We start from the raw sequence: 59,595 nt of genomic DNA, 5'->3' as shown, positions 1-59,595 counted from the left end.
TTGTTTAGCATCATGTAATTGTGTTACTGCATCATTTTTGTGAATACGCTTTAGGGCTGGGTTCACACACTGTATACTTCAGGCAGTATTTGGTCCTCAAGTCAGGTCCTCATAGCAACCAAAACCAGGAGTGGATTGAAAACACAGAAAGGCTCTGTTCACACAATGTTGAAATTGAGTGGATGGCCGTCATATAACGGTAAATAACTGCCATTATTTCAATATAACAGCCGTTGTTTTAAAATAACAGCAAAAATTTGCCATTAAATGACGGCCATCCACTCAATTACAACATTATGTGAACATAGCCTTTCTGTGTTTTCAATCCACTCCTGGTTTTGGTTGCTATACAGCCTCACAAATACAGCCTCAAATATACATAGTGTGAATCCAGCCTAGTACTGCAATGAAACTCCAACATGTGTGAACACAGCCCTAATTTCACTGCAGACTTCTGCACAATCAGAGAAATTAGTGCTGCACCTGCTTCTGGCCGGTCAGAGATGGTGAATCACTCAGGGGATTGGTGGATCCAGCCAAGCCTTGTGTATTATCATGATAGACACATCTATATAACTTTTAATGTACTTTTAATAAAAAAAACAAGTTTTCCTTATGTGGAATTCCCTTTTAACAATCCAGCACATGTGCTATGTTCAGACAAGTGATGAATAGGAGAAATCCTGCCTGGGGGCTTTCCTAATGATGAGGAGGGTGGGAAGGAGGGAGGGAGAGGCGTCTTAGGCCTAGGCCATAGATACTCCACACCATGCCAATTTGACACAGGGCTGCAAGTTGAAAAGTTATTTTTTGGGACAATAACTGCATCACCTGCTGAACGGACCCCAGGACAGATTTTGGATTAAAAGCAGCTATCTGACGGTACAAGTGGTTTGGGGGGGGCAGATTGTGGGTACAGAGTCGCTTTAGGAATACTAGAGAAGCTGTGCACACTGGGGCACTTTCATAGGGCAGCTATAGGGCTCTGTTGTATTTGAAGAATGTGCTGTGTTCTAAACTTTAGTCACACAGTTTGTTAATGTTTATTTAGTTGCTAATAGCGGGGAATTTAACATCCTGAAACGCTTTGTCTGACTCCTTCACTGCCAAGATACACAGTCAGGGCTATGTCTCGTGCATTGTATTCTGTGCCAGGAACAACGATCACTGATCCTCTATCAGTTACCCAGTGGGGGATTTTCTCATGGGTGCCATCCTGCAGACAATGCAGCTTATGATATCTGTTGAACCCTCCACCCCATTCTTCAATGTCTTTATTTATTAGGCAAAGTGCACACAAGAGCATCAAGGAACTAGAATAAGCAATGCTGCCATATAGTTTACTACCTCTTCCTGCTGTGCTGTACAGTGTTTGTTTTACAATTTATATTTAAACTGTAGCTCCCACTATTCACCGTATGACACCCACTGCATAAACTCTTTTATTAGATCAACCATGTGATAATAGACTATGAACCTCAAAGTGAATGTACCATCAGGCCCAGGCTGAAGCACTGAAGGCGGGCCGATCCACCCCCAGTGGGAGGAATCCCCCACCCCTCTATGATGCGGCTTCATTTATTCTAATGGAGCCGCGTCATAGAGGGGTGGGGGTTTCCTCCCACTGGAGGTGGGTCGGCCTGCCTCCGGTGCTTCAGCCTGGGCCTGACGGTACATTCACTTTAAAGGGGTATTCAAACTTAAACTAACTTGTCCCCTATCCAGAGGATAGTGGCGGTCTGCTGCTGCCGATCCTGTTCCACGGAGCAGCGGCAGCAGATCGCTTCTAAAATTGTCATTTGTCAACATGTTGAAAGACAAACGACAGCAACGATCATTCGACATTGTTCATGTCGGCTGATCATTGCCTTCTATTACACAGGGCGATTATCCACCGTAACAGCCAATAATCGTTCTGTGTAATAGGGCCTTTAGTTATAAGCTGGGGTACCCCTTTAATAATTAATACAGATTGGCAGTTTTGTTTAGTATATATACACTCCTCCAACACCAAGAAGGAAAAATCATGAATTGATAGACATAGTAACAATATGCAAGTGATAAAAAAATGGAAACAAAATATGGAAAGCTTCCTATTTAGTCAGTATTGTGTATGAGCGCAGTGAGAAGATATAGTTGCACTTACACGCTCGTGGCATGTTATAAATGGGGTTTTTAGTGGCTGAGGAATGTTCTGCCACGCTGAATGCACTTGGGCACACAAATCATCCAGATCCGCTGCTGGCAGTTCCCTTTGTAATTGCCAAACAATGATGTCCTAGATATGCTGGATGGGAGACAAGTCTGGGGACGCTGCCGGCCATGGTAGAAGGTTTAGGCCACGCAGACTGCTCACGAGCAACGTGTGGTCTGACATCACGTTTAATAACGCCTCCCTGGACACTGCGGAAAAGTGGTTGTACCACTGGTTTCATGACCAAATCAAGGTATTACAAAGGTATAGGTGTACCTAGAATAAAGACTAGAGGAGTCCGGCTACTGTACATTATGCCACCCCACACCATAATCCTAGTGTGATATTCCCTCCTCAACACCAAGAAGGACAAGTCGTAAAGTTATCGTTCAGAGCAAGATGGCCATGGAGGTCCTTCTTCTTGTCTTGGATGCAATATTGGCTGGAGATGGGTCAGGAAACAGTAGTCAAAAGGTCTTGAGCAGCTTGGATGCACAACACCTGAGCACTTGCTCCTGCATATATTGGCAAAACCCCATATAAGTGACATACCTGCATCCCAATAAGTGAGGGGAATACCCCGGTGCTTTTACCACAGTGGCAATGCTTTTAAGTCACACCTAGATCCATGGAAATTCCCGGGCTTTCCTGCTGTTTGTCACCCAGGAAGATGACAATACCTGGTGAGTCACTCTGCAGCTCCCTGACCTTATTGTTCCAGGGAAACAAGCTAATTATTATAGTGAGAGGAGTTTGTTATGCATGGAAATTCCCCCTTGGTCCTTGGAAAAATTGGATTTAACTGGACCCTATGCAAAAAAGGTGCTGGTCTAGAACATATAAGGTATTAAAGGGGAACTCTGGATAAGGAAAACTTGTTTTCTATTAAAAGTACATTAAAGGTTATATAGATGTGTCTATACAATGTATTACCATGTCTGTACAGTTCTGCCACACTGGTAGCTGATTGACATCCAGGAAGTGAAAAAAAAATGGCCCCTGTGTCAATTCACATTGTCTCCTGCTCCTTCTGCTCTCCCACCTTAGGAGACAAATATTACATGCCTGTGTCTCACATTGTGTGTGTTTGCTGAGCACAGGCTGATGATGCAGACAGGGGGCAGGGTGTGATGTCACAGGAGGCGGAGCTGTATCCCCTAATCCCCTGAGTGATTCACCATCTCTGACCGACCAGAAACAGGTGCTGCAACGTTACTGATTGTTCAGAAGTCTGCAGTGAACTTAAGGCTGTGTTCTCACATATTGGAGTGTCATTGCAGTACTGCAGCGTATTCACAAAAATGATGCAGTACCACAAGTAAATGATGCTAAACATCAGAGAGGATCAGAGCTAGCACTGCCAGTCCCACCTGGAGAAAAAATTAGGCATAAACAGTATATCCTATGTAAGATAATATCAGATAAACTCCTTATTGTGGGGCTCAACCTCAAAGATAAAAGATGCTTGATCATAATATGTGCGTGGAGATGAGAAGAAAAAAAATGTCAAATTAAATTTAAAAAGTTCTTTCCTTTATTCCAATATATGCGTTTTAGGTAGAAAATAGAGCGCTGTGTGGATGAGACCACAATGACATGATAAAGTACTACAAATAATTCAGTAACACAATAAAACTGCAATGTATGAACACAGCCTAGATGTTCTGCAACAGATTTGGGTGGGGAATGGGCAGGGAGGAAGACTGTAATGAACAGCTGAGGGAAAGCAATGCATTCTGGAACCAGTACTGCATTCTGGGAACTGCTTAACCAGGAAGTACAACGGCACAATACAGACCAATAAAGCCCAAAACAAATTGTTTTTTGGTAGTTTCAAAACTGGGATAGATAGGTAAGTAATGCTTCTGCAAAAGTTTCATCCCCCCCCTCTATCTGGAGTTCCCCTTTAAAGAATTCTGATATTTTCTCTATAGATTATACTTGATGTATGAGTCTCCATGACTGTGAAAGGGTTACTGTTATGCTTATTTTGGTTACCAGGACAATGTGATGTCATTTCCGTGTGCTGATTCCCTATATGTTGCCTCTAGTTATCGTCTATGCATATACGTTTGAGAAAGACTCAGGGGCGACTGAAACCCGTCACAACTGGCTTTGTGTCATGTTCATTCTGGAATAAACCTGGGGTTTACTGTAACTGAGTGCAGGTTCCTTTCTACTGTGTAAAAAAAAACAAAAAACATATCCATTCTTCACATGTATTCCAGTGCTCCCATTGAAATCTGTAGAGCAGTAAAAAAACACTTGAAATACATGTGAAATATGCAAGCAAAAAACAAGCTGAAAAAAGTCTGAGAATAGCCCTCAACATGACCACATTGTCAAATTCAGAAAGGCAAGGGGCACTTCGGCAAGACTTCGAAACGTCTGCAATTCAGTCCAGCTCAGGTTGTGTTCCAAACTACAAATCTTCCACTAAAACATAAGATCGGTCTTACTCTACAAGTTGTATATATCAGCTGGCAAGCTTTCATCACCCTTTCTTGCGCTACATCATCTGAGCCTGGTGGCCGCCAACTGGGGTTTGAATGCTGAGCTGCCTGGTCCTTCACAGAGATATCAATAGAATTAGATATTCATGAGAGCAGTTAGAGATGGATCAGACACACCCTGCAAAATGGCACAGAGAAGATCTGTAGATGGACACTCCATTGGAATCCATGAGGACAATGCAGAAGAGGCAGACCAAGAGGCTAACAGTGAAGGAGCCTGAACCAAGATATTAGTACTATTGACATGAACTTGGCCTGGCCTCAAGTGAAGGTAAAAACTGGGGATCGGCAGTAGTGGAAGTCTTTCAAGTTGGCGCTATGTCCTACGAGCAAGGGCAGGACTCTAAAGGTGTCCATACACATTTTACTAACATTGGCCTAACCTGCCACCACCAGCGGGTTCTGCAAACAGTGTAAGGTGTATGAGGTAAGGTGTAAGTGTAAGGTACACTCAGCACGATATTCCAACATATACCAGCTTATTCCCACGTTGGATCTGTTGCTTTCAATGGACCAAATGTAGTCTAATGTGAACTATATATTTACTCCATTTTAAACCTAGATTCTTTTGGGGACCTCAAAAGCACTAGAGTCCTGTAAAAATAGCAATAAATAGGAATGGGATATATGTCCCCATAGATCATTTCTGCCTTGAAATACACGTGTAATTTTTTGCTTCTATTTTACAATATGCAAATCCATGCTATTGTGCGGATTCTGTTATGTCTGTTCTGTGCTCACATCTCACCCAACATGTGTTTTCTTATAAAAAGTCCTTTTTTGTATCCTAATCACTTCTTTTTCCAGATTTCCTCATGATACATCTCATCACTTGTCATCTGCTTCTTTCTCATGACTTACTGGCACTCACACAAAGCTGGCTTTCTCTATGCTGGGCAATGGGCGCATGACCCATACAAAGCCGGAGGGACACTGGGAACAATAAAGGTACAGACAGACGAAAGTGTGACGCATGATGAGAATTCTGTTTCTGAAGAAACTAGAGCACACAGGCGTGAGCGCAGGAAGAATAGGGGAAAGTCTATTGAGTTACTAGGAATACCCACACAGACCCACATCACTCCAGCAAACAATACTAATGCCCCCGCCAGCCAGCGCTGCAAATATATACAAAGTGACATTGGTATGCTTTGGTTGTATATAGGGGCATCTGACGTAGGGCAACTTCACAATGCCATAAAGAGGTATTCTTCTCTTAACCCCTCCAATTCACGGGAGCGCGTGGGGACAAGTGGTTGAATCCGCAGCAAGTTATCCACATGATTTCCTAAGTGTGGACATACCCTAAAGCAGTGATTTTCAACCTTTTTTGAGCCGCGGCACACTTTTTATACTTAAAAAATCCCCGGGCACACCACCAACCAAAATGACACTAAAACAGTACATATTATACAAATAGTTAAAGGGAATCCGTCAGCTTCTGGGCACTACCTAAGGTGGTGACAGTGTGCTGTAGCTGGCAGCCCCCCAGTAAGCATGGTGCCTTTTGGTAATTTTGCCGTGCAGCAGATTATGTACAATCTTATGTCTCCTACTGTCACAGAGCAGATGTTCGTGCCACACTTGTCATGCATCCTCCTCCCTCTTCATGAATAATCAATGCTGCCCGGCCTCCTGCTCGCTCAGCTGTTAGATTGCAGATCAGTCCTCTGTAGGCAGGTTATCTCTGAAAGAATCTCTCCTCCCTAATGTGTTGGAGCTGTGGTCTAGGGGTAACCCACCTGTCTAGAGACCTGCCAGCAGTTCATTCTCTGGTTTGAATCCCCTGATGGGGGAAAAAAAATTGGGATGGGGGACATTTTTTTTTCTCATTATTGTATCATTTTTAAGGCTATGTTCACACACAGTATTTTTGCTCAGTATTTTGAACCCAAAACCAGGAGTGGATTAAGAACACAGAAAGGCTATGTTCTCACACTGTTGAAATTTAGCAGATTGCCGTCATTTAATGGCAAAGACGGACGGCGGACGTTGTTTTTAAAAAAAAACAAACAGTAATTATTTGCCATTAAATGACAGACATCCACTTAATTTCAACAGTGTGTGAACATAGCCTTTCTGTGTTTTCAATCCACTTCTGGTTTTGGTTGCAAAATACTGAGCAAAAATACTGTGTGTGTGAACATAGCCTTAAAAATGATACAATAATGAGGGGAAAAAAGACATCTATTTAAATTCTATCAGGGGATTTGAACCAGAGAATGAAATGCTGGCAGGTCTCTAGACAGGTGAGTTACACCTAGACCACAGCTCCAACACATTGCAGAGGAAAGATTCTTTCAGACATAACCTGCCTACAGAGGACTAATCTGCAATCTGACAGCTGAGCGAGCAGGAGGCCAGGCGGCATTGATTATTCATGAAGAGGGAGGAGGATGCATGACAAGTGTGGCACAAACAACAGCTCTGTGACAGTAGGAGACATAAGATTGTACATAATCCGCTGCACGGAAAATTACCAAAAAGGCACCATGCTTACTGGGGGCTGCCAGCTACAGCACACTGTCAGCACCTTAGGTAGTGCCCGGGAGCTGATGGATTCCCTTTAATAATATAGATTCTAAATGTATTTATACTCACTCAGTGTGAAAACTGGGCCTGTTTTCTTCTCCCCCCTGTGCTTCTCTTCACCATACTTCTCCCCCCTGTGCTTCTCTCCACCATGCCTCTCCCCCCTGCTCCTCTCCTGTGCTTCTCTCCACCGTACTTCTCCCCCCTGCTTCTCTCCTGTGCTTCTCTCCCCTATGCTTCTCTCCTGTGCTTCTCTCCGCCATACTTCTCCCCCCTGCTTCTCTCCTGTGCTTCTCTCCCCCATGCTTCTCTCCTGTGCTTCTCTCCACCATACTTCTCCCCCCTGCTCTCCTGTGCCTCTCTCCACCATACTTCTCCCCCCTACTTCTCTCTTGTGCTTCTCTGTACCATACTTCTCCCCCCTGCTTCTCTCCTGTGCTTCTCTCCACCATACTTCTCCCCCCTGCTTCTCTCCTGTGCTTCTCTCCCCTATGCTTCTCTCCTGTGCTTCTCTCCACCATACTTCTCCCCCCTGCTTCTCTCCTGTGCTTCTCTCCCCCATGCTTCTCTCCTGTGCTTCTCTCCACCATACTTCCCCCCCCTGCTCTCCTGTGCCTCTCTCCACCATACTTCTCCCCCCTACTTCTCTCCTGTGCTTCTCTCCCCCATGCTTCTCTCCTGTGCTTCTCTCTACCATACTTATCCCCCCTGCTTCTCTCCTGTGCTTCTCTCCACCATACTTCTCCCCCCTGCTTCTCTCCTGTGCTTCTCTCCCCCATGCTTCTCTCCTGTGCTTCTCTCCACCATACTTCTCCCCCCTGCTTCTCTCCTGTGCTTCTCTCCCCCATGCTTTTCTCCCCCATGCTTCTCTCCTGTGCTTCTCTCCACCATACTTCTCCCCCTGCTTCTCTCCTGTGCTTCTCTCCCCATGCTTCTCTCCTGTGCTTCTCTCCCCCATGCTTCTCTCCTGTGCTTCTCTCCCCCATGCTTCTCTCCTGTGCTTCTCTCCACCATACTTCTCCCCCATGCTTCTCTCCTGTGCTTCTCTCCCCCATGCTTCTCTCCTGTGCTTCTCTCCACCATACTTCTCCCCCCTGCTTCTCTCCTGTGCTTCTCTCCCCCATGCTTCTCTCCCCCATGCTTCTCTCCTGTGCTTCTCTCCCCCATGCTTCTCTCCTGTGCTTCTCTCCCCCATGCTTCTCTCCTGTGCTTCTCTCCCCCATGCTTCTCTCCACCATACTTCTCCCCCCTTCTTCTCTCCTGTGCTTCTCTCCCCCATGCTTCTTTCCTGTGCTTCTCTCCCCCATGCTTCTCTCCTGTGCTTCTCTCCACCAAACTTCTCTCCCCCCTGCTTATCTCCGCTTTTTCTCTCCCCCATCCCCAGGTTTCTCTCCCCACCCTTCCTCCTCACCTCCTCCGAGATGGTCGCCACGGCTGTCCGCCTCACCTACTGGCCGCCGTAGGGCCTGGACATGCTCCTCCAATCAGCGGAGACCGGGAGCGTGGTGCGCTGCGGCGGGCCGTAGCTCACACGTTGATTGGATGCAAGCATCACAGCCTGCCGCAGCGCACCACGCAACCGCCCACATTATAATCTTCCATGATCGCTGCGCATTGCCGGGGAACAAAACACAGGGGCACCATAGTTTGGGGAACTTTCCCCGCGGCACACTCGACCATGTGTCGCGGCACACTACTGTGCCGCGGCACACTGGTTGAAAATCACTGCCCTAAAGGATGTGGGGTAGTTATCCATTACCTGTTGGATGCACGCTAGGATTGTTCCCTAGTACCTTGGGAGGTCTGTGCAGGCCGGATGCCTCTCTCTTCTTTACAACCCCTCCATGCCTGCCCCATGGTCTCCTTAGACTTCTCCTTTGGCCATCATCTGCCTCTTAGGAAAGAGCAACCTTGACCCTGCCAACTTAAATCTTCCCATCTGTGCCATCTTCCTAGCTCTAATCTGACAGCCCCACCATGGCTACACGAAAATGTATTCTGGCAAGGTGGGAGATTAGTGTTAGGGATTACCCAAGAGCAAGAGGGAATGGAGCAACAAGAACCATGCAGTTCACAGGATAGGTGATAATTGTATGATCGATAGGGGTCAATCTCAAGTATGAAGGTCATTAAATGCCCCCTGTGAATGGGGCATGCGCGACAGAGACTCTATGCTACAATGATTCCTTTCAAGTATTCCTACAAGAGTATTATGCAGTGCTAAAGCCAAAGGTGGGGTAACTGCCATATAGGGACACCTTGCCTACGTCTGTGGTGACTATTTCTTACCAAGTCAGGACATTCCAAGAAAGAGGTTTGTCTGCAGTGAAGCAAAGTGCAGATAAAGCCGAAGTACTGCATTGATCTTCGCACAGCCATCTCGGAGAACCTTGAGTGGCTAGCTGCGCCCAGTTACGAAAGCCCAGGACTGGAACTCGGTAATCTTTCTGGAAAGAGGCGGTATCTTATCCTAAACTGTGAGCCCCTAGCCTTCTACAAGCCAAGACCAAACCCAGCAACCTAAGCTCAAGTACACAACAACCTACTTATATGTATATACCTCAAGTACCCAGCTTAATTCCTCTGTGTTGTCCACTAGGAGAAGGAATATATTTTTGATATATTGCACATTACTGCCAACTAATGTTTTCTGTGTATTGCACTGAAGATTTTCCTCAGTAAAGTGTTTGACTTAAGTTTAACTTTACTTTAGTTTAAGAACTTGGACTCTGTGCTTAGGCCGTCCTGACACCTAGAACTGTTGTAAACTTCAAAGTCATGTGCCAGTATACCCGGGGGTGGGCATACATCTCCTGGTCACAGTGGCAAGTGCCTAGTTGGTACCCCTAACACCTAGCCCACTGCTCATCCCTACACCTAGCAACCCCAGGTTACTGCAGGACCACGCTGCCCTTTTTATTGTGAACTCCAAGTCTGGCGGTAAGAGTAATCCGTTACAGGAAAATCACCAGTATGTGGAGGTAGGACTTATAACAAGAGATTGCTTCAATGCTTCATTTCCCTGGAGGCCGTTCTGTTTACAGCTAGGACCTTTACTTCATGTCATCTTCTCGGTTTAACTTCCCGTGTGGGAGACCACACAAGTTATTGTGCATACATAGGCGTGATCACAGGGCTGTACCTGTATACTGCTACATATGTTATTGAAACTGCAAAGGGAAACTGCATCCTACATATCCTGATATAGACAGCAATTCAGAAGATAGTATCAATAGGGGCAAAAGAAGACATGTGAACCATGTGTGGGCCCCCAGCTCTCCAGTAGCCCATCACAGAGCACCGCTTCTATATTTAACAATCCACTAGATGAAGTGACCCTTACACAGCTAATCCCCATTCACATTAGATTTAGTGCATCGTGATGTGTTGCCAACAGGCCCCTGGATTTGAATGAGCTGAACATAGTTTACACTAGTGATGAGCGAACATGTTCGTAAATGTTTGTATGTTTGTAAGAACATGACGCTAATTGTTTGTGTTCGCCGATCACAAACAATTTGCTTGTTTAATGATCGGAATGGTTATAACAATGATTTTTGAACATATTCGAGCTTGCAAACGTATGCCACTGTGTAATTTACACTTTGCGTCTGATAATCTGTACGCATGTGTGTAAATCTAGGCCGAAACGTACGCAATTGAATGCGAATGAAATCCGCACGGAACTGCGTAATTATGCTTTGCACCTGATAATCTGTACGCATGTGCGTAGACCGAAACGTAAGCTTCTACTGTATGTTCGTTATTTGTTGGTGAATATTCGAACACGAACTGATTACGATAATATTGCACATATTATATTTTTATCCTGATGCAACAGAATAGGTTCTCGCACGGAACTGGTCCAAATGGTCCAAATATAAAAACATTCACTATGGAGAAGATTTTCAGTGTGGAACCAAACGTCAGAACCAAGCAAAGCGTGAAGCCGTCCTGCCGCTATTTTTGTAGCCGTATATTTCGATATAACGAAGTGAAGTGTCGGTTGAGTCGTATTAGACAGGATGTACGAGCTCTTCTGGCAAACACAGCCTCGGAAACTGAGACTCTAGAAAATATAAAAACATTCACTATGGAGAAGATTTTCAGTATGGAACCAAACATCAGAACCAAGCAAAGCGTGAAGCCGTCCTGACGCTATTTTTGTAGCCGTATATTTCAAATTAACAAAGTAAAGTGTTGATTGTTTCGTATTAGACAGGATGTACGAGCTCTTCTGGCAAACACAGTCTAGGAAACTGAGTCTTAAGGCATGGCAGAGTAGCGTGTAGCATGTTTGACTTGTGTGACCTGAAGCTAGAGCATTACAAAACAGGATACATGATGACTTCAGCACAAAGCGGCTCTCAGACAGTATTTACATAGTCTCCTTATTTATAGAGTCCTGTTTACCCCTCTGCTCCCTTGGGGCGTCTGCTGTGAGAAGTGCAGTCTTCACCACCAAAAACATTTCACACTGTCTCTTTTTCATGGCCTAATGGGGGCATGCAAGGACGCAGGCAAGTGACGATCAGCGAGATTGGCGTTAGATTGCAGTGCCTTTAGAAGGCACAACTAATCGCTTGGCCGGGCTGCATGAATGGTCATTGTATAGTTTGTGAAGCCATTTAAATGTATTGCCATTGGCTGCCCATCCCCTGTTTACACAATGAGATGTGCGTCCAATAGCAATAAATTTTACCGCCCGCACAAAAGATGCGATCAGCCAATGAGTGGGTGGTTTTCCACTCCTTGGCTGATCACTAGCACTGGCATTACATTGCTGATTATCCCCTAAACGCTCTAGCAACGCTTCTTAACGATAATTGTCCAGTGTAAAAGGGCCTCTAGTACCTTCATTCTCATTGAACAAATTTGAGGCCAGAATCAATACGCACCTAGTACAATTGCTACAGATTTTCTACAAAAATTTGTGCACTGAAAATTCATGTGGATTAAAGTGCCGGGTCAAGGTAGAGATTTTTTTCAAAATCTTATTTATGTATTGCGAATTTATGTGTTCTCCACAACCCACGTCCAGGCCTGACCTTCCTGGGCCACACAATGGTATCTCCTGGTCTGCTGGATGAGCTTCTACCTACACTGGGATTAATCTCAGGAGGGAACCTGGTAACATCTAGCATTTTAATCTGGCTCATCCATCCCATAGTACAAGAGTGGGGAACCTTTTTTCTGTAGAAGGTCATTTGGGCCATACACTACATGGCCACCACACTTGTGTGCAGTGGCGTTGCGTGGGTTGGCAGCACCCAGGGCAAGGCAAAGTATTGCGCTCCCTTATTCCCTCAGTATTGTAGTTAAACCATACCTCCCAACTTTTGCTTGGAGGAAAGAGGGACAGTCACGGCAATGTGACACGGCCCTATGGTCACACCCCCATAGCCACGCCCGCATTACCTATTACCATTATATAGGAAACAAATATTCCCACCAGATCTTCACCGCATAGTGACTTATCCCCCCCATACTATTACTGCATAACATCCACTATACACAAAGCAGTTCTCTCCCTCAGCACTGACCATATAGCGGTAGATTAGACCGTACACCTGCAGACCTTACAGGTGATTATAGTGCAGTTATTCAGTGACTCACAGGGGACGTCTTCTCTTGTTGATCACTTTTGTGTTTCTTCGCCATCATGCACGGCCATCTTGAAAACCTCTCCGGCCATCTGTGAGACAAACATTTTAGGCTCCTGTCTCCAGTATCATCCTCATCTGCTTCACAGTAACTCTGTGCCCCCATATGGTACAGACCCCTCTGTCCCCCCATATGGTACAGACCCCTCTATGCCCCCATATGGTACAGACCCCTCTGTGCCTCCATATCTCATTGTAATAACCCCCATCTCACCATAGAACACAATATAGTAACCCACCTCCCCCTAGGACACACTGTAGTAACACCCCTCCCCAGTTAATCCTATTGTAGTAATCCCCCTCCCCATTTAATCCCACTGTAGTAATCCCCCTCCCCAGTTAATCCCACTGTAGTAATCCCCCTCCCCATTTAATCCCACTGTAGTAATCCCCCTCCCCAGTTAATCCCACTGTAGTAATCCCCCTCCCCAGTTAATCCCACTGTAGTAATCCCCCTCCCCAGTTAACCCCACTGTAGTAATCCTAGTTCATCCCAATGTAGTAATCCCCCTCCCCAGTTAATCCTATGGTAATAATCCCCCTCCCCAGTTAATCCTATTGTAGTAATCCCCCTCCCCAGTTAATCCTATTGTAGTAATTCCAGTTCATCCCAATGTAGTAATCCCACTGCAAACCCATCCCTGACAGAAAATAATAAAAACTACATATACTCACCTAGTCAGGAGCAGTCAGATCCCAGCTGGCTGTCTGTCTTCTCCCAGCTGGTCACAGGTCAGGGACACTGCAGGAGAGGAGCAGGCAGCCTGACACACAGCTCCCTGCCCCTGCAGCTCACAGCTCCAGCCCCGCGGTATCTGCTTTCCTCTTCTCTCCGACCTGTCCCTGATCTGTGACGTCACCAGCAGCAGCCGCGGCAGCAGACAGGAGATAACAGGAGAGAAGAGGAAAGCAGGTACCGCGCGGGGCTGGAGCAGAGAACTTCCGGGGCAACAGCTGAGCTGTGTGTGAGGCCGGCTGTCTGCTCCACAAGCTCCCTGATTATGCAAACCGCGTCCCTGAAGCCATCTGACAGTGTCAGCAGCCGCAGGAGCCGCTCACACTGTCAGATGGCTTCAGTGATGCCTGCGGGACACAGGGGGGCGGCGGGACACAGGGGAACCTTCCCGGGACAGCGGGACATCACCCCCAAATCGGGACCGTCCCGCTAAAACCGGGACGGTTGGAAGGTATGGTTAAACCTGCACAATGCCTCTGGTATTGTAGTTAATCCTCAATGATGCTGCCCCTGGTTTTGTAGTTACCATGTTATAAGGACCCATAGGCAATCAGCTGATCAACCCTTCTAGAGCTTGAGGCACTCACTACTATAGCTAATACTCAAAAGCAGGGATTTCCATTCAGAGATAGAGCATATGGATAGCAGCCATCCTGATGAGACAGTAGACTTAATACAGGATATAGACTCCATAGATTTTTTTTTTTTTTAAACCCACTTTCCGCAATGAGATGGGGAGTGTAGTAAGCAATCGAGAGAAATGCTCAGCCAACCGCTTCTCCCAGCTCATTCTAGCAGTTGGTGAGGGCAGAGCCGGTGTCCGCACAGGGCTTACCCAGGCAAGTGCCGGGGCCCACAGCGCCTCTACAGGCCCAAAGCTGTGACGATCAGCCCCCTCACTGTAGTGTAGGGTGAGGACTGAACATCAGAAAACAGGAGAAAGGACCTGCACAGAGAAAAGGGTGAAAGACCTGATCACATGACCCGCAGGTCCTCAACCCCACAGTGTGGAGATTAGCCGGACAGAGAGGAAGAGGGAGAAGACTGAGCTGTAAGTGCTGTGACTGTGACTGTGTGTATCTGTCAGTCAGTAATGTGTCAGTAAGTGTGTGTTAGTCAGTTAGTAATGTGTGCTTGTGTATGTTAGTGGTGTCTCAAGTAAATGTGCATAGTGTGTGGATGATGAGTGCATAGTGGATGGATGAGGGGCCCCCTGAGGCTCTGTCGGCCAAAGGCCTTCACAAACCTGGATGAGGGTATGACCACCGATGCAATGTAAATATGTCCTAATGATGTTATGTGAATTTTTATATAATAAAATAAATAAAAATAGTATGAAAAAAAAACTGCTCATCTCTTGTGCCACATATTCATGCTAATCTCAGTAGAGGCCATCAGAGCACGTAGCATGGTGACAGACGTTTATGACTTTTTGCCTATAGGCCCATTGAACAATGTCTTTCACCAACCTGAAATAGCCAGGAACAGGAAATAATAGACTCAACCAGTGTGTGGAGAGAATATGGACTTTAGACTTCAGGTTTATTGTCCCATCTAAGTGACAAGGATCTGGGGACTTACCGGGGAATATGTGACCATTTAAATACACAATAACTCAATGAAGAACTATACATAAAAAGTGGGATCTTCACACCGTTATTACTGCTGGGCACAGACCAATATTAAAAGTTATCATAGACATAAACATAAAGTCAAAACAAGCAAAACTATCCCTACTACAGGGATAATGATCTTGCTCCATTTCTTCCATCGTGTTTGACGTTCCACAGTTTTGGCTGTCTTCTGGAAGGCTGCGGACTGTAGGTGGAAACACAGATAATGGTTTTATAGTTACATTTACCCTTTTGGTGACAAGGGAATTTTGCTGCTTTTATTGAGCCCCTGAGAGTCCCCTCTATGGTGCACAGCCATTTTATGTTTTTTAACTTATTTTACTTAACATAATTTCCCATGGAAGTAACAAGTGAGCAAAGTGTTGAGGGTGTCCAGTAGTACACGCCCCATCTAAGGGTGAGACAGCCATTGGGGTTCCTTGTTAGGTCCTAGCAAGTCGCAGTGGGGTAAACCGGCTGACCAGGCCCTGGAAAGTCTCTCAGCAGGAACCAGCTTTTACTTGCTTTAAGTAACACTAACAGAACTAATCTGAACTAGACTAACGCATGGCACACTCCACCTCTACTTATAGGCGGTAGGGACGTTTCTGATTGGTGGAGAGAGTATGGGGAGACAATGAGTCTGGGACCACATCTAGAGACATCTAGGGACCAAAATGCTGTACTGCAAGACTCCAGCCACAGAATACCCACATTCATGTATACCTTCAGTGCCACCTACACATACAAAGAACCAGCTGTGGCACATGGGTTTTGGCAAACTGCACAGCCTCTACCCTGCATAGCACAAGCTAAGCCCCACCCCTACTTCCTGTGTTCTGTCTTGGTCTCTTTGCTGCTGGAGCCAGAAGTACCATAACAAGCAGAAGACAGCAGTTTGCAGGAAAGTGAGACACATAGTGACAACAAATGTAGGGTGCATTCCTGGGATAAGAAGTCATTTTTGCTAAATCGCCAACTACATCTCACAGCCCCCCCCCCCCCCCCCCCCCCCAACTACTTATACCTTCTTGTAGCTGCAGAGCAGTTCTTTCAGATGGTATCTTTGTCCACGCTTGTTTTTTTTTCTTGAGGGCTAAAATAAAACTTTAGTTGAGGTGCAGCCGTGCCCAAGAGGCGTGGCCTAGAGCACTCGTGCCCAAGGCCAGCGCCACCTGTATGGTGGTGTTTTCCGTCTCGCCCTGCCTCCCGTACCGCCCTCTGTCCGCCGCACAGTTCTCTGTGTAATTGCGCATGCGACACCTCCTGACCCCCCCGGCGCCAATGCAATGCCGTAGCGGGGTCAGCGCCGCCTCTGTTGTGTGGCCTCTCAGCGTCATCCCCGCCCCATGACGCTTACGGCTTTTCCCGCCTCTCCTGCCTGTCATGACTCTTCCCTGCATACCATGGTGCCTCCGCTCCAGGATCCAGGAATCAGCTTCGCAGGCGCAGTGATGCGACTGGCTATGCTGGGGCGTCGCGTCATTGCGGCTGCGAGGGATCGTCAAGCAATGGAGAGCAATGGCGCATGTGCGAGGAAGAAGCTGATCCTGGAGCAGAGGCACCATGGTATGCGGGGGCTTGACAGACAGGAGAGGCGGGGAAGGGCGTAAGCGAACATGGGATGGGGGCGGCGCTGAGAGGGGGGGGGGTCAGAAGGTGGCGCATGCTCAATTACACAGAGAACTGTGAGATGGACAGAGGGCGGTATGGGAGGAAGGGAGGGCCGGAAAACACCACCATACAGGTGGCGCTGGCCTTGGGCACGGCTGCACCTCAACTAAAGTCTTATTTTCGCCCTTAGGAAAGAACAACAAGCGTGGACAAAGATACCATTTGAAAGAACTGCTCTGCAGCTACAAGAGGGTATAAGTAGTTGGGGGGGGGGGCAAAAGTGGGTACAGAGTCGCTTTAAGGAGAAAAAATGAGCGTAGGCGAACTACCCAAACCCAAAGTTTTCCCATTGTTTCTCAGCAGCCCTCAGTTTATGCCTGCGCTCACTATGTCTTCTCATGTGGTCAGACGGAAGACAATGAAGAATCTTCTCCTTTTAACCTGGTAAGTTAAACTTTGGGATTCATCCTTTAAGATGTTGTTTGTCTTCAGATTGTTATATAGTTTTGTGGGGATAATAGTTGAATTTGTATAATCTCTGCTCATTCTGAGCTTAGAAGTGGGTGGTCTTACTCAGTGATTGACAGCTGTCTCTATATGCATGCTCACAGGAGTCCGCCCACTGGACTCCTAAGCTGAGAACGAGCAGTAATTTACCTAGATAAAATACATATTATACTGACTCTTTCCCATAATAATGTATATCAATCCGCTCAGCTGTTCCCACTCTCTAACTGATCTATAACATAATATACTGGAGAGGACTGGACTGCATTTCAATGTGTCAGACATTTGTACAATAGTAAAGGACATACCATATTCTTCAGTTCCTCTGCACGAGCCTCTAGATTCTCAAGCTTTATTTCCCTCTCAAATAGTTTGTCTGCATTGTCTTTTATTAACACCTTCACCTCATCAGCAGCCTGCTGACAGTCCTGCAACTTCTGGGAAGCCTGGAGATAAAAGAGAAAAAATATTATATCATTAATAAAACAATAGAATATTTTTAAACATGTACAATCATTCTGATCACCAGTATACCGTCCATACTGCTCTACAATTCAAAACCAGGGCCAGCCTTGGGGGGGGGCGCCAAACCCTGAGGAATAGGGGGCTGTAGGAATGGAACTAAGGAGGACTGACTATATGAGAACTGCAGGGGGTGGGGGTGGGGACTGATTAAATGGGACTGATGGGGGCTACAGGAGAGGGACAAAACTAAATGGGGACTACAGGGGGGAAATGGATTCTATTCGGGGGCTTCAGGTGAGATGAGGGAACTCAGGGCCGGCCTTTGGGGTGTGCGACCTGTGCAACTGCACAGGGCGCATCACAGCTGGCCAGCTAGGGGGCGCTCTGGCAGACTGACAGCTGCACACCTAACTAATGCCCCTATTCCACTGGTCGTCAGAGGAGCAAACGAGCGCTCTCAGCGCTCGTTTGCTCCTGGTTCCCTGCTCGCTGCCGCCGCTATTCAGCGCGGCTGCAGCAAGCGGGTGAGTGCGGGAGGGGCGGGGGGGGGCTGCCTGGGGGATCGCTAGATCGTCCGGGCAGCCCATAGGATATAGCAGCATCTGCTGCCGACACTCCTATTCAACGGAGCGACGGCAGCAGATCGTTGCTATATCAGTCGCTTGTTTTTCAACATGTTGAAAAACAAGCGACATGAACGATCAGCCGACATGAACGATGTCGGCTGATCGTTGCACTCTATTCCACGGGACGATTATCGTCCGTAGCGGCCAATATCGGCCGAATACGAACGATAATCGTTCCGTGGAATAGGGCCTTTAGAAATAGGAATCTCTAAGTTAGATGTGCTGTATGTCTGCCTCAGCGCCCCTCCACCTGGCCGCCTCCCCTCCTCCCATGGTGGTTTGTTTGGGGCGCTCCTGCAGATAGACAGCACATCTAACTTAGAGATTCCAATTTCTAAGTTAGCCAGTAGGGAGACGCTCCCCGGCCCACCAAGCTTGCTGGGGACCCGGCAAATTAATGTTCCGGGTATATCCCGACAAGCCCCGCTCCCTGATGCCAACCGTGGGTGGGATAGTAACTCTCTCCTTGCAGAGTGCACATGACCTTCATCCATAATGCTGCTATGGGGCAACAAGCAAGGGGAGGTAGATACAGGAGGGAGTGGGCTTAAACACAAAAACAGAAAAATGCAACAGCTCACCACAATGGCAAGATACAGACCCACTACAGACATGAAAATAATTAAAAGCAACCCTCCCCCCCCAACTGCCAAAAAAACTTCCACAAAAATAATGAGGCTCTTGGTTACCATTTGAAAATGGTGTAAACTATCCCACCACATTACGGTGGCCTCATACCGGGACAGTCCTACACTGTACTATGGCCTCTCCATGGCATGAAATACGCCTATGCTCTGGGCATGCAAGATCCATCTTATACCGGCAAAATTCCCATTATTTTTGTGGAAGTTTTTTTTTAGCAGTTGGGGGGGCTGCTTTTAACTATTTTCATGTCTGTAGTACTGACTAATACCACCACATACTGACTAACACCACTGCTGCTACTGACTTATCCCACCACATAGTAACACCACCGCCGCTACTGAATAAGATCCACTATCACCTCATACAGTCATACAGAGGCAGACCCAGCTGTACACAGGTTCTATACTCCATATACATTACAGTGCAGTTACATCAGGTGACTCACAGGGGACGTCTTCTCTAATCAGAGTTCTTCCCTTTTCATCTTCTTCTTCATCTGCCCTGGGGCGTTATAAGAACTTCTCCGAGCCATGAATCCACAGAATATGCCAGACAGATATATTAGGCTCCTCACTCTGGCACCATCCTCCTCTCTACAAACTGCACATCTGTATTGGCCCCTTTACACCCTCATTTAGTGGGTAGGCTGACTCTATGTGACCCCCTAATAATATATGCCACCGCCTTTATATAGCCTCCTTATGGATGGCCCCCTGTGTTGTCCCCCTTATAGATGGCCCCTTCTCCCCCTATGTTGGCCCCCTTTATAGATGCCCCCCCTCTCCCCCCTTATAGATGCCCCCCCTCTCCCCCCTTATAGATGCCTCCCCTCTCCCACCTTATAGATGGCCCCCTCTCTCCACCCCCACCCTCCTTTTGTAGATGGTCCTTTCTCCCTTCCCTTGTAGATGGCCCCCTCACTCCCCCCTTGTAGATGGCCCCCTCACTCCCCCCTTGTAGATGGCCCCCTCTTTCCCCCTCCCTTATAGATGGCCCCCTCTTTCCCCCTCTTATAGATGGCCCCCTCTTTCCCCCCTCCCTTATAGATGCCCCCCCTTTATAGATGTCTCCCTCTTCCCCCCCCTCCTTATAGATAGCCCCCTCTCCCCCTCCCCTTATGGATGGCCCCCTCTTTCCCCCCTCCCTTATAGATGCCCCCCTCTTTCCCCCCTCCCTTATAGATGGCCCCCTCTTTCCCCCCTCCCTTATAGATGGCCCCCTCTTTCCCCCTTCTTTATAGATGGCCCCCTCTTCCCCCTCCCTTATAGATGGCCCCCTTTTCCCCCCCTTTATAAATGGCTCCCTCTTCCCCCCTCCTTATAGATAGCTCCCTCTCCCCCCCCCTTATAGATGGCCCCCTCTTCCCCTCCTCCTTATAGATATTCCCTTCTGTCCCCCCCTCCTTATAGATGGCCCCTTTCCCCCGTGCAGGCAGATAAAAAATAAAAAAACAACTTGCCTCACAACGCGCTCCCCCCGTCGAGCCTCTCTCCTCCTGCGGCATCCGTCGGTCTCCGGTTGATGTGCGGCTGCCGGGAGTGTCCTGTCCTATCATCAGCAGCGCGCACATCAGAGAGCTCCCTGTGCGCCGGGGCGCACTCTGTACCGGAAGTCAGGGCCTTAGACACACATGGAGTTCTCTGATGCGCACGCTGCCAGGGATAGGACGGGACACCCCTGGCAGCCGCACATCAGCCGGGGGGCAGACGGACCCGGACTCTTGTGACCGTAAGCAAAACAATGCTTGCCGCCACAAGAGTGATTGATGGGGGGGGGGTCGCCAAAAGAAAGTTTTGCACAGGGTGCTATCTACCCTAAGGCTGGCTCTGAGGGAACTGATACTATATGGGGGCTGCAGGGAGGATCTGATACTACATTGGGGCCGCATGGGGAGAGACTGATACAATATGGGGGTGCAGGGAGGGTAATAAACTATATGAGGCCCAAAGAGGAGGAGGGTCCGATATTAGATGGATTATATGGGGCTGCAAAGGGGGGGACTGATACTATATGGGGGTTGCACGGAGGGGCTAATACCATTTGTGCAGGGTGGCTGTTATCATGTGGTACTACGTGAGGGATGCAGAGAGGGGAGCCTGATACTATATAGGGGCTGCACAGGGGGTCCATATTATTTGGGGGCTGCAGAAAGGGGTCTTATACTATATTTTGGTGCACAGAGAAACTTGACACTCTATGGGGACTACACAAAGGGGCCTGAAACTATATAGGGACTGCACAGAGGGGCCTTTACTATATATAGGGACCTTACTACTATATAAGGTTATAGGGGACCTAATGACTATATGTGCGGAAGCAAGGAGCCTAAAATGTTTCTCTGGCAAATTCTGAAGAGAGGATTTATGGCCAGGAGAAGACTTTAAGATGGCACAAGATGGATGGAGAGAAAAAGGAAAAATGAACAACTCTGATCAGTGAAGATGTCCCCTGTGAGTCACTGGATGTAACTGCATTTAGTTATAGGGTCTGTAGTGATTGTGGTCATGGTGTGGCGGTATTATTTAGATATTATGTAGTGGTATCATTGATAATATCTTTCTGTTTGGCTTAGTAGCAGTATGAAGGCCATATGTAATCACTGTATGGTGGTAATATTTATCGTCAAGAATGTTTTAAGATAATTTTGTATGTATTAGGGCACTTGATAGTGTGGGGGCACTTTGAGGACATTATACTGTGTGTGTAGCGCTAAAGGAGGCATTATACTGTGTGGGGAGACTTAGAGTGTGTCCTTCTAGGGGTTTATGTGAGCAATAATAATGATTAGCTGAGCACTACCTACACAGTATAAGAACACTCTCCCTGTATACATTCTGGTCTCATACCCTGCTGATCCTGAGATTCTGATAATACTGCGTCCAGGTGGAGGGGGGGCCTGGAAGCAAATTCTGCACAGGGCACCATCTACCCTAAGGCCAGCCCTGTCCAAAACCCTCAAACTAGTCCTACAAAATTTTCCAAGATTCAGAACTTCTCCCGCGCTGCACCAACCCTATGGAAGTTCTTCAGAATATTCACAGTACCTTGAAAACCCATTTTTTTAAAGGCTTATAATACATAATTGTCCAGCTGCAACCCCCTCTCTGGCCCACACACAGCCTGGTCAGATATTTCTTCATTTACATTGTTTTCAGGGGCGTAACTACCATTATAGCAGCCATAGCGGCTGCTATGGGGCCCGCCGCATCAGGGGGCCCCATGGCCTGCTCCTGCAATACAATGGGCCCCCTGAGCCGTCATCATTTGCAGCACCGGGTGGCCCTGCTGGTCTCCTGGGTTTTGCAAATGTCCCTTTAACTGCAAGCACTCCTGACCAGAGCTAGCAGTTATGTAGTTATGACTTCACTTGACCGTTTAGTGGTCAGTCGGGGGGGGGGGGGGCCCAATCAAAAGTTTGCTATGGGGCCCAGCCATTTCTAGTTACGCCCCTGATTGTCTCCCTTTGCATCACTGAGCCCTTTAATTTTGTGTTGGCACATACACTGGCTGGGTGACTGGTCCGTGCCGCTTAGGGGTTAGATCTTTAGGCAGAAATAGCAATTTGTATCAAGTTACTCAGATATTGCCTATCACAGTACAGTGACATTACTATTTTATGCACTGATCTGGCCGCCTCCTTAGGTTTTCAACCTGAAGAAGAGACCAGATTTACCTAGAAATGCGTTGTCTATTTGGAAAAGCAGAAGATTATTTTAACTCATGATCCTATGTGGAGCGCTTCCATGATGAGCACTTCTTTATGGTCCATGGGGTGTTGAGTTATGACCATTTATTACATAATATGTATGGGGGTCTTAGTATACAGCAAGGGAGTGCTTGTCTAATGAATGACTTGACTAGTAACTAATCCGCTGCATTCTTCCAGCACTCTTTTTGGCCAAATTATTGTAATCTTTTATTTTTTTTCCAGTGCGTCATCCAGTCCCAAGAGTCCGCCACCACCCTTGGATCCACTTACAATACCAGAGATGAATATTTGCCATACACCCAGAACAATAGAGCACTAGATAGCTTTTATTTTTGAGAAGTGTCAAACTAACTTCTCGGTAATACAACTTGTACATAATAGTCTCTGAAGCAAAACCCACATCCCTTTAGTAGACAAACATGTTTCTTTGGGTTCTTCATTGCAGCGTCTTCTACATCTTCACATCATGTTCACTGCAGCGTCTTCTGCATCTTCACAGATGGGTAATAATAAAAGATGCATACCTATGGGCAGGGATGTAGCCAGAAAGGGGCAATGTGGACATGTGCTTAAAGTGTTGGCCAACAGGGTGTTTTAATAAAGGATTAGGGCAAAAACTGAACATTTGCCCTTGGTTAAAGGAGTTATCCAGCGAAAATCTTTTTCTTTTAAATCAACTGGTGTCAGAAAGTTATATAGATTTGTAATTTACTTTTATTTAAAAAATCTTAAGTCTTCCTATATAAGCTACTATAAGTCCTGCAGGAAATGTTTTATTTTCAGTCTGACACAGTGCTCTCTGCTGACATCTCTGGCCGAGACAGGAACTCTGTCTTAGTTTTATATAAATCCCCATAGAAAATTTCTGCTGCTATGGACAGTTCCTGTCTCAGCCAGAGATGTCAGCAGAGAGCACTGTGTCAGACTGAAAATAATACACTTCCTGCATCATATATAGGAGCTAATAAGTATGGAAAGACTTGAGATTTTTTAATAGACATAAATTACAAATCTATATAACTTTCTGACACCAGTTGATTTGAAAGAAAAAGATTTTTGCTGGACAACCCCTTTAAAAAAAAAAATCAAGCTATGTCTCAGCCTGTAAGTGTATACAAACTATAGAGAGTCTTTGTTGGATAAACTCTATCTACAGTATACTGTATGTCCTATCAAAGTCGTGATCTGTTTTTTTTTCCAGAAATAATCCAATTCTTGTCTATGGGTTGTGTCTAGTACCTGTTTAAAGCATTACTGACATGTCTTGCACATGAGAGAAAAAGAGGTTCCTTAGGTTGATGCTTTATTAAGGCCAACAGCAGAGTAAAAAAACCCACAACAAATAGCAAGCGACGGCCGTTTCATGTATTATAATAATAATTTTTATTTATATAGCGCTAACAGATTTCGCAGCACTTTACAATTCTGGGGGTACATACATAGACAAAAAATAGACATTACAGAGATATACATATAATTCTCCATACATGAGGAGTGAGGTCCCTGCTCGCATGCATGAGCTTACACACTATAAGGAGAGGGTGCGAGACAGAATGGCAGAGGGGCAAAGTGCTTCATTGTTCTTATGGTCCGGCCATCTTTATAAATAAGGCAGTGCGGGTAAGGGGGGGTGAACCTGTCACCAGCCAATGCCTGCATGCACAGGTCTAAGTGCTTAAATGCTTGGTGTGTGTGTGGCAGAGGTAGGTGTGTGTGTGTGCGGGGGGGGGGGGGGGGAGGTTAAGGGTAGCAGTCAAAATTAGGGAACCTGGTAAGCCTGTTTGAACAGATGTGTTTTGAGGGCACGTTTGAAGCTTTGTGTATTGGAGGTGAGTCTGACAGTCTTGGGTAGTGCATTCCATAGAACTGGTGCAGCTCGGGTGAAGTCCTGGAGACGGAAGTGAGAGGTGCGGATTAAGGTGGATGTTAGTCTTAAGTCATTAGAGGAGCGTAAGGCATGGGTAGGACAGTAGACAGAGATGAGGGAGGAGATATAGGGAGGTGCAGCACTGTGGAGAGCCTTGTGGGTGAGCAGGAGGACTTTGTATTGTATCCTGTGTTTAATAGGGAGCCAGTGTAGTGACTGGCACAGGGGGGAGGCATCGGTATAGGGGCTGGTCAGGGAGATGAGCCTGGCCGCTGTATTGAGAATGGACTGGAGAGAGGAGAGTTTAGAGGAAGGAAGACCGATTGGTCAGGAATTGCAGAAGTCAAGAAGGGAATGAATCAGAGCGACAATGAGAGTTTTAGCAGATTCGACAGTAAGGAAGGGACGGATTTTATAGATGTTTTTTAGATGCAGATTACAGGAACGTGAAAGAGATTTAATATGAGGGGTGAAAGAGAGATCCGAGTCAAACACAACCCCAAGGCAGCGGGCTTGCTGTGTAGGGGTTGCCCTCAGCATCTCATTCATTGATCCCTGAATACTTGTGTTTAATTTTGGTATGTGTGCCTCTCCATCACTGGACCCCCACTACTGCCCTCAGCATCTCATTCATTGATCCCTGAATACATCTGCGAGACCAAGTGAGCCATTTAAGTGTGAAAAATGAATTAATACCAGAATTGAAACCAGAATTAAACCAACGGTAACACTCCACCATATTCTCATCTCCTCTCCCTCTCTTTGCTCACAATGTTTATTTTGGCTTTCATCTTCGCTTCCATTATCCTCAAACTCTGTGTTAACCCTCCACTCCCCACACCAAGTAACAATCTCTTTATTTCTCCTGCTCTTTTACCTGCTGATCTCACCCCTCCTTTTATCCTCTTTCCATACACTAAAACCTTTACCTGTAAATGCTCTCAATGTCCGCGCCCTCTTACCTACTCACACCTACTGTCTCTGTCTCTGCTACTTCTCACTGCTGGAGACATTTCACCAAACCCTGGCCCTCCCCACCTGATCTCATCTACTCCACTGCCCTCCTTTCGTCCACATTCTTCTAGATCACGGCAGCACCCCTCTAACACCATACGCATCCGTCCTGACCCCCCTCCCCCTGTCCCTTTTTTTTTTTTGCTGCACTCTGGAACGCACACTCTGTCTGCAATAAACCTACATTCATACATGATCTCTTTCTTTACCACAACCTCTTCTTCCTAGGCATAACTGAAACATGGCTGTCCCCTACTGACACTGCTTCCCCTGCTGCACTCTCCTACGGTGGGCTCCAGTTTACTCACACCCCTCGCCCTGGCAATAAGCCGGGTGGCGGGGTTGGCCTGCTGCTAATGGACAACTGCTCCTTTACCCCAAGCCCTCCTCTCCCTTCTCTCACCCTCACCTCCTTTGAAGTACACTCTATCCGTATCTATTCCCCTCTAACCTCCAAGTGTCCGTCATCTACCGACCACCAGGCTCCGCAACCACCGTCCTTGACCAGTTCAACACTTGGCTGTTGCATTTCCTTTCAACAGATATTCCCACCATCATCATGGGCGACTTCAACATCCCCATCGACACGACCAAATCACCCACCTCTAAACTCCTATCACTAGCCTCCTCCTTTGGCCTTACACAGTGGTCCTCTATGGCCACTCACAAAAATGGCCACACACTGGACCTCATCTTCTCCCGCCTCTGCCCCATACTTGACCTCACCAGCACATCTCTCCACATCTCTGACCACAACCTCCTAACTTTCTCGTTTCTCCTCTCTTCATCTGCCCACCCAGTCCAGAAACTTGCCCACCCCCGCAGGAACCTCAGAAACCTCAACATTCAAACACTCTCTTACTCCCTTCTGCCTCTCTCCACCATACACTCTCTGAACGACACTGACACAGCCGCAACCTTCTACAACTCCACAATAACCTCAGCCCTCTCACGAAAAAGAGAACACGAAGCACGAGCAGACAGCCTTGGCACACCGACCTAAACAAACAACTAAGGCGAGTGTCCAGAGCTGCTGAACGGCACTGGAAGAAGAAGACTCTGAGGAACACTTCCAAACATACAGGAGAGCTCTCCTTGAGTTCAAATCTGCCCTCACCTCTGCTTAACAGGACTACTTTTCTTCCCTCATATCTTCCTTATCTCATAACCGTAGGCAACCGTTTAACACCTTCAACTCTCTTCTCCGCCCCCCCACTGCCACCCCCCACATCCCTCATCTCTTCTGAGGACTTTGCCACATTCTTCAAGCAGAAAATCGATGACATCAGGGTAAGCTTCACCTTACAGTCCCCTCAGCCCCCCCCCTCATGCCTGTCTACTGCCCGTCCCCACTAACTCACCTCTCCACCATCACAGAAGAACATCTCTCTAAACTACTCTGCCTGCTGACTGCCAAAACCTTGCGCCAATATTCTGCGCTCCTTCTCCTTGACCTATCTTCTGCCTTCGACACAGTTGACCATTTTCATCTCTTACAAATCCTCTCATCCCTTGGTGTCACTAGCCTATCCCTCTCCTGGATCTCCTCTTACCTCTCCAACCGCACTTTTAGTGTCTCCCACTCCCACACCACCTCCTCTCCTCGTCCCCTCACTGTTGGTGTTCCCCAAGGCTCTGTACTCGGGCCTCTTCTCTTCTCCCCTACACCTCTGGCCTGGGACATATCATAGAGTTCCACGGCTTCAGGTACCACCTCTACGCCGATGACACTCAGATCTACCTCTCTGGTCCGGATGCCACCTCTTTGCTATCCAGGATTCCAGTGTCTATTGGCCATATCCTCCTTCTTCTCCTCCTGCTTTCTAAAACTCAACATGGACAAAACAGAACTTATCATCTTTCCCTCATCTCGCTCCACCCCGCCTTCTAATCTGTCAATCACTATCAATGGCTGCACTCTGTCCCCTGTCCCCCAAGTCCTCTGCCTTGGGGTTACCTTTGACTCTGCCCTGTCCTTTAAACCGCACATTCAGACCCTGACCACCTCCTGCCGCCTTCACCTCAAAAACATTCCAGAATCCGCTCTTTCCTCACCCCTGACTCCACCAAACTATTGGTACATGCTCTCATTATCTCCCGCTTGGACTACTGTAACATCCTCCTCTCTGGCCTTCCAGCTAACTCCCTTGATCCCCTCCAGTTTATCCTTAACACTGTTGCCCGACTAATCCACCATTCCCCTCGCTTTGCCTCAGCCTCTCCCCTCTGCCAATCCCTCCACTGGCTCCCCATTGCCCAACGTATTCACTTTAAACTGTTGACCATGACATACAAGGCCATCCACAACCTGTCCCCTCCGTACATCTCTGACCTGATATCCCGCTACCGTCCCTCACGCAACCTTTGATCCTTCAGTGACCTCCGTCTGCGCTCACCCCTTGTTCGTACCTCGCACAACCGCCTCCAAGACTTTGCCCGAGCCTGCCCCATACTCTGGAACTCGCTACCCCGACACATCCGTCTCTCATCCACCATCATGTCCTTCAAAAGTAACCTGAAAACCCATCTCTTTAAACAAGGCTACAACCTATAATTCTGCATCACACTTGACTGGCTGCACTTTACCTCCTGTTTCTCTCCCTGTACCTTTATAGATTGTAAGCGCTCGCGGGCAGGGTCCTCTTCCCCCATGTACCAGTTTGTCATTTGCCTTCACATAATGTTTTCTGATCTTGTATTGTTCCTGCCTGTTGCATTTCTATTGTATAGCGCTCTGGAATTAAGGGTGCTTTATAAATAAATAATAATAATAATAATAGGGGTTATGGTTGCACCACAGACAGAGATGGAGATGTCAGGTGGGGGGCGGTTAGCAGAGGGAGGGAAGACAAGAAGCTCAGTCTTAGCAAGGTTGAGTTTTAGGAATAGGGAGGACATAGCGTTAGAGAAGGCAGACAGACAGTTACTGGTGTTCTGTAGAAGTGCGGGGGTGATATCACGGGAGGAGGTATAGAGCTGGGTATCATCAGCATAGAGATGGTACTGAAAACCAAACTTGCTGATGATTTGTCCGATGGGTAAAGTGTAAAGTTAAAAAAGGAGAGGACCCAGGACTGATCCCTGGGGAACCCCAACTGTAAGGGGGAGAGAAGATGAGGTGGAGCCAGAAAGTGATATGCTAAAGGAGTGGTCAGAGAGATAGGAGGAAAACCAGGAAAGAGCAGAGTCCTTAAGGCCGATAGAGCGGAGCGTGGAGAGGAGGAGCTGGTGGTCTACAGTGTCAAAAGCTGCAGATAGGTCCAGGAGGATGAGAAGTGAATGGTCACCTTTAGATTTGGCGGAGCGGAGATCATTAGAGACTTTAGTAAGAGCAGTTTCTGTAGTGTGGTGAGGACGGAAACCGGACTGAAGGGGGTCAAGTAGAGAGTTGTCAGAGAGGTAGCGGGTTAGGCAGGATCAACGCATTTTCCCGCTTATGGTCTTGAATTCCGGGCAGTTTCAAGATGCGCATCTGGAGCTGTACGAAATTCCTGGAGCTCCCATAGGGTTCTATGGGACATCCTTGCCGGAATTCCAGGCAAAATTCCAGGACCTGCTCTATATTTCCCGGACCTAGTTTCTGGTACAGAGCCCCGATTCGGCCCTCCCCTGGCTCTCCCCCCTCCCCTAGTAATCATTAGAAGAGTAGGCCGGACAAGGGGCAGATCAGCGCTCTGGGGAAAAGGCAGTGCTCCAAACAGCCTTACCGGACACAGGATTACATTAAAAACTGCACAGGAACAGCGCCTAGGATGACGGTAAGAGGCGTACCTACATCCTCAGCGCCATGAGCGCAGTAGGGAGTTATCAGCAGGTTAGATTCAAATCAATGAGTTAAAAAGACCCACACACAGTATATTAACACCTTGCTGAAAGGTCTAGGTAAGTCCTTGAGCATTGCAGCAATCTCCCGCTTTCACTCTTGAATTACTTAAAGAGGAACTCCAGATAAGGAAAACTTTTTTTCTATTAAAAGAATATTAAAAGTTATATAGATGTCTCTATATAATGTATGACCATATCTGTACGGTTCTGCCACACTGGTAGCTGAATGACATCCAGGAAGTGATGAAAAATGGCCTCTGTGCGGATCCACATTGTCTCCTGCTCCCTCTGCTCTCCCTCCTTAGGAGACGAAGATTACATTGCTCTGTGTCACATTGTGTGTGTTTGCTGAGCACAGGCTGATGATGCAGACAGGGGGCAGGGCGTGATGTCACCGCAATGAAATGATAAAGTACTGCAATTCAGTAACACAATGAAACTGCAATGTGTGAACCCAGCCTAGATGTTCTTCAACAGTTTAGGGCAGAGAATGGGCAGGGAGAAGGACTGTGATGGACAGCTGAGGCAAAGCATTGCATTCTGGATCCTGTAGCACTGTGTACAACTGCTTAACCAGGAAGTACAGCCACAAAATACAGAACAAAAAGCCCCAAAGCAAATGGGATTTTGGGTAGTTTAAAAACTGGTTTGACAGGTAAGTAATCCAGCTTACCCCTGCTTCTGCAGCAGGTTTTTTTTTTATTTTTTTTACCTCTACCTGGAGTTCCCCTTTAATAAAAAAAACTTTCTGTGATGCCCATATCAACAGTTCTTGAACAATGAAAGGATAAGGGATATGCACCACCCAATACTGGGTGCTCACTGGAACATAATCCACCAAACAAAAAGAAAGTGTCACAAATAGCAATGTCACTCTAGATATATCAAAAGGTAATCTTTATTTCATAACTAACAATTGGCAAAAACACACATGTCCCCCCCCCCCCCACACACACACGGGATGAATGTCAATGAATAACAGAGCACTAAACATCATGATAACAAATGACAAATAATCAAAGTGAGCTGTGCTAAAGTGCAGTATACAGAATAACAATCTTCACTCCGGGTGTCGGAAAAAGCTGAATCCAGTCCTGAGTAACTGGGAGAGGTTTCCCAGGACTGGACCCAGCTTTTCCTGGCACCCGGGAAGCGGAACAGTGTTGAAAGGCAGGCAGCTGATTAGCCACTTGTCAATCAAACAAAGCCCTTCGCTCATCTCTACTTGCTACCCAATCATGTGTAAGTCCGTGATCAATCATTGTATGAAGCATTGAAGGACGTACTGCCCTTGGGCAAATGCATTGATTATTTACCCGACAGCCCTTTAAGGTAACATTTAGGTGACAAGACGTTGCATTCACCAACACTAGTGTTGAGTGGACCTGTCAAACTGTTTGGGTAACAATGTTCTCCATACCTGTTCTCCACACTCCGGTTTGCCGCCCTAGGGAGTCCTGAAAAACATGGATATGACCATTGGCCATGGGCTGTATATATGTTTTCCAGGACACTACAGGGCTGCATCCAACTTCTACAGCCACATTGTTGAGCCAGAACTATTTGACAGATCCACTCAACACTAACCAACACTTGTCATGCCACTACTGCCTGCACCCATGTAGCTGATGCCAACCTTAGTGGAATCTAAACTGATAGCATGGCAGTCACATTCCATACAGGTCAACGACTTTCCTATCGACTTATATGGAGAGGGGAAAAAAGCTACTCTCACAAACTCAGCATGTCTGACACTCGGCCCAAGGTCCAAAAGATATGAACTGTCCTCTAGTTCTAGACAAAAGCTTATACTTGTTATATAACCAATGCAAACATTTCCCCATAAAGGATATATACATAGAACAAACTGAAAGTGAAACTAGCAGGAAAAAAAGTTACAAGGTACAAGAATAGGTTAAGGGACAGGGAGACTGGCATGCAGCTGGCACTTACCATGGCTTGCAGTGATCCTGACAGAGGTGGGTATGAGTGGTGAGTGGTGGCAGAAGGTGTGTTAAATTGTAGTACCCAGTGTGAGTAGAGCGGACACTTCACTGTGCACTCTCTTAGTGACTACCTGGTTTCCTGTCCTTTATTCCTCCGCCTCTGAGCTCCACACCCATTCTGGCACTTTCACTTCAACAAGTTTACCCACAACTATGAAATAATTATAAGAGAGAACTAAAAGTGACCCCATGGGGAATCACTTGCAGGGTAATTCCCCAATATACCTTTAGGAGGAGTTACACTCTGACTATTATAAACTACAATAGCAGAACTATAGGTTATCGATGTATATACAATTACCTTAACAAAAAACAAACAAAAAAAAACACAGATACTTTTTGTAAAAAAACAAACAAAAAAAAACAGCACCACCCCTGTGAGGCAATACAGGGGTACTCCGGCGAAAATCTTTTTCTTTCAAATCAACTGGTTTCAGAAAGTTATATAGATTTGTAATTTACTTCTGTTAAAAAATCTCAAGTTATCCAGTACTTATCAGCTGCTGTATGTGTGGAGTCCCACCACTGGTGCTGTCTAGGGCAGCTTACTAAGTCATTCCTTCAGGTTCACAAGAGTGGGAGATGTAGTACTGTGTTTTCCCCACTAGGTGTCACTACTGTTTTGTCTGACTTGTTGGACAGCTGAAGTTACCAAAGGGTTAATTGTGTTATGCCACATGAGTTATGCTGACCAATGGTAGGTGCTTGTTTTCTCTTGTCCTATCTCTTTTCTTCTCTCTCACACACACACTCAGCCCCACCACTAAGAGGAGGGTTTAATTTTGGCCCCTGTAGGAGGAGTTAGTTCCTGATGAGAGGAAGCTGGGAAGTTAGTAGTTGGAGGTCCAAGCGGATGATTGTGTGAGACACTACTCCGTTACAAAGTTTTCCTACTAGATGCTAAGATCAGTATGCAGTGGTAAGCTCTATTTAGAGGAGAGAAGCCACTTAGGAAAACCCTTGCCCACTCCAGGAATCTCTCTAAAAAGTGCAGGGCAGTTACCTGAAGCAATAGGAACTGACCCCAGTAGGACAAAGCTACCGTGCAAAAGTCTATGTATCCTTCTGCGCAGTGCAAGACTGGTGAAGCTCAGGAATCTGCTACACCCAGATAACCGACAATTGGGGCCCGTATTACCCACCTAGGATGGGAACCTTGCAACTAGGGCGCATAAGGCGGTTCAGAGCCACTATTGGCGTCCGTAAGTATGAATGTCTCTTTATGACCTCTGTATCTACGCCTGTTCCGACAGAGCACATTCACTACTTTGGGCAGGGCTCTGGCAACTCCTGTTCTCTTCTTCTCTCACTACTGCAAAGCACCTTCTACCTCTACAAGCACTGGTCACCTTCCGTGTCAGTACAGACATTGTGTGTCAAGATGTGCACTACTGTTATTACGTGTATTATTTTACCTGAACCACCCTCCATGAAAGTATTCTATTTTTTTTTAAAGGGGTTATCCAGCGCTACAAAAACATGGCCACCTTTTCCCCTACTGTTGTCTCCAGTTCAGGTGTGGTTTGCAATTGAGCTCCATCTACTTCAATGGAACTGAGTTTCAAAACCCCACCCAAACTGGAGACAACAGTAGGGGGAAAGTGGCCATGTTTTTGTAGCTCTGGATAACCCAGATGAGAATACTGGCTCATTAAATAACAAACTGGAGGCGTTCAAGTTGGTTTGGTTCCTGGGAGTCTTATTGTACACAACAAGGGTATACCTGATAGACACCCAGTAACCCCCTCCACTCCTACCTCCTGTTCTTCCGCTTATCTTGTCTATATAATATATTTTTTTCTGGTCATATAAGTATACTAGATCTGTGGTAATATCTTATCTTATTCCCTGGATTTGTTCTATGGAAATATATATGCTATGTTTTGATTCTACCAAAGCATAATACCCATATGCTTCTGTTATATTTCATCTTTATTGTGATCTTTTTCTTTTGTAAAATTTCGAAAAAACCTTAACAAAAATGAATAATAATAATATTTATTTCTATAGCGCCAACAGGTTCTGCAGCTCTATTTTTTTTACACGATACAGGGGTAAAAATAACAGTTAAAAAAAAAAAAAAGATAAGTAAGAGGGGATCCGGGCACTGTCCAAAGGCTTTCATAGCTTTTTAGGGTAGATATAGTAAGACTTACAGGGCAATATATGACCATAAAAACACACAATTCAAAGTCAATGAAGGACTATACATAAAAAGTGATATCTTCACATGTTTATCAGTACTGTGCTCCATACCATGGCAAGTGTACAGAGTGATCTGAGAGTCCTTCATACTCAGGTTCATTGGCAGTAGTGAGGTCTAAGCACAGTGGTTGATGCTCTGCATCCATTCAGATTGGGTTGTCAATCATGGGAGCAGGAATATTTTGCAGGTAGGTGTTATTAAGCAAGGCTTCCATCTTTTTTTTTCTTTGTCTCTCTATGGTATCCCATGTGTTGGGAGGTAAAGAGTCAACCACGTTTTTCATGCGGTTTAGTTTCCGTCCTCTGCTTTCATTGATGATGATGATGGTGATGAAGTGTCGCCCCAACTCATTTGACTTATAATAATGATAATAATGATAATAAGTAGAACTATTACTATTCCTGCAGAAATAATGTACCAGCGCCATTTCTCCCAGCGTGTTTTACGTTCCACAGTTTGGGCTGTCTTCTGGAAGTTGACGGCCTGTAGGTGGAAACACAGAGTTATTGGTTTTATAGTTACATTATCCCTTCAGAGTGGTGACAATGTCATTTTGCTATATAACTTTGTTATATAACTTTGTAATGTGCGTTAAATAAGCAAAAAAAAACATTTTCGTGGGAGTTGTCCTTTAATATTTATACAAAAACCTCCAAAAGCTGAAAAACACTTAAAACATACCAAAACTCCCCTACTGGCTCAACTACATCACAGCGTGTCACCGCTCACCCCCTACTGGTACAAAGGGGAACACATAGCAGTATCATTACTGCACATGTCTGCCAATAATTATATCTATCTATCTATCTGTAAATACATAACCATATACACAAAAAATAAACTACATTGCCAAGCCTAAAGCGTATCATATAAAAAATAAAGAGCAACCAGTAGCGGATTATAATAGGTCCGTTTCGGGCGGTAGCCCAGGGCCCTGAGCTCCTGGGGGGCTCATGGCCACGCAAACAGACTTATACTTTCAGTGGTGTATTATCTCCAGGCTACAGTTCTGCCATGATTTTCATAAAAATAATTGCTGCTTTTTACCGCAATTTGCACAAATCAGGGCAAAGCTGCAGCCAGGAGACAATGCAGTAACATTAGAGAACATACTGAAGGACCTTATCATGTGACAATGATGTCACCACAGGTCCTTTACAGGCTGCATTATGGAGGAAAAAGACTAAAACTAGTGCCACCATAGTTACAGTGGGTTGGGGGGCCCAAGCTTGGAGAACAGCCCGGGGCCCATGGTAAAGTTAATCCGCCCCTAAGTGCAACAGATCCACAAGGCAAGCCAACTAGGTCAACAAAGATTAAACAGGTAAAAAGGCAACATGGTGAGTAAAGGAGAGGATGCCCCACTTGTTCTATTCTACAAGAGAACGTCCTCAGGGGTCATTTCTTTTGGTTGTTTGCTACTGTTTGTAGCAGGTGGACTAGCACCCCATTTTGGCTACCTGTTATGCCCGACCTGGACTCTTGGTCTTAGGGAGAAGACTGTGTCGGGGGATGATGTACAGTAAACTACTATAGATAGTATTTTGAGAGGAGAAGGCGGTTACTGATTCTCTGAGTTTGCAAGATACTGTGTGAGCAGTTTAAGCAGGAAGCTGATGATGATGATAATTTCACTCAGGAGGCTGCACTGTATACATAGTTAGGCTGCGTTCACACTACCTATATTTCAGTCAGTATATTTCAGTCAGTATTGCAACCAAAACCAGGAGTGGATTAAAAACACAGAAAGGATCTGTTCACACAATGTTGAAATTGAGTGGATGGCCGCCATATAACAGTAAATAACGGACATTATTTCAATATAACAGCCGTTGTTCTAAAATAACAGCAAATATTTGCCATTATATGGCGGCCATCCATTCAATTTCACCATTGTGTGAACAGATCCTTTCTGTGTTTTTAATCCACTCCTGGTTTTGGTTGCAATACTGACTGAAATATACTGACTGAAATATACATATACTGACTGAAATATACGTAGTGTGAACGCAGCCTAAGAACGCAAGTTTACACACAGGATAGCTGCCCAGAACTGTATGGTTGGACAGAGATAAGAGAGAATCTGGAGCAGGCAGTCCCAGCTTGCATGCACACAGTCTAACATCTCCCCAGCACAGCACAAGCTAAACCCTGCCCCCACTTCCTGTGTTCTGTCTTGGTCTCTTTGTTGCGGGCAGACCCAGAATGAGAAGCGACTTACTATGTATACTATGTATGCATTTCAATGTGTCAACAATAGTTTGAACAATAGTTAAGGACATACCATATTCTTCAGTTCCTCTGCACGATCCTCTAGCTTGTCAAGCTTTCCTTCCCTCTCAAATATTTTGTCTACATTGTCTTTCATTAACACCTTCACCTCATCAGCAGCCTGCTGACAGTCCTGCAACTTCTGGGAAGCCTGGAGATAGATGAGAAAAAATATTATATCATTAATAAAAACTAGAATGTTTTTGAACATGTACAATCATTCTCATCTCCAGTATATCGCCTATACTAATGCCCCTATCCACTGCAAAATCACAATACAAGTGGTGGCCACAAGGGTCTGTTCTGGGTCCTGTTTGTAAGTGACATAGGAGAAGGTTTGGTAGGTAAAGTTTGTCTGTTTGCTGATGACACAAAAGTGTGCAATAGGGTTGATATTCCTGAAGGTGTCAGTAATATGGAAAATGATTTAGCTGTACTAGATAAGTGGTCCAAACAATAGAAATTGCAGTTCAATGTTTCCAAATGTAAAATAATGCACTTGGGGAGAAGGAATCCTCTATCCGAGTATTATATCGGCAGTTCTGTTGCACCAAAGACTTCAGGAGAGAAGGATTTAGGGGTAGTGATTTCTGACATCCTTAAAGTGTATCTGTCGTTATAAAAAATCTTTTGACATGTCAAAAGTTTTGGTCAGTTCAGGTCAAGAGTTGGGCTCCATGGGAGCCCATTATAAGTCACACTCTTTTTTAAAAATTCAGAGCGGAGAGTGGACATGCTGCAGTGCGTCTTCTCCCGGCTCTATCTCTCGATCGGTACTGGTCTGAACACCCGGACCCATCAAAACTTTTGACATGTCTCTATGACACGTTAAAAGTTATATATAACGACAGGTACACTTTTAAATCACCAGTGCCACCAAGCAGTAGAGAAAGAAAACTGGATATAACCAGAAGGAAGAGGGAGATTGTGATCCCGCTGTATAGAGCTCTAGTGAGACCACATCTGCAATACTGTGTCCAGTTCTGGAGACCTCACCTACATAAAGATATTGATAAAATAGAATGGGTCTAAAGACGGGCTACAAAAATGGTGGAAGGTGTGAGGCATAAAACATATCAGGAAAGACTTAAAGGGTTTGTGTCACAAAGCAAAGAAGGTTAAATTAGATGTGTACCATACACATATATGTAAAGGAGGGCAAATGTGCTGTTTTTCTTCCCTATGCATCTGATTACTTCCTGGTTTCCTCTCTGAACTGTGACCCTGCTGTTTCCAGGCAACAGTGCAGACACTTTCCCACAATCACCCTTGCTTTCATGTGAAGTGAAAACCAACTGCCAGTACTGATGGGACAGATCATGTGACAGTGATTTAACTGTGCATGAGTGACCCAACCTAGTGGATGGCAGGCCTTAAAGTGACACTGTCACCCCCTTTTTCCATTACGACTTCTCTACGTAAGTAAATTTTGCAGTTTTGATACCTCATTTCATATCATACGTCATGATTCTTGTTCCAGCTTGTTATCATCTGTGGATTGTACTATCTGGGCAGGCTTCATGGTCAAATCACCACTTAGTCCCTCTCACAATGCCACCGTTGGCACAACCCCCGTGACGTCATTGGTGCATGGGCCCCGCCCCTCGGCGGCCATTGGAACAATCGCGACTGAGGGGGCGTGGCCTATACAACAATGCCGTCACAAGGGTGGGGCCAACGGTGATGTTGTGGGGGCGGGGCTATGTGGCACTTCACCCGTGAAGCCCCGCCCAGATAAAACAATCTGCAGATGATAAAAGATCACTTTTACTGGAACAAGCTCCATGATGTATGATGTAAAATAAGGTATGAAAACTGCTGAATTTACCCATTACACCTGTGTAGATGAGTCAGAATGCAAAAAGGGGGTGACGGTGTCACTTTAACCAAGGCCAACAGATTATGCACATGGGGGATTAACCAAGGCCAGCACATGGGGGATTAGTGAGTCTATATATCGCAAACTATACATTTTGAGAAATGCTTGTAAGTTTGAAATATGTATCATCTAACAAACTTCCAGCAGATGTGGTTGGTAAACCTACAATAAGTGAATGTTAACCTGCCTGGGATAAACATATACCTACCCTAAGATAATAAAAAAAGAAATACTAATAGCGTAGACTAGATGGACTAGGTGGTCTTTTTCTGCTGACAATCTTCTATGTTTTCTCAGGTCGTGTACAGGATTAGTTTATACAACCTGAAGAAGAGCCCGAATGATCTGAAAACGTGCTGTTTATTTAGAATAATGGAAGATTATTTTAACCCAGTGCTCTTTGGAGTGCTTCTATGACCAGAGCTTCTCCTATGGTCCATGGCTGTTGAGTATGTATGGAGGCCTTATTACACAGCAGCCTTTTCAGAGAAGGGTGCGAGGGGGCACTCCACTGTATTCTTTCATCATTCCTATTGGCCAAATGATGCACATTTTTTTCCAGTGTGCCAGTCGCCATCACTAGGGATGAGCGAACCGGCTGAGATTCGGGTTCGTATGAACCTGAACTATCGGCTTCTGATTCCCGCTGTCTGCCCGCTCCATGGAGATTGGCTGTATCCCAGTTTTCCAGGCGGTCCTCAGGCTGTATCCACCCTCTCCACAGAGCTGGCAGACAGCGGGAATCAGAAGCCGAGAGTTCAGGTTCATACGAACCCAAATCTCGGCCGGTTTGCTCATCCCTAGCCATCACCCTTGGGTCTACTTACAAGAGATGCCTACATACAAACATAACAATAGAGCACTATATGGCTTTAATTTTTGTGAAGTACCAGACTTATTTCTTGGTAATACAACTTGTACATAATAGTCTCTGAAGCAAAACCCACATTGCTTTTAGGAGATAAAAAGGTTTCTCTGGGTTTTCATCATGCTTACTGCACCTACATATGAGAAATCCTACTTGCCTGTATTCACACAGCCTCATTCTTTCTTCACTCGTCTTCTGCATCTGCATTACATTTTAGAATTAAGGCCCTATTCCATAGAACGATTATCGGCCGTTATGGCCGATAATCGTCCCGTGGAATGGAAGGAGACGATCAGCCGACATCGGGGAACAAGGAGCAAATGAGCGCTCCTCTCAGTCGGCCCATGGAATAGGGCCATAAGGTACCAACGTCTTACATTTTTGGTTTGCCCGATGTTTGCCCTTTACAAGAAGGTAATTCTAGGGATTATATTTACTGGTTAGATTTTGGTAATAAGTATTTTGCATCCCAGAAGTGCTCAGTGGGGGAAAGAAAAGCCAACAAGCAAAAAAAAAAAAAATACCACTCATTGCACACGCCAAGAGCTCAATGCTTTGTCAAGGCCCTACTCACAATGAGGGATTATCTGTAGTATCATCTGGATCAGGATCTCCTACCACCTCCAGGAGACCTGTTTCCTTTTGTGATGACCAAGGTATGCTACCATACAGAGACTTAGGGTCCTATCACACAAAACGATTATCGGCCCTACTTGGCCAATTACCGGCTGTTCCAGCCGATAATCTTATCGTCTAGTAGCTCATATTGAAAGCACAATGTTGGCAGATCATCGTCTTTCAACATGTTCTAAAATCAACTCGAATACATACAAATGGCTTAAATGGGATCCTACCAAAACATTGTTCTTCCTCCCGGCTAACGCTCCCCCCCCCCCCCCCCCCCGGTGGAGACCCTTATACTTACATCAGAGATGAGTCCGACGCTCATAGAGAATGAATGGAGCCGTCATGCGCGGCACATGCGCCCCCCCCCCCCCGGGCTTCAGATGGTGATATCTCGGCAACAGGAGCGGCTCCAGGAGCGGGACTTCGTGCATGGCGTAAGTATAAGGGTCTCCAGTGGGGGGTCGGCCAGGCTCAGCCCCGGCACGGGGCATGACAGGTTCCCTTTATGGTGTGGAGGTGGAGTGGAAGTATTTTTTCTAGGACGTTTGTGGAGAAATTTATTTATGAATATCCCAAGAACCGTATTGTAGTTTTGCACCATCTGGAGGGCCGCAGGTTGGACACCTGTGGTCTATGGTACTAACATAAAGCAGTAAACATGGGCATTGCGTTTTGTGGGTCTTGCCTATGTTAGGATAGCTCACGCCGTAGTTGCACATATGTAATGTACAGCTTTATGTGTGTTTTTATGTTTTTATATTGACAAATAATAAAGGTTGATTAGAGGGTGAGTAGTTAAGTAACAGGCATTGCATTGTGGGTAGGGCCTTGACAAAGCATTGCTGTTAGCAAGTGAAAAGGCCACAGGCCTCCATGGCGGTATACCTGCAATATACTGTGATAAGCTCTATGATGGTGAGCACCATGGAGTTTCTTCTTTGCTTTTTGGATTCAGCATGAGAGAGCTTGAGTCTCTCTCCCTGCATAATTTCCTGGGATACAGGTACAGGGACTTGTACAGGTTAGCCTAGGCACCCACCAGAACTGATCTTATTTCTAGTTCCAGGCTAGTGAGATGAAGTCATCCAGGAACGAAGGCAAGTTACGACCAGCCAAGTCATCTTTATTACAGATGGCTAGAGCGTCCCAGAAAGCAGCCAAAAGAATCTTAATATTCTAATTTAAGAGTGAAGTCAAAGTGCACAAATGACAGCCATTCTGTCATTCTTGGTGATTGGACATCACATGGTCAGTTCCCAGAGCAGTGTCCAGGCCAATGCTATATGTAAGGTATATATATATATAAGACGCTGCAGTACTACAATGAAACTCCAACATGTGTGAACATAGCCCTAATTTCACTGCAGAGTTTTGCACAATCAGTATAGTTGCAGGACCTGCTTCTGGCTGGTCAGAGATTGTGATCCAGCCCCACCTCCTGTGACATCACGTCCTGCCCCCTGTCTGCATCATCAGCCTGTGCTCAGCAAACACACACAATGTGAGACAGAGGCATGGAAGATTTGTCTCCTAAGGTGGGAGAGCAGGAGACAATGTGAATTGGCACAGAGGCCATTTTTCTTCACTTCCTGGATTTCTATCAGCTACCAGTGTGGCAGAACCGTACAGATATGGTAATACATTATATAGACACATCTATATAACTTTTAATGTACTTTTAATAGAAAACAAAACATGATGTGTTGTTTTTTTTTTTTTTTTTATAATGGAAGTCAATAGAAAAAACAATCCAAACGGATGCACACAATTGTGGCCCTACCCTAACAGACAAACACGTACATAACCCTAAAAACATTCTTTCCTCTAAATCACTGTAAGATTTGCTATTACATATCTCATTTATATACATTAATGCACATTAACCAGCGTCATTGGGAAATTACCATTTACATTTTATTACATGTTAACCACGCCAACCTCAATTATTGCAGCAATCTCCTGCTGTCACTATTGTGGTACTTTAAGGGGTTAACCAGCAAAAAACTTTTTCTTTCAAATCAGCTGATTTCAGAAAGTTATATAGATTTGTAATTTACTTCTATTAACAAAATCTCAAATCTTCCAGTACTTATCAGCTGCTGTATGCCAGGCAGGAAGTGGTGTATTTTTTCCAGTCTGACACAGTGCTCTCTGCTGCCACCTCTGTCCATGTCAGGAACTGCCCAGAAAAACAGCAAATCCCCATAGAAAACCTCTCCTGCTCCCCAGACTGAAAAAAATATAATTCTGGCCACAATGGCAAAATGTGACAATGACAAGGATCATGAAGTTCACTTTTTCATAACTTCAAGTGGAAATGCACTTAAACCTGTTCCCAAACTTCCATTGACTGACACTGACATATGAATAGATACCACCCTGGAAAGATCCCATTAATTTCTGCAAAGCTCAAAAAACTGGTTTGACCAGCTACAGTCTATGCAAAATATACAGCTTAGCCTTGACTCTCAACGTCAGTAACATGCCTGCTTTTTATTACATACACCAATCAGCCATAACATTAACACCACTAATGCTGCGTTTACACGTAACGATTATTGGCCCGATCGTACGATTAGCGATGTCGGATATACGATTTTTTTTTTATAACGATCAGCGTTTAGACGGTACGATATATCGTACGAAAATTCGCACTGCGATCGTTTTGCGATCGTTTAAGCCTATCTCACACATTAGTTAAATCGGCGAACGACTGTTCACACGGAACGATTTGCGAATTTTTTGCGTACGATGAACGACGATTTGCTGACCTGATGAAAGATCACGATGTACGATTTATCGTGCGTCGTTCGATCGTTCGCTGCGTTTACACGTACGATTATCGTTCCAATTCGACCGTTATCGCGCAAATTCGCACGATAATCGTTACGTGTAAACGCAGCAAAATACCCTGCTATTCCCACTCATGATATCAAAACAGTGTAAAGCACGGAGGTGGATCACTGATGTTTTGGGGATGTGTGAGCTACAAAGGCACAGGAAACATGGTCAAAGTTGAAGGAAAGATTAATCCAGCCAGTTATCAGCCCTGAGGATGCACATGGGATGCACTTGGACTTTTCAGCATGACAACAATCCAAAAAACAAGGCCAAATCGACTTGTCATTGGCTACAGCAGAACAAAGTGAAGGTTCTGGAGTGGCCATCTCGCTCTTCTGACCTTAATATCATTGAACCATTCTGGGGAGATCTCAAGGGCACAGTTCATGCAAGACAGCCCAGGAATTTGCTGGAACAGAAGGCTTTTTGCCAAGAAGAATGGGCGGCTTTACCATCTGAGAAAATAAAAAGCCTCATCCACAACTACCACAAAAAAACTTCGAGCTGTCATTGATGTTAGAGGCGGCAATACATGGTAATAAGTATGTAAACTTTTGATCATTTGGATGTTTTTGGTTTTCATTATGAAAGAAGAGAAAACACAGTAGTCTGACAATAAATGGCTTCACCCGACCACTAACCATGAGTGGGGGAAAAGTTTTTGTTAAAAAAAGTTATCATTCATATATTCATATTCTCTGAAAAAAGGACAAGAAAGCTAAAATTCTGCCAGGGTATGAAAACTGTATAATATGGGTTCTCACAGTGTATATACATATGAATGTACACACATCAATACGTAAACAACAACACTTTTTGTTTAGTGTAAACAATATATGTGTGTATATACTGTAGATATATATAGAAGGCAATGATGAGACAGCAACATGAATTGTAGCCCAGTAACATTATGCATCCAGGAGAACGTGACTATTATATGGGGTTGTCCTGGTCTCAATATTTCACAACAGGACTACAACCCTCACCATGAATCCACATTTTGCAAGTGCTGATATTAGGGTCTATACTACAACCCCCAGACTGGCTCAGTCCTACCAAACAGATCTCAGGTGACTGTAGAACCCTGTAGAATTGCATGAATAGCAGTAGTCTAATATGGACCCTAATGTATAGTCATATTACCGACACGGTTGGTTGGTTGGTTGGTTTACTTTTCGGCAATAAAATTGATTATTTACCCCAAATCCATCAAGGTGGCATTTAGGTGACAAGACATTGTATTCACCATCCAACACCTTTCATGCCACTGCTATCCGCCCCCATGTAGCTGATGCCAACTTCAGTGGAATCCAAACTGATAGCATGGCCGTCACATCCCATACAAGTCGATGACAACTAAGAAAGATTTTCCTATCGACTTATATGGAGGGGGGGGGGGGGTTAGAGCCGTGCAAATCTAATCTCACAACCTCAGCACTTCTGACACTCGCCCCAAGGTTCTAAACATATAAACCGTCCTCTAGTTCTGGCCGAAACCCTGTACTTGTTATATAACCAGTGCCAGCATTTCCCTATACAGGATATATACATAGAACGAGAGCAACCACCAAGCAACATATAGGAATACTGCACATACACTAGTGTATCCCTATGTTGGGCAGTAAGTTATTCCAACCCTCAGCAATGTGTCCTTCCTTATTCCTCACTGCGAAAGTGAAACTAGCAGGAACAAAAAGTTACAAGGTTCAAGAATAGGCCAAGGGGCAAGGGATCAGGGTGGCTGTGCTAGGGAGAGTGGCATGCAGCTGGTACTTACCATGGCTTGCAGTGATCCTGGCAGCGGTGGGTATGAGTGGTGGCGGTAGGTGTGTTACATTGTAGTACCCAGTGTGAGTAGAGCTGACACTTCTCTGTGCACTCTCTTAGTGACTGCCTTCCTGTCCTCTATTCCTCCCCCTTCTGCTCCAGCCTTCCTTCTGTTATCCACCCCTGGAGCGGAGGAGGTGCTGGAAATAGTCATTGTGTTTTGCTGCCACCAAAGAGCAGGGACAAGTTACTGGCATGAAGAATCACTTCTTATCAGAGCTCCACGCCCATAAGTAAAGGGGTTGTTCACACAATTTTTTCTTTCTTTCAAAACAACCGGTGCCAGAAAGTGCCAGAGATTTGTAATTTACTTCTATTAAAAAAAAACTCAAGTCTTCCAGTATTTACCAGCTGCTGTATGTCCTGCAGGAAGTTGTATTCTTTCCAGTCTGGAGAGCAGGTCAGGTTTTCTATGGTGATTTGCTACTGCTCAAGACAGTTCCTGACATGGACAGAGGTGGCAGCAGAGAGCAATGTGTCAGACTGTAAATAATACACCACTTCCTGCAGGACATACAGCAGCTGATAAGTACAGGAAGATTTGAGATTAATTTTTTTTAATAGAAGGAAATTACTAATCTATATAACTTTCTGAAATCAGCTAATTTGAAAGAAAAAGATTTTTGCTTTAAAGTACTACAATAGTGACAGCAGGAGATGGCTGCAAGATTTTTTAATAGAAGTAAACTACAAATCTCTGGCACTTTCTGGCACCAGTTGACTTGAGAAGAAAAAATAGTTTTTTGGTAAACAACCCCTTTAACTCCTGGCACTATCACTCCATCAAGTCAACCCACCATGACAGAACTGAAAGTGACCCCATAGGGAATTGCTTGCAGGCTAATTCCCCAATATACCTCTGACCATTATAAATGGCAATAGCAGAACTATAGGTAATCGTGTATGTGCAAAGTATAGGTTTTACCCTACTGATGTTCCAGGATGGTGTGATGTGATACTGCAGCGTTTAGCCAGAAAGTTTCTTTAAAGGGGTTATCCGGAATAAAAAAAAAAAAAAAAATAATAATAATACTTTTTGCAAATAAAAAAACAGTGCCACCCCTGTCCTCAGGTTGTATGAGATATTACAGTTCAGCTCTATTCACTTTAATGTAACTGAGCGGCAAAAGCCACACCCAAACTGAGAATAAGATGGTGCTGTTTCTGGAAGAAAGTGGCCATGTTTGAGAACATTTTTAAGATCAGGACAGCAGATGCAAACAACTAAGAGGACTGTAAAATATTGATGCCGCCCTAAGGACAGTTCTAGTGACTTTGGATAGATAAGAGATATGTACATGGGTGTAGCTGTAGGGCAGTGGTGGGGAACCTGCAGCCTTCCAGCTGTTGCAAAACTACAATTCCCATCATGTCCGAACTGCCAGAGCTTTAGCTTTGGTTGTCCAGCCATGATGGGAATTGTAGTTTTGCAACAGCTGGAGGGGGTGCAGAGTCAGCAGTCACAATGGGATCCTAGAGGATCCCATGGTATCTCCGCCACATACAAAAACACCAGTATTCTACACTGCAGATAGTAGGTAGGGGCCATGTTACAGATGTGACATTGGGGCCAATTCATAATGTCACTGGCATCACTAACAGGTTAGGACTATATATATATATATATATATATATATATATATATATATATATATATATATACAGACTATAGATGGACCATACCCATCTGCCATGAAGCAACACAGCTTTATGCCTACATGGGGAGAGGGCCGCCTACAGAGGGATTACCTGCTTATTTAATGGGGGGGAGACTACCTACAGGGGTGATGCCTATATGGGAGATGAGGGGTCTATCAACTGGGAGATTACCTGCCAGGGGATGCCTACTTGGGGAAAAAGCAGTCTCCAGGGGGATTACCTACACGAGGAATATCTACATGTATGTGGGGGCACAACTACCTACAATGGGGGATATCTACATTGGGGGCTCCCAATGTGGGGGGGGCGCCTTTCTGTAGTTTGATTCACCTCTGTGTGTACCCTATGGCTGCCCTGTTATCATATTACCACTGCCTATAGTTTCCAGTAATTTCTAGAAGTATGTTGTGAATTGTGACATCAGCGATTCTCCACTGTACTTTATAGTGACATCAGCGATTCTCCGCTGTACTTTATAGTGACATCAGCGATTCTCCACTGTACTTTATTGTGACATCAGCGATTCTCCACGGTACTTTATAGTGACATCAGCGATTCTCCACTGTACTTTATTGTGATATCAGCGATTCTCCGCTGTACTTTATTGTGACATCAGCGATTCTCCGCTGTACTTTATTGTGACATCAGCGATTCTCCACTGTACTTTATAGTGACATCAGTGATTCTCCACTTTATTTTATTGTGACATCTGTGATTCTCTACTGTACTTTGTTGTGACATCAGCGATTCTCCACTGTACTTTATAGTGACATCAGCGATTCTCCGCTGTACTTTATTGTGACATCAGCGATTCTCCGCTGTACTTTATGGTGACATTAGCGATTCTCCACTGTATTTTATTGTGACATCAGTGATTCTCCGCTGTACTTTATTGTGACATCAGCGATTCTCCACTGTATTTTATTGTGACATCAGCGATTCTCCGCTGTACTTTATTGTGACATCAGCGATTCTCCACTGTATTTTATTGTGACATCAGTGATTTTCCACTGAACTTTATTGTGGCATCAGTGATTCTCCACTGTACTTTATTGTGACATCAGCGATTTTTCACTGTACTTTATTGTGACATCAGCAAACCCCCCCCCCCCCCCCCCCCCCCCCCCCCCCCGTACAGGAGTAGCTGCATATAACCAGTGCTTAGCGTCATGCAGTGTCACAGTCCCCAGCTCCCGGTTACAGATCTATTTTTGGACCCACCTGTCGTGATCACTAACCACTGGATGTGAGCGCCTGCACTAGGCTGGGTGACATCAGCGCCTGCTTGCCTGCTGGCTGTATTGTTTTGTGTTACAGGAAGAGCTGGATATAGATATAGAAAGGACTTTCCTGTTTGGTACGACAGTTGTCTGTTATAGCACCAACAGTACTGAATTGTATTATTATAGAGCCTTGTTCACACTGGGGACGTATCAATAACTTACTAGTTGTAATGGTCATCTCTCCTTACCTACAGGTTTTGCTGTGTTATTTTTTTAAGGGAACGAAAAGATGAAAAAGTCGCCAAGTAGTTTCACTGAATTTGTTAGATGGCAAAATCCAGTTCCAGGAATGAAATTAGTGAAGGAGTGGTCGGGTTTAGAGAACCTGTGGTCTGAGATAGTAGAGGTGCATCCCTTTATATTATAGTGAGAGCAAAAAACAGTTACAACCAGCTTCTCTTTTACTTTGAAATGATGTTTTGCAATGTATTCAGGCTAGGACTCCCACGGTAATAAGAAGTTCCAAGAGCTGGCCAGGTAGAAGGGTTGAATGAGTCTGGGAGCAGTGGCATAGCTACCATAGAGGCAGGGTAGGCAGTTGCTATAGGGCCCATGCAGGAGGGGGGCCCGGGGAGAAGGTAAAAGCGTTTGTCCTTCTGCTTAACCCGTTATGTACTGCAGTGTGTAACCCAATGTTTACTTACATGCTGCAACACAAAAAAAGGGTTAACAAGCAGAAGACAGAGATCTCTGCTTCCCTGCTCTGATAACCTCTGACTTTTGTTCTCCAGCTGGCAATCAAGTAGGAAAGGAAAATGTGCAGAGGTCAGGGGTTATCAGTGCACCAGCAGTAAAGCAGATGCCTTGGCCCTGTGGTGTGATGTCAGCTTTCCACGATTTCAGATGGCTTGAAGGGACTTCCCTGCACTCCCCTTAGATTGTGCAGGCTACTCTGAAGGATGTTTCCAATGCTTGGCTCCCAGTGGTTGTTGACGTTTGTTGATTGATGTTGTAACACTGTTGAGCTGCAGTTTCCTATCGCAGGATGCAGGACAGAGAAGTGAAGTGATGTAAATGCCACAAAGTGCCACCTAGAGGCCCACTTGCGGTACTAGTGAGAAGCCATAGCATCCTTGTAAATACTTACCCCTGCAGTCTGAGTAGTTTAGAGATGATGGGAAAATCAATTGTTCACAGAGCGGTAGGGTGGCTGCTTGGAGCTTTCTGGAAGGACAACTACTGGATGTGCAGCCATCTGCTTGGTATTTATAGGCGACTAATTATCCTGACTTCTCCCTTTTGCCATAGAATTCTATAATGTTCTACAAAATTATGGAACTCTTCACCTTTCACCACATGTATGGCAGCAAAGAGCACCTATAGCTGATGGCTGTGTATGTGAATAGGATTTTTTTTTTTTTTTAAGTTATGAGTTTAAGAAAATATGTTGGCACAATGGCTGTGTTGGGTACTGCAGGGCTGCTCTTGTCGTAGTCTTAGCACAGATATATATCGCTAGTGCTGCCACCTTTTAGCAATACTAAGCCTCCCCTGATGTCTATTATAATGCATGTTAGCATCAGATTAGACATTACACATAGGGAAGAAGGGTGTGCCACCGGCATCACAGTTGTGGCAGCCTATAGTAGAGAGTGCGGGGATTACTGTCAGTCCCACAAAAACACAGAAAAATGCAACAGCTCACCGCAACAGCAAGATACAGACCCACCATAGACATGAAAATAATTAAAAGCAGCCCCCCCAACTGCCCAAAAAATTCCCACAAAAATAATGAGTCTCTTGGTTACTATTTGCAAACAGCGTAAACTGCCTCACCACGATAAGGTGGACTCATATCGAGGCAGACCCTACACTGTATGTACACTATGGCCTCTCCATGGCGTGTAATACGCCTATGCTCTGGGCATGCAAGATCCGTCTAATACCTGCAAAAATAATTGCATCACCTGGGTGAGACAGGTGGAGTGCACGACCAAATAGAGGCAGCCACTCCCCCAACTGGAAAACAGAAAAAAAAGGAAAAAATTGGTCAGCTCTCCTAGAACACTGTTCACACTAGGCAGGAGCACGTTGCCATGGCTGAAATTGCAAACACACAAAAACACAGAAAAATGCAACAGCTCACCGCAACAGCAAGATACAGACCCACCACAGACATGAAAATAATTAAAAGCAGCCCCCCCAACTGCCCAAAAAATTCCCACAAAAATAATGAGTCTCTTGGTTACTATTTGCAAACAGCGTAACTGTCAGTCACCTGTGCCAGGAGCAGGGCTTCAGCAGCCCTGCAGTTCCAAACACAGCCATTGGTGGCAGCAGAGGGGCTGTGCCACTCCTTACTGTTACCACTCACTACCATTTCAATAAATGTGTTCATATATGTAAAACAAATATTATTACTTCTTTAACCTTTCATTTTCTTCTAAGCACATACTAAAAAGTTACAATACAGTTTAAGGCCGGTTCACACCACCTGAAACAGCGGCCGTTTTGCGACCTAGCGGCCGGATGATCTTCATTTGTGCTGAATTGGGATCCAAATTCGCCCGCATCCCAATTCGCCGGAGCCGCACTCTCCATTGTGTGACTTGTTAGGCTTGTGTGGACACTATTCAGTGGGTGCCCAAAACTGACATGTGCGTTTTTCGTGCGGCCGCTAGGGATCCCGGCCGGAGCATATACTATGTGTATACACTCCGGCTGGGACTCCCTCTGCAGGCGGGGGCTGCCCGGGTGATTGATAAATCGTCCGGGCAGCCCATAGAAGATAGCAGCGGTCTGCTGCCGCCTCTCCTGTTCCGCAGGGCGCCGACAGCAGATCGTTACCATCTTAGTCGTTTGTCTTTCAACATGTTGAAAGACAACAATCAGCCGACATCGTTCATGTCAGCTGATCATTGTCTTCTATTACACAAGACGATTATTGTCCGAATACGGCCAATAATCGCTTTGTGCAAGAGGGCCTTTATTCTTAGAGCTCCCGTCAGCTGATCTTACGGATTTGATAGTAAGAATAGTGCAGCAACATGCAGTCGAACCCGATGGTACTCATTATAAGTTAATGGACTCCATTGGGCGTTGTCTTTTTTGTATGAATCTGGAATCGTATCATGGCTTCTATTCAGAAGAGGGGAAATAAAAAGCAACACATGCACTGGAATTTTTTTTAAAAGCCCATATGGACCCCAGGACAGATTCCTCTTCATATGGACCCCAGAACACCCCTGTATATAGATCCCAGACCAGGACCCTCTTCATACAGAGCCTAGCCCTGTATAAAGACCCCAGGACCCATTCATACAGATCCTAGCCCTGTATATAGACCCCAAGACAGTGGCGTAGCTCCCATGATGGCAGACCATGCAACTGCTACGGGGCCCATGCACTGTCCAGCACCATGACTGACAAAGTGTGGAGCCCTTGGCTCCCCGCAATGCCAATCCCTCTTGTAGCTGCAGGCAGCATTCTGCCTCTCAGCACAAGAGGTAGCTCCCTCCCCTCCAGCAGAGCAGTGAGAAGAAAGAGATGCTGGGAGACAGAGCAAGCAGGGTGAGTATGTGGTTAGGGGTTTTTTTTAAAGTGCAGGGAGGGCCGTGGGTAGGTGTGGAGGGGCTGCCAGGGTGATCGCTAGATCATCCAGGCAGCCCATAGAGCATAGTGGTGGTCCGCTCCTATTCCACAGAGCATCAGCAGCAGATAGCTGCTATCACAGACATTTGTCTTTCAACATGTTGAAAGACAAACGACAGCAATGTCGGCTGATCGTTGCCTTCTATTACACAGGGCGATTATCGCTCGAATACGAATGATTATCATTCCGTGTAATAGGGTCTTAAGAAAAAGGAATGATTGATCTCCCTAGCTATCTGCCCACGTCTGCAGCTCTGAGCATGATATAGAGCTGACAGATTCCCTTAATTGCATAGCCTAGATTATGGGAGAGAGGGCCGGACGAAACAAAGTTTAAGGGAGGCCTGCATGACAGGGGAAATGGCACAGAGGGGGTTAACACGGGAGCGGGGTTTGAGCGGGAGCTGCTGGGGGGAGGTACAGGGTGGGGAGGGGACATATAAAGGGCTCTTCCTGGTTGGGGTCAGTACCTCATGCGGAGCAGCAGCGAAGAGTCCCTCCCGCCCTCCCTTTCATTTGGTTTTTGTTGCTTGCGGGGTGGGTTTTTTCCTGCAGGGTCAGTTGGGTGGCGCAGTGAGGGTGGTTCCTTTTTTTGTCATAGCAGCGGTTGGCGGGTTAGGGGGTCCTTGGGGTTGGCAAAAATTGTAAAGTAAGGGGGACACGTGGGGAGGTGCACCCCTATTTCCCCTTGTTTGTATTATGGATCATCTGGGGACATGAGGATTGTGGGCTCCTGACTGGGTGGTGTCCCGGGGAGTAATCTGGGGTATGGATATTCGGCCAGAGTGTTTTGAACTGGGGTAGGGCTCCTGAGCCTGTGGGAACTGGCTGGGGGTCAGTGGTAAGGTGGTAACAGTAATATAGACTGTTGGTACAACCGATAGGTGGCCGGTTATGTTTTAGCCTCAAGGACCTCCTTCCCGTTATAGTTCAAGTGGATAGGGATAGCACAGTTAACTATTTGTTTGTTAATAAAATTGGCTGCTGTGGCCAAAAATTTTCCAAACCAGGGTCTGTGTCTTTATTTACTGGGGTATATGTGGGGGTGGTGGTTTGGAGGTTACGGAGGGATCAGCTTTCCCTTGTCATGTCAAACTCAAGCCCTCCAGCTATTACAAAACTACAATTCCCATTACAGTCAAAACTTTAGCTGTCCAGGCATGATGGGAATTGTAGTTTTGTAACAACTGGAGGACACCTATGATCTAGACCATGTTCTGCTGACACCTAATGGTTATTTGGTGACATGACAACACAAGTGATTTCAATGCGCTAGACATGTGTCTGTTATTTTTATTTATTGTATAATGTATAGTATGTGTAATGTAATATTAATATAACCTTTATTGTACATATATATTTAAAAAAAACAACAAAAAATGCTGTGGAATCTGTTGGCGCTATACAAATAAATATTATTATCATGTGTATGGGACAGAAAGCCCTGGAAGGTGGTAGGTTCCTGCTCAGTCAACCAATCTCTTCTTTAGCAGAGAAGTCTCCTGTATGAAGGGGAGTAGTTAGCAGTTGGAGGTTCAGGGAGTTTTCTGGGCAAAAACAATTTTAAAAAACTACTTTCAGCCAAGTTGGTCAGTTGCGGGCTGGTGTCAGCCCAGTGACAATTATTCAAAGATAGCCCTGTTGTCTGGCTGTTATCTCGTCGGCACTAACTATACCATTCTACTGCTGCCCCTCACTCACCAGGTGCTGCGCCTACAGTTTCTCTTCCTACCAATCACTCTTGTGGCCACAGGGTACATTATGCCTATGGTCACATAAGGATGCACTTTTCCTCTGCGCTCCGACGCTCTAGTAATGTCTCTCATTACCTATGTCACTCCCTGCCTACAGGGAGCTCTACCTACACAGAGAGGCCTAATGCTATATGGGGTGAATAGGGGACTAACTACTATATTGAGGGACAGAGGATTCCTACCTACCATATAGGAAGACAGAAGAGACCTAACTACAATGTGGGGGTACAGAGGGCCTACTTAATATAGGGGAACAGAGAAGTAACATTACTACTATATGGGACACAGAGTGGGAGGCTAACTATATATCAGGTATGGGGAACCTTCGGCCAGGGGCGGACTGGGCCACCGGGGGACCGGGGAAACCCCCGGTGGGGCCCCAAGCAGGAGTAGGCCCCGCCCCCAGTCAGGGAGCACGGTCCCCCCGCATCGGGGGCCCCCGTGCTCCTGGGGAGCCCACTCAGCCGCCGGCACCTTCCCTTCCTTGTGATCGCAAGCTTGCGATCACAAGGGTGCCGCCGCCGCCCCGACAGATGAGCAGCTGCTGGTCCCGGCAGCGTCATCACCACTGAGCTCTGTGCGCGGTGCAGCTGCTAGGACTTCCGGTTCACGTAGCGCATACCGGAAGTCCCAGCCGCTACGGCGCGCACGGAGCTCAGTGTTGATGGCGCTGTCCAGGACCAGGAGCTGCTCGTCTGTCGGGGAACAGAGGAGAAGAGACCAACGACGGGGGAGCGTGTTGACAGGTGAGTTGAGTTTCGGTTTTGTTTTTTTTATCATAGGGGGGAGATGGACAACATGAGGGGAGGGGAGAGATGGACAACATGAGGGGGGTGGGGGAGAGATGGACAACATGAGGGGAGGGGAGAGAGATGGACAACATGAGGTGGGTGAGGGAGAGATGGACAAAATGAGGGGGGGAGATGGACAACATGAGGGGGGGAGATGGACAACATGAGGGAGAGATGGACAACATGAGGGGGGGGGAGATGGACAACATGGGGGGGGGAGATGGACAACATGAGGGGAGGGGAGAGATGGACAACATGAGGGGAGGGGAGAGATGGACAACATGAGGGGGGTGGGGGAGAGATGGACAACATGAGGGGAGGGGAGAGATGGACAACATGAGGGGGGTGGGGGAGAGATGGACAACATGGGGAGGAGAGATGGACAACATGGGGGGGGGGAGAGATGGACAACATGGGGAAGAGATGGACAACATGAGAGGGGGGGGAGATGGACAACATGAGGGGGGGAGATGGACAACATGAGGGGGGGAGATGGACAACATGGGGGAGAGATGGACAACATGGGGGGGAGATGGACAACATGGGGGGGCGGAGATGGACAACATGGGGAGAGATGGACAACATGGGGGGGGGAGATGGACAACATGAGGGGGGGGAGATGGACAACATGAGGGGGGGGGGGGAGATGGACAACATGGGGGAGAGATGGACAACATGGGGGGGAGAGATGGACAACATGGGGGGGAGAGATGGACAACATGGGGGAGAGATGGACAACATGGGGGGGAGAGATGGACAACATGAGGGGGGAGAGATGGACAACATGGGGGGGGAGATGGACAACATGAGGGGGGAGAGATGGACAACATGGGGGGGAGATGGACAACATGGGGGGGAGATGGACAACATGGGGAGGGGAGAGATGGACAACATGAGGGGGGGGGAGATGGAAAACATGGGGGAGAGATGGACAACATGAGAGGGGGGGGGAGATGGACAACATGGGGGGGGAGAGATGGACAACATGGGGGGGGAGAGATGGACAACATGGGGGACCAGGGGGAGAGATGGACAACATGGGGGACCAGGGGGAGAGATGGACAACATGGGGGGGGGAGAGATGGACAACATGAGGGGGGGGAGATGGACAACATGAGGGGGGGAGATGGACAACATGGGGGAGAGATGGACAACATGAGGGGGGGGGGATGGACAACATGAGGGGGGAGATGGACAACATGGGGGGGAGATGGACAACATGGGGGGGGAGATGGACAACATGGGGGGGAGATGGACAACATGAAGGGGGGGAGATGGACAACATGAAGGGGGGGAGATGGACAACATGAAGGGGGGGAGATGGACAACATGAGGGGGGGAGATGGACAACATGAGGGGGGGGGAGATGGACAACATGGGGGAGAGATGGACAACATGAGGAGGGTGGGGGAGAGATGGACAACATGAGGTGGGTGAGGGAGAGATGGACAACATGGGGAGGAGAGATGGACAACATGAGGGGGGAGAGATGGACAACATGGGGGGGAGAGATGGACAACATGAGGGGGGGAGATGGACAACATGGGGGAGAGATGGACAACATGAGGGGGGGGAGATGGACAACATGAGGGGGGGATGGACAACATGAGGGGGGGGATGGACAACATGGGGGGGAGATGGACAACATGGGGGGGAGATGGACAACATGGGGGGGAGATGGACAACATGAGGGGGGGGATGGACAACATGGGGAGGAGATGGACAACATGGGGGGGAGATGGACAACATGAGGGGGCTATAGGGGGGAGATGGACAACATGAGGGGGCTATAGGGGGGATGGATAACATGAGGGGGCTATAGGGGGGATGGACAACATGAGGGGCTATAGGGGGGAGATGGACAACATGAGGGGGCTATAGGGGGGAGATGGACAACATGAGGGGGCTATAGGGGGGAGATGGACAACATGAGAGGGCTATAGGGGGGAGATGGACAACATGAGGGGGCTATAGGGGGGATGGACAACATGAGGGGGCTATAGGGGGGAAATGGACAACATGAGGGGGCTATATGGGGGGATGGACAACATGAGGGGGCTATAGGGGGGGTGGACAACATGAGGGGGCTATAGGGGGGGATGGACAACATGAGGGGGCTATAGGGGGGGATGGACAACATGAGAGGGCTATAGTGGGAATGGAAAACATGAGGGGGCTATGGGGGGGATGGACAACATGAGGGGGCTATGGGGAGATGGAAAACATGAGGGGGCTATGGGGGGTTGGACAACATGAGGGGGCTATTACTGAGGAATCGACAACATGAGGGGGCCATATGGGGTGAATGGACATGAGGATATCTATATTGAAGAAGGACAACTTGAGGGTGCTATATATATGGGGATGGACAGCATAAGGGGGGTACCTATATGGGGGATGGACAATATGGGGTGCCATTTATAAGGGGGACAACAGAGGGGGGACCATATACTGTAAGGAATATATATATATATATATATATATATATATAGAGAGAGAGAGAGAGAGAGAGAGAGAGAGAGAGAGAGAGAGAGTGAGGGCGTACAGGGGCCAATACAGATGTGCAGTTTGTAGAGAGATGAGGATGGTGACATAGTGAGGAGCCTAATATGTCTGTCTGGCAGATTCTGTGGATTCGTGGCTCATAGAAGTTCTCATTATGGCCCAGGACGGATGGAGAAGATGAAAAGGGAAGAACTCCGATCAGAAAAGACGTCCCCTGTGAGTCACCTGATATATTTGCACTGTAATGTATATGGTGTATAGAACCTGTGTAGAGCTGTGTCTACCTCTATATGACTGGATGAGGTGATGGTGATCTGTGTACAGTGAATCTTATTCAGTAGCAGTGGTGGTGTTAGTCAGTATGTGGTGGTATTAGTCAGTAGCAGTGGTGGCGTTAGTCAGTATGTGGTGGTATTAGTCAGTATGTGGTGGTATTTGTCAGTATGTGGTGTTATTTGTTGCTTGTAATCCGGTACTGTGTTTTATTGGTCTTAGTATACTAGATTTGGTCAGTAACAATATAGGGATGGTATTGGTTGTGGTGTGGCAGTAATATTTTCCCCTTGTATACTGGTATTATTGGTATACAGGATTTGGTCAGTAACAGTATGGCGGTAATATGTATGGTGATAATATTTCCCTCTGATATACTGGTATTATTAGTAATATCACTCTCAGTATACAGGATCTGGTCAGTAACAGTATGGCGGTAATTGTGGCGGTAATATGTATGGTGATAATATTTCCCGCCTATATAATGGTATTATTGGTAAAATCAGTCTCAGTATACAGGATCTGGTCAGTAATAGTATGGCGGTAATATGTGTGGGGATATTTGCTCTTTATATACTGGTGTCATTGGTAGCTGTATGACTTTTGTATCTAAGTATACAGTGTTATCATACAAAGGAAATTGTCTTATAGCCCAATTACACCGGCCAATTATAGGTAACAAGCGCTCCTAGGAAGCCCCATGTAACAGTGTCAGAGATCAGCTGACAAGCAAATGCCCCATAGTCGGCTGATTTGATCTTTTGTGCGGCTGTAAAAATCATTGCTGTCGGCTGCACATCTCTGTGTATTCCTGCCCTGCTGATTAGCAATCGTTTGCAGCCCCATACTGCCCCAAATCACGCCGTGTTACTGGACCCTTATTAATGTTACCATAGATAAGTATGGTGGCTGAAGGGTGGGCCCCAAGAAGGATTTCCCCTGGTGGGCCCAAGGCACTCCAGTCTGACACTGCCTTCGGCCCTCCAGCTGTTGCAAAACTACAACTCTCATTGTGCAACAGCTGGAGGGCCGAAGGTTCACCATCCCTGTTATATGTGCTGGAGCAAGGAACAAAAAATGGTTATCTGACAGGTTCTTTAGAGAAAAGTTGTGGCCAAGGTTGGATGAAAAAGAAAAAGAATGACTCCAGAGAAGACATCAAATCAGAGCAAACAGACCAAATCATCACTTTCATGCTGAGTCTTATAACAACAACTCCTCTCCAATTCTAATAGTCAGGAAATAAAAAGCTTCATAATTATTTTGTTACAGAACCACTGAGGCCCAACTCAATAGATTCACATATATTCTTGTCTCAGTATATAGCCTGGATGTTATTGGACAGACCAGACTGTCATCTACTTCAGCTGTCCTTTACTGTGACATGTCTGCCCCCTAGTGCTTGGTCTGAGTACTCCAAATATAAGGTTTTACTTTCACATTGTGTTGTTTATTTCACTAAAGGTTAAATGCAACTATATACAAGGGTGTAACTACCACTATAGCAGCCACAGCGGTTGCTATGGGGCCCGCCGCATCAGGGGGGCCCCATGCCCTGCTCCTGCAATACACTGGGCCCCCTGAGCCCCGTCATCATTTGCAGCACCCGGTGGCTGAGCTGGTTTTGCAAATGTCCCTTTAACTGCAAGCACGCCTGACCAGTGCTTGCAGTTATGACTACACTTGACGATTTAGTGGTCAGTGGGGGGGGGGGGCCCAATCAAAAGTTTTCTATTTCTAGTTACGCCCCTGACTATACCTGGTGGCGTCCATCATAGTTATATGTCGGATGTATAGGGCCTGTACCTATGATGGATGCGGCACAAGTCTTATAATAGCTTAATTTCAGCAGTGAGCTGACAACCTGAGTGATCTAATACAGACTGGTTGCTAGGGTAATTGTTAGAACAACCATAGCTCCCAACTGTCCCGGATTCTGCGGGACAGTCCCGTTTTCGGGGTGCTGTCCCACGGTCCCGGAACGGCACCCAGTGTCCCGCATTATATGTGGCCCCACCGAAAAAAACAATAAACCAGTAACTCACCTGTCCGCTGGTCCCGGCAGAGCGCGCACTCCCGTCATCCTCCGGGGCGGGCAGCGTGGTATACAGACACTGACTGTGCCGGAAGTGACCTGCAGCCTCTATCATGAATTACTTCCGGCACAGTCAGTGTCTGTATACCCCGCTGCCCGCCCCGGAGGAAGAAGGGAGTGCGCGCTTTGCCGGGAGTGGAGCTGCTGGGACCAGCGGACAGGTGAGTTACTAGTTTATTGTTTTTCTGGTCGGGCCACACAAATGGGAGGATTGGCTACTATGTGGGGCGTTATATGGGGGCATTGGCTACTATGTGGGGCACTATATGGGGGCATTGGCTACTATGTGGGGCACTATATGGGGGATTGGCTACTATGTGGGGCACTATATAAGGGCATTGGCTACTATGTGGGGCATATATGGGGGCATTGGCTACTCTGTGGGCACTATATGGGACATTGGCTACTATGTGGGGCACTATAGGGGGCATTGGCTACTATGTGGGGCACTATATGGGGGGATTGGCTACTATGTGGGGCACTATATGGGGGCATTGGCTACTATGTGGGGCACTATATGCGGGGATTGGCTACTATTTGGGGCACTATATGGGGGCATTGGCTACTATATGGGGCACTATATGCGGGCATTGGCTACTATGTGGGGCACTATATGGGGGGATTGGCTACTATTTGGGGCACTATATGGGGGATTGGATACTATGTGGGACATATATGGGGGATTGGCTACTATGTGGGCGCTATATGGGGGATTGGCTACTATGTGGGGCATATATGGGGGCATTGGCTACTATGTGGGCACTATATGGGGGATTGGCTACTATGTGGGCGCTATATGGGGGATTGGCAGAGATCAGCCATAGCCAAATCTTAGAAACACAGGCACATAGATGGTTTTAAGAATAGATAAGAGAATTGCTGATATTAACGAAGTGAAGCGCTCAAGCCCCCACCCTTTCAGTGCTGCTCCACCCCAGGTGCCAGGGAAAAGGTGGATGCAATCCTGGGAGTCCTGCTGGTTTCCTGGCATCTTGGGAGGAGTGGCAGGGAGTGGAGCAGCGCTGAAAGGCTGCAGGCTTGATGAGCCAAGCACTGATCAAACGAAGCGATTTGCTGACCTCTAGTTTTAAGTACTCCCATCAATGCACTGGATTTATACAGAGGGCCCACCTCTACATAGATCCAGCTGCCTGTACTCCCTTACTGAGGTCTACTCCACCAATAAAGTAAACCTTAGGGATTATCCAGAATCTTTTGAAAACTGAAGAGGAGCTGGAAGGAATTTAATTTTTTTTTTTTAAACAACAATTTCCACTGTGGTGTCCCACTAGGGGGGTTACTGCTGTTCACACCCTTCGCAAAAGCCTGTACGTTTTGTGGTCTTATTACAGCCAACGTATTCCTAAAGATGACCACTAGATGTCGCTGTGTTGTATATTGAATAGGGATGGTCCGAACCTGCTGAGGTTCGGGTTCGTATGAACCCGAACGTTTGGCAGCAGATTCCCGCTGTGTGCTCGCTCCATGGAGCGGGCGGATACAGCGGGAGTAACGCCTGGAAAACTGGGATACAGCCTATGGGATACAGCCTATGGGATACAGCCGGAGCGGGCAGACAGGGGGAATTATTACCGA

General features: G+C 46.4%; 1 protein-coding gene across 3 annotated transcripts; it reads right to left on the bottom strand.

Annotated features, from left to right (window-relative positions):
* Nucleotides 1-15,150: 15,150 nt before the first annotated feature.
* Nucleotides 15,151-44,175, bottom strand: VAMP5 (vesicle associated membrane protein 5). 3 transcript variants are annotated; one of them, XM_069943752.1, is made up of 5 exons: nt 43,999-44,175; nt 36,020-36,157; nt 31,477-34,218; nt 17,681-17,818; nt 15,151-15,456 (listed from the first exon to the last, which is right to left on the bottom strand). In XM_069943752.1, the coding sequence occupies exons 1-3, from the start codon at nt 43,999-44,001 to the stop codon at nt 34,024-34,026; spliced, it is 336 nt and encodes a 111-aa protein (XP_069799853.1). In that variant the 5' UTR covers nt 44,002-44,175; the 3' UTR covers nt 15,151-15,456; nt 17,681-17,818; nt 31,477-34,023. The 3 variants fall into 3 exon arrangements, with proteins under 3 accessions (XP_069799853.1, XP_069799836.1, XP_069799843.1); XM_069943735.1 differs by lacking the exon at nt 43,999-44,175 and adding an exon at nt 37,147-37,269; XM_069943742.1 differs by lacking the exon at nt 43,999-44,175 and adding an exon at nt 37,142-37,204.
* Nucleotides 44,176-59,595: the final 15,420 nt, after the last annotated feature.

This window comes from Dendropsophus ebraccatus, chromosome 1 (assembly GCF_027789765.1).
Source record: "Dendropsophus ebraccatus isolate aDenEbr1 chromosome 1, aDenEbr1.pat, whole genome shotgun sequence".
Taxonomy (NCBI): Eukaryota; Metazoa; Chordata; class Amphibia; order Anura; family Hylidae; genus Dendropsophus; species Dendropsophus ebraccatus.
The sequence above is the reverse complement of the archived record's forward strand: the minus strand, read 5'-3'. Positions and strand labels throughout refer to the sequence as shown.

Bases quoted from the DNA above. Each gene is read 5' to 3' on its own strand.
- VAMP5 (XM_069943735.1), bottom strand. From the start codon at position 37,194: ATGCATAGGGAAGAAAAACAGCACATTTGCCCTCCTTTACATATATGT. The intron at 36,158-37,146 runs GTATGGTACACA...ATCTATCTCCAG, and splicing joins GCCCTCCTTTACATATATGT to GCTTCCCAGAAGTTGCAGGA. The intron at 34,219-36,019 runs GTATGTCCTTAA...TTCCACCTACAG, and splicing joins CAGAGGAACTGAAGAATATG to GCCGTCAACTTCCAGAAGAC.